This window comes from Pyxicephalus adspersus, chromosome 5 (assembly GCF_032062135.1).
Source record: "Pyxicephalus adspersus chromosome 5, UCB_Pads_2.0, whole genome shotgun sequence".
Taxonomy (NCBI): Eukaryota; Metazoa; Chordata; class Amphibia; order Anura; family Pyxicephalidae; genus Pyxicephalus; species Pyxicephalus adspersus.
In genome coordinates, this window is record NC_092862.1 from 41,923,922 (window position 1) to 41,996,010 (window position 72,089).

General features: G+C 35.9%; 1 protein-coding gene across 1 annotated transcript; it reads right to left on the reverse strand.

The window, feature by feature from the left end:
• Nucleotides 1-15,634: 15,634 nt before the first annotated feature.
• On the reverse strand, nucleotides 15,635-48,091 carry LOC140330820 (desmoglein-4-like). Its single transcript, XM_072411283.1, has 16 exons — nucleotides 47,933-48,091; nucleotides 35,052-35,087; nucleotides 33,873-34,013; nucleotides 33,208-33,369; nucleotides 31,670-31,814; nucleotides 30,961-31,127; nucleotides 30,458-30,592; nucleotides 29,683-29,868; nucleotides 29,309-29,580; nucleotides 29,037-29,182; nucleotides 28,236-28,469; nucleotides 27,453-27,686; nucleotides 26,604-26,731; nucleotides 24,006-24,048; nucleotides 23,479-23,762; nucleotides 15,635-22,258 (listed from the first exon to the last, which is right to left on the reverse strand). The coding sequence occupies exons 1-16, from the start codon at nucleotides 47,978-47,980 to the stop codon at nucleotides 21,224-21,226; spliced, it is 3,396 nt and encodes a 1,131-aa protein (XP_072267384.1). The 5' UTR covers nucleotides 47,981-48,091; the 3' UTR covers nucleotides 15,635-21,223.
• Nucleotides 48,092-72,089: the final 23,998 nt, after the last annotated feature.

A 72,089-nucleotide genomic window follows, 5' to 3' on the forward strand; every position in this document is an offset into this window, starting at 1 on the left:
CTGGCTCAACTCTTCCTCATCTTCCTAAATATCAATCCATCCATCCAGGGATTTTTTTGACAGGGACGATTTAGATTCTCGTCATGATTTCATTGCATAGAATCAATTTTATATTGGATCCAGTTCAAGTTTTACTGTATTTATACAAAACATCCCCCTAGCCAGGCATTTCCGATCTTTTTAACATAGGGTAACCCCTTGAAATATCTTTCAGGTCCTCAAGGGGCCCTACTATAATTATTATATCCACAGCTCACTGTAAATTAGAATGGTGATCATTTGGAAGAATACCTCTTAAATTGCCCATCAGTGGGAAGAACGTCTCCCTTACAGATAGCCAAAAAAAGTTCATTGGTGTCACTTAAAATGACCTGAGAGGCACAATTAGCTCATTGCTAAAGGAAGCCCTAACAACCTCTGAAAGTACCCTGGGGTTAATTGGAACCGTGGTTGAGAAACACTTCTCCAAGCAGTCAGTCCATACATGATCAGGAAAATATGGAGAATGCAGTACAGTGAGGGTAAATGATGAAATATTATTTGAGGCACAATTGGCAAAGGCAACCTGGAAGAGGATAAAAACATTCTTCATACTGTTCTCAAAACTAGAAAGACATGTTGTCTGGAACTCCAGTTTAACGTTGCCACTTTAATAGATCAACTTGTCATAGACATCAGACTGCCTTTCATGGTGACTGCATACATTACAGTCTGACATTACATCCTTTTACGGGCTCCATTTACACCCAGGCAATTTGCTATAGCTGAGATTTATTAACATGTGATGCATTGGGAACCTTTGTAGATCCAACCTATAAAAGGAAGAAAAAGATTGTGTGACCAATGGGCAAAACAGTGGAAATAGGGTATTTTGAAGGTTTTTTTTCACACACCTTTACAAACTTTTAGTCATGTGACTTTTTTGTTCATTTTTTTTTTTTGCAGGGAGTTTACATATTCTTTAAATAAATCCAATAATAACAAGGAAATTGTCTCCAGTGCTTTTCTATTGTCTCAAATGATTTGGGCTAGGAAAAATTTAGACAAGCTAAGATGCTGATATTGTTATTGTCCATAATAATATTTAAATTATAGATCAATAAAGCAGTATGCAAAACTCAACCTAACTCAGGTTGGCCTAATACACAGGTGGCAGAGATTTGCAGATTTGTTCTTGGACTTGCTGCTTTTACATCCTCTCCAGTCCACCACATGAAACAAACAACTTCTAAAAGATTTTTGCCTTGATATACACTTTATCTCTTTTGTGCTTGTTGATCTAGAAAAAGGGATCTTATGGACCATTTACCAGTTCACAGGGAGTAGATGACAATAAGCCAACCCTCCCCACATTACTCGCACCACTTTCTGGGCCCTGAAGCTACATATTCCTCAGCAACTTGGACCAGAACTTCCAAAAGCTTTCCTCAATTATAGGGGACTCTAAAAACGTTTATAATGCTAAAGAGCAGTTGTTCTGGTATTCATTATCTAGCACTGCACTGCACACATGGTCACTCTTTCTGTGGCATATACCTGATTTACCAGGTTTGTAGTTTCCAGATTTAGGGTAGTTGCATTTACGTTTTATTTGTGATCCAAACAAGGAAGGAGAAAATGAAATGCCTTTTGATAATCATTACCAGCGGTTTGCAAAATTAGACCTTGGCACACTGGCTTATGGGTTTATATTGGGCAATCTGCCAAGTCAGCAGATTTGATCATCCCTAGTTTTCAGTAACACAAAGTTAAGTTTGAATGCAGTCATGCTGAATAATTGTCTGCATTGTTGAGGCAAAACACAAGTCTCAAGGACTGTCTGCAGCTGTGTAACCTTCTACTAATGAGTTGAAAAAGTTAGGTATCTGAGTAAACAAAATTGTCTTTTTAATTTTAGACAGGAAAACATTTAGAGTGGGAAAGCATCAAAAACTCTACAAATATTTATTTGCTGTCTGTGTTGGGGTGATTTCCTCCTAGTTTTTGCCCAAGGGATACATATGGAAGCAAAAGAAAATCCTGACATTAAAAATGTCACCTAAACACATGTTCTCGTTGGGAGCTTATTTCATCTCTTCCAACAATTTACATTTTCCCCTCTGAAATGTTCACAAGGACGGAACAAGAGAATTCATTTTCAACAAGGACATGTCAATTAAACACAACAGTGGTTCTACCCCTTTTGCACCCAAAACATAAAGATCTACCTGGAGATGCATTTTAAGTAAAATGTCCCACAATGGGGACTGCTCAGCACATGTGGCATGAATTGTGTAAATGTTAGGGTGCTCTGTGCGGAGTCTGTACTACAAAACTAACTGGTATATTGTTGTACATTTAACACATTTAACAATAATTGCAATTTTGTATAAACATGCTTTAGATTTGCAAATTGCTTTTACATTATGTGAATAATGGTGTATTGTAACCCACATCTACCATTTGTCTAACATCTGATTGTGTGCTGATGTCTGCATTGTGGCTGGTGCTGGCGCTTATATGAGACAGGACAGGACAGGCAGATATCTTCCCACCAGGGATTCTGAAGGAAATGTCTACAGATCTGAATTACTCAGAAGGAGTATGTGTCTCTACTAGTAATTGACAGTAAACTAGTTTTGGCTTACATGAGTGTTGTAAACTATCTGCTGGTCACAGTCACTCCCCATAGTGCGGGATGGGGGGCCCATAGTGTGGAATGGAGGGTGGGAGGAGAACGATAACGATAAAAAAGTAGAGATACATTAACTCAATGATGTACACAACTTTACAATATATGATAAACTCATAGCCCTAACAGAAGAAAGTCTGCTGTAAGGAAGCCTGTTCTAACTTGCTACCATTGTGCTTCTAGTGATGAACCATGAAAATGGCATGCAGGCACAGAAGTATCTGTATGACTGCTGTATTACATATTGTGACAACAGAATAAGTAGAATTTAATAAAGATCACAAAGTTCATCTTATGTGCCTATATCAGTTATGTGCTCCCAAAACAATTTTTTTTTTTTTTTGAGTCTCAATTTTTTTTTTTTTTTACTCTTTGAGTCTTTGCAATCAATATTTAAGGAACACCATGTGTTAGCAATACACTCATGTGTAACACTTATTTATACTTGCAACCAACTCGAGTACCTTTAGGCTAATTTCAAGCTAGCTAGAAAAACAAACGTTCCTATTTGCCTCCTGACGGCTACTTGGATGCCTATAGTGCTGTAGCATTTACACATTTTATAGCAAGCAGTACTGACCACTCACTACTGTCGCTATTAGTTCTACATGGGCTGCTGTAGGTGGGACAGTAAAAGGAAGTGTCAACTGAGGAAGCATTACCAGCTCACTGCCAATCTGAACATAGCCTGAGATTTGAGCAGTGCAGGGGTAAAGTAAGTCTGCAGTGCCTCCAAAGCACTGAACTGACCTAAACCAAAAACAATATCATTAACCTCTCTTGGTTTTGTTACCTACATAACACCTCCCCCCTATATTATGGATACATAAATACAGCAGAATGAGTGAGCGTTGTCACCCTAGGGCTGAAAATGGGTTTTGATCTAGTGAAGTTGTGCTGAGTTTACAACTTACTGGAGAACTGTTCAGGTGCTTCACAAACTCTTCCTTTTAGAGCTGGGTTTTACTGGGCTCGCCTTGTGTTTAGAATGTATTAAAGTGGAACTAAACTCCTGCTTTAAACATTTGCAATTCATGCAGATGGTTATTGCAGAAAGAAAGAGGTGATGTCCCTTCTGCAGTAACTGTTTTTTCCTGCCTGATCAACTTCCAGCTGTCATATTTTGCTGAGCTGTGAAAGCGCAGGCAAGTGTTGGTTGCCAGCCAAAGCCAGCAATCCTGTGCCGGGAATGAGAGACTGACCAATCAAGATCGCCAAAGATCATCTCCAGGAATAAAAAACAAGGAAGATGGCATTACCTATGAGGGAACATGGATAGGTGAGTATCGGGGTTTAGTTCTGCTTTAAGCACAGTTCAGTAAAAAAGATATAACTTATATATGGAAGGCATTTAGTCTTGTAAGTTATATTATTATTATTATTATTATTATTATTATTAATAAACAGGATTTAAATAGCGCCAACATATTACGCAGCGCTGTACATTAAATATTTCCATGTTTTATATACACATGTATATACACATATACACAAAGTTCAGCTAGCTGTGTATAAGTGTGGTAATGTGAAGAGCATTGCTTTATATGTAATTTGGGATTATCCATGTATATGGCGGCAGTCATGTTTGTTCATTACCAGCACAAGCTTGGTAGCCAGGGACCAGGTCATCTTTGCCTAGGATGTACACGACAAGATGGAGTCAAAGCAGAGTTCAGGACAGAAAAATGGAATGCAGTTTGGTATTACTGATATGTTGTGGACAGAATCATGCAAAGTATATAACTCTAATGAAGGTACATGTTAAAGAAAGTATTTTAGTCCACAGTTGCAGAAACAAACAAATTGAGTAGCTAATAGCAATGTGTAATTTGTTTTCAAAAAACATTGTTTTGCTTCAAACTGTGCTGCGTCAGCAGGTTGTTTTGGGCAAACTCCTAGCTAATCATAACTTCTCCAGATTGGTGACATGCAGTGTGATGTCAGAGGTGAATCAGCATGAGACATTCCTGCCCAGTGACTCATCTATACAGAATACATTCCCAGGCTGATTACTATTTCTCTAAACCTAAATGAACCAGACAGTGACAGGTCCTGGCATCCCCATAAATAAATACAACATTTCCATTGAACCCACCTATTCTATTTACTGGCGAGGTAGCCTGTCATCCAATCAAAAAATCACTTATTACTGTTTAGTTTTTGTTTGTTTTAGATTACTGCACAGGTTTGCACTCTGTCTATGGATATTAGTACACCAATTGAGTATCTGGAAAATGTCTAGACAGCAAAGCATGTTTCTATGAGTTTATGCAAATACTTAGATACACCTCTAATAGAAGATGATCCTTAGCTTTTGCTATGTGAAACTGAACATTGGAGGTAAATCTACCTGTCTTTCTGCTTTAGTGTGCACATTTGTCAGCTGCATAGTGGAATCCCAAGAACACCGCTTTATTGTCCAAACTACTAATTCTGTACTAACTTTTGCCTTGGTAATTCTAAAGTGCACTCGTGCCCACTTTTAGGGACATCAGAGTATATTTATATTCTTAACAAAAAGAGCTTTAAAACAAGCTGTTCCTTAATATATGTGTTTATTGTTAAGTTTTTCATTTTTAAAGCTGAGCTCCACTGATCCCTCCTACCTGCATGACCCCTCTGGGAATCTCCAAAAATGCTGAGCTGTGCATGTCCAGCTTAGCTTTGGTCACTAGGATACCTGTCAACCCGGTTCCCCTGTGCTTGATGGGAATGAATGAACTGGAGTTATGTCATCTCAGCCCGGTCAATAAAGATGTCCGTAGATCATAAGGAGGAAGAAAAAGTGGAGGTACCCTGCATCGGCGTGGAGATGGGTGAGTAAAGCAAGTTTTTTTTCCACTTCAAAGATCACAAATAGAATGTAAATGTGGGCTTCAGTCAATAGACTGTCAAAACTCTGTTCCCATTAAAAGTAAAGAGGAAGGAAGTTGTGATTTCAGTGCCTCTGTTGTAAACTTTGAAGATTGATTTGTCCACAATGCTTAATGCTACGGAGGTGAGGGATGGCTTGTTAAGAGTATTATTCTATTGCTACGTGCCCCTCCTAAAGCATATCTAAGCCACACACTATGCCCCCAATGCCAAAAAAGGTGCTTAATTAGTTAGGAAAATTGCAGCTAGATGTGCCAACTCTAAAAATCCCTTCCATTTGACCTGACTTCTGGCACTCCATCCTCCAGCCTAGTAGAAAATGCAAACATATTTAGCGAAAATAATGGGGGCCTTTATGACTATCAGTTTAATCCTCACACACCCCAATCTACTGAAGCACTTATTAATAGCTTCTTACAAAACATTTGCCTTCCTATCGTGTGCAAACATTAGTTGCTTTCTCTCTCCATCCCCTTTCACACCTTTAGAATTTCATAACATTCTTGATATTTTACCAATGCATAAATCCTCTATTGTTCATGGTTATAGGAATAAATACTATAGAATGTTCAGAACTACCCTTACTCCACATTTAATTTATTACCGTTAATAAAAGCTATAATAATATATCCAATAAACCCAGCCCCATTTGTTTTTTTGATTGGTAGAGTGGAGCAGGTAAAAAGGCTTGCTAGTTTTTTTTTGACTATGTGGAAATGGAAATGTATTATCACTTCCTGTTCTACTGACAACCAAAGCATTGCCATGAACTAAAATTCCTGTTTTGCTTTTCTGTGGATAATTATTCTTGGAGCCAGTGACACTGCCATCAGCACAGATATATAAAATATAATAAAAGCCTAAAGAAGAAAATAACTATCCTAAACCAAAAACAAAATTTTGCTTTGATTCAAATTAAAATGCAATTTAAATGCAAATCTTTCTACACATTTCCAATGACTGTTTACTCTGAATTCTGTTGAATACACATATTCTATAAAAAAGAGACAATTACATTAATTAGTTTGTCCATGGATATATGGATGCAGCATAGAAATAATAATTTATAAATGCTGGCAAACACCATCTTGCCTTGCTTTTTTTATATTTCACCTGCTTCATTACTCATAGTCAGGGACTCAAATTAAAAGTAAGAACATTGTTGGTCATCATTTCCAAAGGTGATAAAAACTTTACTGGTCTGGTACGGGAAGCTTGTCCGCACATTTGCTGCACTCCCTTTTCTGGCCATCTAGGCTGTATTCCTAGATAAGGGTTGCAATCTAAAGGGGAATCCCGAGCTAATATAAATATAAAAAAATTTAAAGCACCAACTACAACTTTAGGGCACAGACCTCCTATGCTTTTCTAACTACAAGATTTGCCTCCTTTAGATTTCAATTAGATTTGTTGATAAGGTTTTGTTTTGCAGAATTTAAAGGAAAGAGGAAACCCTAGCCAACTGCAACACAGGCAGATACATTCATCATAAACTAGGTTAGAAAGCTATTAACATAGTCAAAGTTTTAGCTATTACTCTAAATCCCATGTCAGGGTTTATAAAATAACTCCTGGCATATGCTCTCCTTATTTTCTTTCCAGATAGACCAGTCAATATCTTTATTGTTTTTAGCTGCAACAAAGCATACAGATCACAAAGAGCAATTAAAAGAACCTTTGTACTGCTATATAAAGACATAGAATGGTCAGAACACGTATTATACATGCTTCGCACTAACCTGTAGATACTGTAATCACAGGTGTGGCAGTGAGTCATGGTGTCCCCATGGAAACGGCCTGTTTTCTGTGTACTCTTTACTTTGTAGCTAGGGGAAAGTGAGAAAAAAAAAGGTATTACAGAATTGTCCAAGAACAAAATATAAATTTAAGTTTTTTTCTTTTTTACTTGTTTGTGTATATGTCTGTATTAATATTGTACAGGTTGTACAGGTCTGTAAATTATTTATAAATATATACAGACCTGTACAACCTGTTGTTGCTATTTGATTAGCTTCTTATATGGGCTCTGGAATAGGTGGGAAGAATCTGGGTGGGCTTTCCTATCCCACCTTGGTACAGGTTGGGTTTTTAGACTAGAATGTCTGGGTCAGTCAGGAGTAAGGGGTGGGACAGTCTTGGAGAAAGGAGTGGGGCTGAAAGCAGAAAATCAATGCAGTTCCATGTTTTTGGATGAAACACTGATACTGTCACCCAGTGCTACCTGTATCGGTGCCCTCCTGGTGTAGCCACTTCGGTGGCAGGAATGTTGAATTTCTAACTTCACAGGACTCATGTTGTTTTGCTGATTGCTAAAATGAAACCATTTTGTGTTACTTTCTGCTGAAGTGAAGCCATTGAGTGGTCCCCCTAACTTCACAGTATCATACACATTATATAAAAAAAATATAGGCAAACTCAATGGAAACTCATTTTTTCAACATCTTTTAAACAGTCAAACTTTAAATCATTGCAACAGATAAAGGTGATATATTGGTAGAAATTAGTAAATTATTTATCTTGACATGGTATATTCATTCATCCAATTCAGAGGTCAGCAAATTTTTTGGCCACTAGGTCATTTCAGGGGTAGACAGGAGCACACTAGGCCGGACTCTCTCAAGTCCTGCCCTAATGGCTCGACCCCCCACCAGGAACGCCCCCTGAAGGGAAATCCCTACCCTCCGCAATGCATATGGAGGAAAGATAATGTTCCCTATTTACCCCAGAGGCGGAAGTGGTAACGCCGGCCATGGTAAATAGGGAAGGGAGCCACCACATGGAGGCACAAGAGCCGCATGCAGCTCTAGCCCCGATAGTTTGTTCCGGCTCCGCCGTGGGTTGCCGGCCAGGATTAGGCCGGATCAGCCAGGGGACATTAGACCAGAACAAACTACTGGCTAGGCTGTATCTGACCTAAAGGCCATGTTTGCCGACCCCGATCTAATCTCATGAAGATGCAGATTTGTCACATGGAAAAAGAAAGAACACCACTTCATTTACCACCACTTTGAAATCATGAAGCTAGAATCGGGTGTTTAGGTGCCAAAACAACCAAATCTGTTAAAAAATGCTCTGCTGAGCCCTCAGAAGGAAGTTTGTGGATGGCTGTGAATGTGGCAACAGATTTATTTCAAATCAGTTATTCCATTGTAGGATAATGCTAGAGAAATGTACATTTAACAACTTCTAATTTGTTCAAAGCTGACCAACCCTGCACACTTAGACCAAGAGCCGACAATTTCATTGAAGGTGACTCTTTCAACAATCCATGTCAACGTGCATGCATCTACAATAAAAAAAAGATTACAAAAATTTTTCTCTTATAGGGATGTGCTAGAAAAAAGCCTTTTGCAGTCCAAATAGTAGGTAAGAACAAGGCTACACAATATACAAGCAAAGACCTGGCCTTCTGGAACAATGTGCTCTGGCTGATAAATCAGTGATTGTGCCATTGTCTGTTATTTGCAACCCCTATTTAATGTACAGCGTTGCGTAATATTGGCGCTTTGAAAATCCTGTTCAATATTATTATTATTATTATTATTAATAATAATAATAATAATATTAGATTTGTTTGGTCACAATAGTAGATATGTTTGGCATAAACCAAAGACAACAGGAGGAGAATGACCTCACACCAACTGTAAAGCTTGGTGGTGGAAGGTTTTTTTATGCTTTTTACCAGAAAAATACTTTGTCATTTTTAATGAGCTACTTTAATAAATAAAATGTATTTTTTTTTCACAGTAACATTACCATGCGAGAGCTGAAGTGTAGAATAATATCCAACTCTATATGAAACTTAACAATCACTCAGGAATATTTATAGTAAAAGAATCCCTTTAACATGCATATTAGACAAACAAAACAAAAACATAGTAACTCATATTCATGATTTTTGGACAGTCAATGGTAGTTAAATTATTCATATGTATAAAATAGTTTTGTATCATTGTGTTTTTTTAGGTCATACTAACAACTAAATGCTAAATGAAGGTGTGACAGACAGATATTTCACATGAGTGTGAGAAATGTTTGGTGTGTGCAGCCATTAGTAGTCCTCATTTGAAGTAGAATCCATCCAGTGGTATAATAATTCATGCTGTTTTTAGTATGGGGATATACACAGAGATAGCATATTGTGTAAATTTGATAGAAACACCAGTTACGATGGTATGGTGTAGCACTTGGTTAACTATAGATACCGGTCTGGGATATTTAACTATGTTGCTCCATATGTCTTCAAGAGCTTTGAAGCTACTACAGCATGTATATAGTATGTGTATATATATATATATATATATATATATATATATATATATAATTACTAAAGGTTTAGAGACTGTGCACTTGTCATTAAATGCCATTGGTATTCTTTAAATTGTTTTCCTTCTCTTTATAAACCCCTTGCATGCCTGAACTGTGAAATTTCTAAATTGTCCCCAGTCTGAGAATAAGCCCCTCATTCTGTCTATTTGTAGTATCCAAGTGCTTATGTATATTTTTTTAATTTCCTATGTTCAATAAATAAAAAATTTACTTGTTTCCAGCAAGCAATTTGAACTTTGTCTATGCTTAGGTTTTTGTTAAATAATGTTTACAATGCTCAATATCTCAAGTTGAAATGTGCAAACCTGATCGACTTTCTCCTTGTCCTTATCTACCCATCCTACATAACCTCTCTTTAGAACTTTGTAATTCTATGTAACAGCATTGTTATAGGGGCATCTTATATGGCTTATTAAGTGTAAAGTTAAAAAACACTATAGTACAGGTTAATAGCAAGATTACAGGGAAATTAGGCTTGCTCTCCATAGGGTCCTTATCAGTTTGGGAGTAAAAGTAATCATGTCATGCAAAAGTCATTGTACACTGCTATAGCTACACAGCAACCATATTTCTGTGTCAACAGGAGCACAGTTAAGCTACGTACACATGTCCAACGGTTCTCGTCTGATAATCGAGAATCTGGCGAGGTGAACAGCGCCAGTCGTCCATCGTCCGAACGACCATCCTGGCAGATCCACGGACGATGAACGACTACCGATCTTAATGCAAGGGGAGGGGGAGAGCGCGCAGCAGGTTGCCGCTCTGTCGCTCTCCCCCTCCCCTCTGCATAAAGCAGAATGATGCTGTAAGTACAGCACTCGTTCATGCATCGTGCAGTGATAGTCCTTGGAAAGGATCCTTTCCAACGACTATTACACATGTGTATGCGGCTTAAGGCTATGATTTTCACCTGAGGGGAATGATTGTGTTCATTTCTGGCGAGAATCTGAAATGTGTATAGTAGTCGTTTGACATCATTCATGCATCTGTCAGAAAAAAACCCTGAACGACCAAGAGGAATTACTGGAATATAAGTTAAGAGAGGAGACCACAACTGGGTGCAGCTTGCTCATCCTTCCCCTCTTTTTGCCGTTACAATAATTTTTATTATGTTTTACACTACCAGAAATACCCTCCCTTTTTAATAAAACAGAACAAGGCTGTGTGTAAACCGCTTATTCGTTTATCTGCAACTCTCTGTCACTGGAAACAATCATAAAAGTTGGATTCCAGCTACATAAATGTACATATGTATGCAGCCTTTCCCTCCAATTGACTATAACAGTTATGGCCTAGTTAGATACCTAGCAGTCACACAGGTGTGTGACTGCAGTATACATGGGCTAAATTTAAAAGGATATCAGCTACCCTTTAGTTATTACAAAAAACAATACTATAGAGCAGGGGTGCCCAAAACATTGATTGAGAGGGCAACCCGAGTCAATCGCAGAGCCCTGCCTTACCCCTCCCTGCTGTTTTCTAGCAGTCGGCCTACACGTATATAGGGATGCTGGGAATGTCTTTCTGTGTGAGAAGGTTCATGTAACAGTGGGGAGTGGGGAGGGAGGCAGAAAGGGCAGTCTGAGGTGAGCAGTGCTGGGCAGCCAATATACCTTTGTACAGATTAGCACTAGTCACTACAGTCTTGTAGTGCAATGTCTGTGCAATGTTCTGCCATTCAATGTCTCATTAGCTCCAGTCACTTATGTGTCATACTCGGTATATATATATATATAAATAAATATGTGTTTAGCATTTTTATTGTTGGTAGATCATTTTGACTTGGTCATTTAAAAAGTAGCTTGCAAGCCTAAAAAGGGTGGGCAACCCTGCTATGGAGCCTTCTTCATCTAGTTCATCAAGTTCTAATTATTTCCATTCTTAAACTGTTACAGTGCCCATGGGAAGCACTCTTTTTTTAACAGCACCATTTTTTTCTGTTAATAATGTCCCTAAAGAAATGTCTATTTGTATATGATTAGTGCAAAAAGGTTTACTATTTTGCAGATTTTTGGCAACTGGCAAACAGCCACCACACATGCAAGCAGATACTGACACACCTTGCTTGTCTGACAAATGAAAGACACTCCCTTAAAAGTGACTTGGCCGGTTTAGTTAGTTGCTCAGGCTGAACTTTAGAAACCATTTGTCATGTGTGCTAGGCAAATGGTGCTGATTTTCTCAGGGCTATTATACATTCCTCTTGATATGCATACACTGACAAAACTGGTAAACTGTTCGATGTGGAATTATTTATATATGGAAATTAATTCTTTACATACTGCATATCTATCACTGCGTACAGACAAATATATAGTAAAGATCTTTACATATACAACAATGATAATATAGATTTATATACACACACGTTAGTTAATAAGACAAAGATTAAGGTGCATAGTACAAAAAAAAAAAAACGTATAAAACTCTACTAGCCATTGGCTTTCTGGTAAATGAATACTGGCTGTTCAGATTGCAGAATTTAAGAAAATGTTTGACTGTTATTTAATTTGCACTTTGAACATTTACCCTTTGTATTTCCCTACTAAATAAATTTGTGATGAGGACACTATTAAAATGACAGATCACATTATTTAACTCTGTACAGCCGACTATGAAAGTAAACTGTATTCAGTTTTAGCTTGCTGCTAATATGTAGTTACATACAAAAGCAGAGGAAATAGGGGGGCACAGTCTCTTGTGTAAATTCAATTCACCCGTAATAATAAAGAAAAAGCCATGGCATTTTTACTCATAAACGTTCCATTATTTAGTACTTGTAACAACCTCCAGGTGACTGTTGTCAGCCTCCCCACATAAATAAGCCTACTTAGATACAGAGGATCCACCTGGAGGTGACAATGCTGTGGTTAGCCTCCAGCTGCAAAAACCTACTACTTCCAGGTTTGGGTGAAATCAAGTTTATTTTAAGAATTGTGCCAATATGAACAAATAATGTGAACAAATCTGTGACAATCGGGAAAATTACAAACACAGCCAAAAACAACTGACTAACAAACTTAGTCAGGTCAGCTCAGGATCACAGCTCTTAGGACAAGAAACAGGATCAGGGCCAGAGCGCCCAGCAGGGAGCAGGCCAAATAACCATGAGGATCTGGCAATGACTCAAGGTAAGGCAATACCTAAAATAGGGAGCTCCCAGCTGTTTGCATAATGAGTTTTTCCTGGAAGTGGCCATTTGCTGGTGGCCAGTGGAAGTTCATCGTAACCAGGTATTCAGCACCACCAGCAGGAGAGACAGATAACCCAAACAGTGTAGTTGCACAAATGCTGAATATATTTTTGTTAAATAAATCCTTTTCAACACAAAACCTCTAAACCAAAGCAAGCAAATTCTAAAATGTTTGAAGTGTATGTAAGGCCAAAACATCTTTCAAATAGTATGATAAGATTAGGACATCACCTGTCCCAGGGGACCACAACAGGCAAACAACTAGTATAGGGGTCCCTACTGGAAGTTTTACCCTTGATTTCTTTTACTGTAACATCTAAAATATGTCATCTGTAATTCAAATATAGTAACAAGTCTGCACACCAAGATTAGCTCCAAAATATTTACTGGTGTTCATAACAAATAAACCAGCATTTCAGAGATATGTTGGTTTATTTGTCCTAGAACAGATTTAATGTTCTGGATTAAATCCTAGTGAATATGCTACTTATTAGTAACATAACTACAGCTATAGCAGCTCATGTCACTGTGCCTGGAGGTAGACAGAGGCCACATTAGGGAACTTGTTGAGACAGCAAAAATAAAAAATGAGTTTGCATGTAAAAATACATCCAGAACAGTAGTGTTAACCATGATCCTCTAAAGTTAGCATTCTAGAAAAAAACTATGATGTTCACTAGTTCTATCCACAGCACCTAAGCTTATTGGTGTAGTGAGTAAGTTGACAGCTGTCCTGCTACTCATTTATAATTTATGCAACATTTAAGCTAAGATCAGTTACACTTCTATCCTAATCGGCAGCCTTTATTTTAACCTTATGATCCTAACATAACACACTTGATACAGTGGTTGATGGGTCATTGTATGCAATCAATAGCTTCTTGATGTCAATCATTTACCTGGTTACAACTATGCACCTATTGATTAAAAGAAGGAAGAGCACTTCCATGTCAGTTGTTGGAGAGCAGCTTCTGCTGCATATCGGTCAAACATAGAATTTCTGATCAATATTTGATCAATATATTTTATTAAAAGAATTTACTACCATTTAATACCATATCATCTACAAAACAGGCCAGACTGATTTCTACCTCCAAATTAAGTAAATGTAATATAACTGCACTAGTCATGAAATTATTGCATCACTTTGAACAAACATATGAGTAAACTGAAGGTCCTTTTTTATATTTTCTTTTAAATTGAATGTGTGATCCAATCAACGTATAAAGCAAGTACTGAACATTTGTCCTACTTGCATTCTGGAATAACTGCATTGTACAGAATGTTTAGAGGCGGGCAATCATTATGTTTTTTTTCAACTTGGCTGAAGCTCAAACCTTTGAAAAGAAAATATGTTCACCGACAAAGTGCTCCAGGTCTAGGGTGGGGACTTAATCTGTGATGCTATGCTGCACATTTTAGAATTAGAAGCTGTTGTAAAAATGAATCCACACCTCTAAATGTAAAACATATCTGTGTCTTAACATGTTTCCCCAGATTTTCAGGAACTGGATTCATCTTTTTTACTCTGCAGGGATGTGACTGCCACAAGCTTCATATCAAGAACACACTCAGTTAAGGTTAGACCTCTGGTGCTTGATTTTGGGATCAATATTGCAGCTCTATGGAAGTATTATGTATGTGCCCCGATGGGTGCCTATTGGTATGGCAGCTTCATGTTATCCTAAAATGTCTATCCTAAAACTAAAAGTGTTCTTACACTAAAGTTTACCAAAACATGTATATACATACATATACATATAGGTAATATTATATTAAAATGTACTTACCGGTGCTTAGTTCTTCACCTGAATAATAAAAACAAGAGTGTAATTAGGCAAATTCTACAAAAGTCAAAACAACACTTTTTTTAATGGTATAGTATTTACATACCTTCTATTAGGTCAAAAAAGAAGCAGGTTTCTTTTATTCGGTGGGCAAAATAATTATTTTGGCTTCTCCCATCTGGATCTGTGAAACACTGAATCACATAGACTGTGAAACTCGTAGATTAAAGCAAGCACATTTGATACAAATTTAAATAATATTTAATTGGGCTCAAACTTTCTACAGGGTTTAAAGTCTGATAGTGCTGCATTTGTATATAACTTCTGAAAAGGCAAATTAGTAGGTGAAAGTATTAGAAATGAAGCTACTTTACTTAAGCAGTGACATGAGGCAGTTTGGTTTTATTGTTTTTAGATGTTTATTACTTTTATAATATTTTATTAGGATATATTAAGTAGGTGCCTGACACCAATACTCCTAGCAATTTTGGTAGCTTTGGGGCTTTGCAATAGCTCTACAACCTGGGTCTTTAAAATGGCATTCTCCTTGCCCTACCCAATTCTATGTGAACGTGTATACATATGTGTGGCCAAGTGTGTATGTGGTTGGATAATGAATTACCTAATATTTTGAACCTCTGTTTCTAAATATATTCATATGTATTTTCCCAAAGCTCAAGCTCCATCACTGTTCTTAAAAAGGCGTCTTTGGAATGTCAGTCTAACATTTTTTTATCCACACAGGTCACACAGATGGTGCAAGAAATGGAATGCAAGACATACACACAGGAGCTTGTTGAGTGATAAGATTTACAACAAAGCACACAAACACTGGCAATTGTGAAGCTGTCTTTTCTGTGATGAGCTTTTGTCAAAGGTAATTTGTGTTGTCTAGATTGTCTGCTTTTAAACAATAGTAAACATATTACCATATTATTCTGAAATAAAGCGTATATGATATTAATAATAGTCTACAAAAGGTATATTTATTTAAAAGTGCTTTATTAAAATATTGTTAAAATACAAAAATATTGCATGAAGGTTTGTTCATAAAAATTGCAGGGAATATTTTTGTAACTACAATAAATTCTATTGACAGATTAAAAAAAAACTTGCCAGTTCTGCAATTGTTTTGGTGAGGAACTAATATTTTGCAATAAAGTGCAAGTGAATTTTTCAATAATAGCATAAACTTTAACCAACAGGGAAAAACAATAGATAATAAGTAGCACATGCACTGGTTACTCAAAAAACACAAATTGGTGTTAATTTGATGGCCTAATTTATATCAGCCCAGCTGTAAATTATGGGTCGTGCTCAACAATGACCAAATTTTACAGGTCATACTCCCCCCCACTGCACATGAAAATCATTGGGCATGCTTAGGGGGAAACAGATGCTCTATTGACTATTGTATTGTTTTATGCTAACTCTAATTTTTAAATAAAGTAATATAGGCAAGTAAAGTACTATCATATATTTGTTGGCATTTGCTAATTTATCTTAGCTATGAATTACACATTAAAATATAACATTTACATATTGTTAACACATTAATAAGTATACATAAAAGCAACTTTGCTGCAAATAACTACTTCTCCCCCTGCCTGTGATGCTAAACATCCCCGATGAGGAAGAGTTGTCCCCAAAAGTCTGTGCAGAGAATGACACTTCTAGGAGTGTCTGTGTTATGTGCCCTCCACTGCTTTCTATGCTTCTTCCTGCTGACCCCTACATCACCAATGTGTCCTGTACCCAGGAAAGAGGGGTCAGTGGATGTAACCATTAAACACTGTAGGGGACACAGGAGATCCACTTCCCTAGAAGTGTCAGTATCTACAAAGACGTAATGGGACAATTTCTCTTCTTCACATCAGTGGTCACAGCAAGGTCAACAGGAGGAGTATTTGTTCTTTTCTTTTTAGGTACATCTGTATTTTAGAGGCAGTCCCTGTTGTGAGAGAACAATGGAGGCCGCTTGTTTACTTTTTAAAATAATGGTGCTATGGTTGTATCTCAGTCAAAGACCTGGAACTAGGCTGAAGCAGATGAGAGTTAGGGAACTCATTTGTCTCTTATATTATTTTATATCTTATATGTTCCAGGTCAGAGAAGTGGAGGGTGTTGCTTTAACAAAGTGTAAAAAAGTAACCTACACTTAGCTAAGTGAACAGCCCTTACACCCTAAATATATCAAAGCTCTTGACTGAGTAAATGCTGAAAACAAAACAAGAGTATCAGTCAGCAAATTAGCGTTCTTTGACAGAGGTCAGAAGTAGCTGCCTACCCATTTCTCTCATGACAGGATCCTTTCAAAAACTACAAAGACATAAAGACTTAAAAATATACAATAATTAGATTATAATGCATCAACAATATTAAAGTTTTCTTTCATGTATGTAATAAACAAAAAGTATCCCTGGTCTGACAAACTCCTCAGTAATTAAATCTTTCTGTCTAAACTGTAAACACAGAAAAAAAAACAACTATTTCAATAAAAAAAAAAAAAAACAACAACAACAACAACAAGAACACAGACTTCAAAAGCTATAGAATCACATATGACAAGCCAGTTTAATGTGTCAAGTTCTCTTTCGTCAGTAATTATCCAGTGCTTTGAGACAACCAACTAATTTAATTAATTATTTTTTGAAAATGCAAGCCTAAATACTTTGATAGTAAATTATACTTGAAATAATGTAATTATCTAGCTGCTATCCTATTGTAGCTGTATGCACAAGCATGATCAAACGGAATAGAAAAAAGTCATTTCAGGTACAGTGTATCTGTGGTATCAAAGATAAGTCTGCTGTCTCTAATAATCACCATTTATTTGCAGTTATTCCATTAAACTCCTAAAATGAATTATTTTACACATTTTTGGAAAATAAAGCAACAATAATTATTTATTGAACAGGTTGCCATCTACAATGCTTGTTTACTGAGAGGATGATTGCAGAGTGTGGAGCAACTTTACTAATTTAACTCCACTGCTTATTTACAATGCTGTTATTAATTACATAAACCCCAGTACCCAACCAAGGAAAACAGCAATCTGACATCTAAGTAGGTTTGACACTTCAATAAACTAACAAGATGTGAATAAAGCCATGTAAAGAGAACACTGCTTATAAAACACCAAGCCAAGACACCTGAAAAATACAACATCAAAGGTCTAATATTCATTTCTACTAGTATAAAACATTGTGCTACTTGGAAAGAAGCAGGAACAAAGAAAAACCTGCGTATAAACTCTAAAAACAACTAGGAATCCCTCAAGGTCTAGTTGAACCACAGTCCTCAGAACACTTCCAGCAAAGATGTATAGACAGAAATAGACTGAAAAGCCTAAAGCAACTGCTATTTACCTAAATAAGCTTCAAGAGTTTTATGTACCGGTATCCTCAGAATGTAAAAAGTAGTTTACAGAACTACATATGAGGGAACCCCACATTTATGTATCAACAAAACACAATTATCTGTCCTATTACTGTACACTTTTATTGGGAGAAGCATTATTTCCTTATAATATTCAGTTACATATGCTAGTACTCAGTAATCGGTATCTCCAAATTTTGTATAAAGTGGGAAATAATTGGGTTTGTAAAACTATTTGGAGTTTTATTAGATAGATATTTTACCTAATTTACTGTCTTGCTGACTTGTTTACCAGACCTGAAGTAAGGGTAAATCTCCAACACAGACATAAAGAAAGGTTCTTTTTTTTAGTAGTTTATAGATAGACTAGAAATCCGATCAACACTTTACTCTATATGATTGTAACTTTAAATATTGGGACCAGGGAGTCCTTAAAAATTCAGTTTTTGAACCTGCTCAGCATGCTTTTTAATGGGAACATTGATGTGCTGATTTCAGTACCACTGATGGTCTGTGCACCCTGCATTGACAATAAATGTGTGGGCCAGATTTATTCTTCTATGGCTTTTTTTTATTGATGTCTGTATTTCTTTTAAAGATTTTCCCCCACTTCCCCTATGACAGAAAATGCTGTTGAGGCTATATGAAAGAAAAAATTTGTCTAGCAAAGCCCCAGATAGTAATAAAACCTCAGAAATAGTCCTAACCCTCTCCTACTCTAGCCACATAAAAAGAAAAGAACATAGCTGGACTTATACTTTAGGGGTATATTTATAAACCATTGAATGGTGATTTTAGTCAATTATTTTTTTTCGTTCTGTGCCAGTTGAGATGAGCGCAGGACAAGGACACAAGTAAAAAGAGTGTGCTATGTTTACTATGCGGCTGGCAGGAGGTGAGTGTTATGAATGATAACTAATGTTTCTGTTTTCTGTCCCTCACAAAAACACTCAAGTTAAAACACATTATAGGGCATAATAATTTAAACAGAATTAGCACTTTTTATATTGTGCTCTTCTCTGTAATTTTGCTCATGTCTACTTAATACCTTTATATTACATTAAAGTATATTTGCACCGTTCAACGTTTTTGCATCTTTCTACATTTACACATCTCAGGTAGCACAGAACACTTTTGATGAACAACATAAAAAAACTTAAATTATTTTTTCCTACAGGCGTATTCATAAATAAAACTAATGGAAAAACTTATAAAATTCATTTCCTTTAACTATGGTCCTACTTTCTGGAAAAAATACATATTCTATAGTGAATGTGCTGTGGGTATTCAAGCTACATTTACAGTTGTATTGAATTATGCAATTTGATCTATTCTATACTAAATGCTTTGGGGTTACCTTATTATTTTTTTTATTTTTCTCAGTTCCAAATTTTGTGATTCAGTTCCTATATATTTAGGCGGCCTAAGAACAAGGCCCTGATTTACTAAAGCTCTTAAAGTCTTGATAGAATACACTTTCAGAAGTGAAGCTGGGTGATCCAGAAAACACAAAAAGGAATTTTAAAAATCATTTGCTATTAACCAGCAAAAGTTTTGAATCCTGGACCTGATCACTGATGAAAGTGTATTCTCTCCAGCCTTGGAGAGCTTTAATAAATCAGGGCCCAAATGTTTATTTTTGACGTTTCCCTTAAACCGACTAAGTCTATGAAACAATATTCGTTTAGGTAATAGTAATCTATTTTGTTGTAAACCGTATCACAATTGTAAGTAAGATTCTTTTTACAGTCTAGTAAATGGCAAACATGTATGACATTTTTATATTTACAGCACAGCACAAATGTACATATTTTACATAGAATTGGTTCTCACCACAGACTTTCAGTGGGACATATAAAAATAAAGTACAATTACATTAAAAATATTCCAGTAGGCAAGATAATAATGTGAATCTAATGTTATAAGATGGGTGTCACATTCTGCTTTTTTTTGTATTTAATTTTTATTTTTACTGCAAATATATGAACTAACTAAAAGGCATGTGTTTGAAGGGTAACTCCACTTTTATGAAGCATTTGCAGTATAGTATTTATAACTGCTACATATACATTAACCATTTTGTAATTTACGGTGCCTGACCATAATTTTTTTAATACTGACAAAAGAAAAACATTTAGATTCTTTGTAACCATGGCATAAATAGGGACTGCTCCAGAAATGTAATTTACTATTTTTAAATTACTCCCAAGGCCAGTCCTTAGAAAAAATAGAGAGTGATGAGAATCTAAATATGAGTTTTTTACCAACAAAGTGGAAATTGTTTATTTTCACAAAATAAAAAATGGAGAAACACTTTAAAAACACCATTTAGCCTACATAATATGATCTTTTCTGACCAGTTATATGGGGATATTTTCAGTGACAATAATTTCAGTGACAAGCCAAGAATATTCACAGGCTTTGGTAATATCCTCTTACAATACATACAACTGCACAAGTGCCTACAATATCTTTTTCAAGTATAATTGTATAAATTAAAATATTGGTTTAATAGCAATGACCTCAAACAGAAATACAGTTCTTCAAATTATTAAAATATATATTTGACATGTCAAAATATAAAAAAATTAATGTAATAGAAATAATTTTTATGGAACCAAATGATGTTTTTTGAGAAAGAAACCTACCTAATTCTAGATAAATCACCTAGTAATTTTAAACATTTGTAATTTCAGCTAACAATAGTTTAATACCATAAAACAAGCCTTAACAAACTACAAAATTTACATAGGAAGTGGAACTTTTCTTAAATAAACATCTGGGGTTTTGCTAAACTTTCTTTGTTAAACCTCAGTAAAAAAATCTAATAAAAAATCAACATAAAAATATCTGTTTGACATGGCCAATTGAGACTGATTAAAGAGCATTTCTGATTTGTGGTTGACATTTCCATTAAATAGTCCCTCCTTGTATTGGTTAGTACTTTTTAGGGAAATCATTTACATGGTCTTTTTGTCTACATGAACAATTTTACTTTTTGGTGTATTGGACTGTGCTGTATGTCCTAACAGAGCTGCGGGTTAAACTAGGAGATGTGGAACCTACTTGTTGCATCAGCAAAGGGTCTGCACTCAACATAGTTGTTGTAGCTGGGACAGACCGTACAGTTTTCTCTGTTACATATATATTTTGAGAACTACCCATGTCAGGACGAATGCTTAAACCTTCTTGAAGATTAGAGATTGGCTGTATTACTCTCTCAGTGGTGAATGGCTGTATTACTCTCTCAGTGGTGATTGGCTGTATTACTCTCTCAGTGACTACTACATTCTGGGTATCAGTAATGTCTGGGAAGTTAAATGTGTTTGACTGCCTTCCGGTACTGGGAGCTACAACACGTTCCCTTACAACAACATTGGATGCATCAGGTAGACTGGGCAAATTTGGTAATTCTATAAGTTCATGAACACCAGATGTTGGACGGAGAACCCTCTCTGTTACAAGGACATTGGAGCTATTTGGTACATTTGTAAATACTGCATGTGGGGTAGATGTTGAGCCAAGCACCCTTTCTGTCACCAGAATGCTTGTAGGCTCCACAGCACGGACAACTGGTATCCTGGGGGTTTCAGTGGTTGTGTAGGTTTCAGTTACAAATACATTGTTTGGAATGATTGTTTCTGGTACAGGCATAGTTGGTTGGAGGTTAGCAGGTGAAAATGAGCTTTCAGTAACAAAGGTAGAACTGTTAACTGTACGGTTACCATGAAAATTTACAGTAGGCTCACCTAAGACAACATTTGTATCAGTTTCTACTATTGGAACACTAGGAAATGATCTTGGCTGATTACCCCCAGGAACATCAATCTCTGTACCAATACATATTTCTGCTAGTGTTTTGAATTTTGGTCCTAGTGTATCCAAGAAGGCATCATCCAAGTCATCCGCAATAAAACTGCAGCACCCCACAGATCCAGCTGGGCTTCCAACTCCTTCATTGTCATAGATCAGAAGACAGTCATTTGATGGGCGTCCCTCATCCTCATTGGCAAATGCTTCTGCTTTCTAAAATAACAATTGTTGTACAATTTCCTAGTGAATGCCAGCGGCCGCATTTTTGGTTTTTATGACTTAATTAATTAAAAAAACGTGTTTTATAAACATTTAATTACCTTCTGCATAGGTTAGATTGTAAATGGAATGCCCATCCCTAAGAGTCTGTAGAGCTGTCACATCTCAGCTATTGACAGCTATTTTCATTTTATTCACTTCCTCTTACTGCTAATACATGGTATAAACACTATGTTCAGAAAACAACTAAATGTTCAATCAAGCCTCTGTATGTATGCAAGTCAAAATTTAAAATAGCACCCCTGGCTGAAATGCCTATTAAAATGTAGGTTGTCCCATAAACAAGAAATGCATTATCCAACTAATCCAGATATAAGTATTATCTAATTTTGTGGGTATCTAAGCGGGCATAGGATCATTGTTGTAAATGCCAGACAGCCATGTAAGATATCTTTGGTATACATAAAGTAAATTGTATTATAAAATGCTTTCTCGATTATCGATTATTATTATTTTACTCCCCTTTTTCCAGTACAAACCAAAAATGAAAAAAAAAGTTATACTTTAGAGACTTTGTGCTTTTGGCTATTTTTGAAGAGGCAATCCCACACCCTCCAATACTCTGCTCCACCATGTTTCTTTGGTGCTTTGTCCCTCTGTCAAAGAGTCCAAGCCCCATGTAAACTCCATGTTGGATAGAGTCAGAGCTTACACAGAATATATGTCTTTCTCCCTTTCGAATGTGATTATTTATTTGTTTACCCAGTATAAGCAACCAATTACTTAGACCCTACAAATGAAACCTGGGAGAACGTTGTTTCACACAACAAATTAGCAAAGAGTAAAGCAATCAGCTTTTATGTTTTCAAGTGAGTTATTTAGGGAAGGAATTGGTTTCCATGAGGTGTTGAGAAAAGGTTCACTAATGTTTTCTAACATATTTTCCCCAGGGAAACTTAGATTTTTACTTTCATAGCTATAGAGACTCAATATGCTTGTTAGCCAAATACCATAGAAGGTTTTCAAGTAGTAGGTGGAAAACATAGCACTTGAAAAAGACCCATCCCAAATAAGAGTAGAAAATTGGAGCTCCATGCAAAGCCCTTCTGTGAACTATTTTCAGGACTAAAAATGCAGCCAGAAAACTAACCATTTAGCCAACAAACTTTTTCACTTTCTACATTTTTTCAAAACAATATATATATATTACTTACGTCAGCAAAATAGTTCTCCACATAAGCCATATTCAGGGTGCCGCCTTCTTTATATGACATTGGTAGAGTTCCAACTAATGAACCATTAAAGTCTCTGTCTATTGTATATCTTCCACCTCTCTCGCCAAAGGTGTTTGTTTCAAAACCAGTTGTTGAAGTAGCTCTCCCATGACCACCTGCACCTCCTATAACGGCTCCACTGACTCCACCGATTCCACTGTCTTGTGATCTGACTGCCACCGTTTCTTCTCTTAGTGGACCTACATAATTGCTTGTGTGAACCTCTAAAGAAACAACCAAAAGATATATGTAGTAAACTTTCCACTAGTAAGGTAAGTAACAAAAGCCAAAATATGTTGAACTCTCACGTTATGAAAACATGCATTATTTTGATATTGATCCAAGGATAAAGCTAATATTTATCCAAAGATATACAGTTCCATAAAAATGTAGCACTATAAAGTTAATTTCACTTTCTGCAATATTGTTGCAAAAGGATTTATCAGGTGTAAATGTAGTGGGCTTACCTGAGCCTGCACCAGGTGAGTTTATAAGCATACTTGTCATATCCTGTAAAAGAAAAATACACTTATTTTAAAACTGGTATTTATTTAATCAGCTTGCAGTCAAATGGAAATCAGACACACTATCGCTTCTTCATTATTCACATTCCACACTTCAATAAGCTGTATATCAAGATTCATTATATTACTCCATTTAAGTCCCCCCTGTCTGCAGCCTGCCAACAAATATCTGTTACTCACTGTGCATTTTATACCCATAAGTTTAATTTGACATTTTTTCCATTGCTTTCTGAAAAGTGTTAAACCATAGGTGAACCCCTAAATAAACTAAATCAACGTATACAAGGTGTATATAGTTCATCCTGTCTTTTTATCTATTGTTGCTATCTCCTTACATCTGACCAACACTGTTTAGATAAGAGGTGGAGAGATACAAGTTAACTTTGTTACTTTTGTGTCTATTTGCTGTTTTAATAATCTGCAATTCAAAGGAAAGACCTTCAATCTGCATATAGTGTCAGTTAAAGCAACCTGTTAATAATAAAAATAGAATAAAAAAGTTCATATATTAAATAATAATTTAGTTCACTGTACTTAGCATTAATTAAAACCCTATTCCTTGTCTCTCCTTTTTATTGTCCTGTTTTTCTGTAATAAAACCATTAATGTTAATTGATATAATAAATTGATAAAAAATTAATTTTGTCCTTTAGTTTTTTAGTGTTGCATTCAGTAAGGCACAGCATTGTAAAGAAAAAAAAGTTCTGTCCTGTCAAAGTTGCACAAGTTTTCCTCCTGCTATTTTTGCTTCATTGAATTTCACTGGCTATACATAATTTTTTTTTGTGGTAGAAAAAAGGAATGCTAATATTGGTAATTGAATGTACAGAGCATTTACACATTCATTTTCATATCAGTTCATAGCAATAGGAATAATACATTGTCAGCAAGGAACAGTCCTCAATTGATTTCTAAATTGTGTGAAGATACTGTATGAATAATAGATGTCAAATTGTAAACATTGTGAGTTGTAAACATTTTGTGAAACAATAAAACCTTTCATAAACTAGGGCTGCGACAAAAGACCGAATGATGCATAAATGAGTTCTGTACATACAGAAACGTTCTGCTCTATGGAGGACGGAGGGCGGAGAATGATTGAGCCGCACCCCGCTACGTTCTCTCCCCTTCATTTCCATTACGACTGTTCTTCGTAATGAAATGATTGATCAATGAACGACGAATGGCGAATGTTGTACACACACCAGACTGTCGGCCGATATCAGTCCTGAGGTGATTATCAGACGAGAATCATCTGACATGTGTACGTAGCCCTACGTTGATATATGTCAGATCTTTAATTTTTTTGGGTTAACAGTGAAAATAAAATGTAAGAGAGAAGAGAGAGATAGGAAAGGAATTGAGAGAGATAAATGTAAAAAGAGGAAAGGTATACATTACGTATACATTGCTTCACTGTTAACAAGCATAAATATTAGATATCCATATGATTGGATACTTTAGGAAGTTTATAAGACATAGCTTTGCCACAAACGCTGGATATGTGGGCATAGTGTTGAAAGTTAAAAAATGTATTAGGGTGATTACATTCTGGGCACAACTGTAAGAATATAAGATGTTAAAACCTTCCCAAAGAAATAGTAAAGATAAGTTAGGACCTGATAAGTTAAGACCTGTTTAAGATTAAAAAAAAAAAAAGTTCATTGCAAATTGCTTTATGTATAGTAGTCTATTGTTCTTTAAGTGTCTCCACAGTGGTTGTTGTTAAAAAAAAAAAACAGTTATCCGTATTTTAACTTTGGTGTTTGTAGGACTCTGTGAATGAGATGTTGTTTTTAATAAAGAGTGAACATAGATTTTTGAGTTAGGCCAATGATTTGCCATGTATAGTTTATGGTGATCTTGGCATAACACAAATAATTGTGAATGATTTTTATGGTTTACTTTACTTCTATGGTTTACTTCCAGGCACCTATAGTGTTCCTATAGGATCCTATAGGATGTTTTAGCAAATTGGCTTAGGGGGAGTCCTAAGGGGAGTATAGGAAGTATAGTATATATAAATACCTAGGTTACTATATAAGTACAGTTTGAGAATTGAAAGGTATATTCATACAAATTGAATATCTGAAATTTGCTTTATGTTTCTATTGAAATTTGAAGGAAGTCTGTACTGAGATAAATATTAAGGCTGCCACTATTTTTTGCCATGACATCCTTTCTCAAAGTTATAGTTGCCTGACTTTTGTAATGTAATGACTGTAACAGTTTCAGAGTTACTGACAGCAATTATGGTACTCACTTGCTGTAAACTGGAGGTCAGGATTAAAGTCAGAGGCAGTTAGCATTTTCAGAGGGTCACAAACTACAGCCTAATAATTTCTAAAATGTATTTTCTATCAGGTTTCTCTAAAAATCACACGTTTTGTAGCTTTACTTCACAAACTAAGCTTTACTACGTAAAGTGTCACTGATAGCCCTGGATCTTTCACATTATTAAACCAGACGAGCAATAACAACATCCATATTTCTGTCCCCACATTCACTATAATATTGATAGCATTGCTATTAGTAACTTACCACATCTTCAGGTTTCGCACCCTCAGTTCCCCACTGATGACAGGCACCTTCATATCCAGCAGCAACTGGAACAAATTTTGTTGCCGCTGCAGATCCACATACACACAATGGTAGTAAAAGAAGGGCCACTGTTGGAGAAGAGGAAGAACAAGAAGTCAGCTATAAGTATTTTATTTATGGTGTAAGGTTCAGTTTTGAGGACAAATTGTATTCAAGTCTATGGCCTGCAACTTTTAGGTATAAGGTTTATTGGTATAAAATATGTTTCATATAGCATTAGAGTGTTATTTAGTATCAGAATGGCATTCATTAGCATTCCAATTCATGTATAAACAATTGGTTTTGTTTTGAACCATTTAGAAACATTTCTGTAAATGTGATACTTTCATATATTTACAAATCCCACTGCAGATTTGGGGTTTGCAATTACTTTAAATGTTATAGCTTTCCATGGACTTACTACCAAAGCAACCCACCATGTATAGTTTGATTATTTTTTACTTCAAATAACCATACAATTTCAAACAATTGTAATTGTCATGTATTTTAAATCAAAAGCCTTACATGGCCAATAAAAACCATGTTCAATCACTTTGCATTACAGAATTAAGCAAATATCTACCCAAAACGTGGAATTATACTTTCCTATGGTTGCAATAAGATGCTATTGCATAGCCTACAGCCTACATGCTGTGCAGTTTCCCATTAATAGATTCAGCCTAATGCAAATAGTTAACTAGGAAGTGAGCTATGAGAGAAAGACACATTTGTTATAATGTATAGGAATTGTTAAAGGCGCAAATGCAAACCTCTGAAATAAATGAGAAAAAGTAATAGTGTGTTACTTACACAAAAGAGCTAAAAATCCTAAAACCATGAGACCAATTGCAGCTGGGCCAAGAGAAACACCTTTGTTTGCTGTTTTTGAAGCATCACAACTTCCAGTGGAAGTACATGCACAAGCTGGTATAATAATTCTGAATGGATTTGGACAGGATAAATTGTTTCTGTCCACAACAGTAAATGTCAGAGTGTAATTATTAGCTGTCACGGTATCCTTTGCAACCAAATACACGGCTGTATCTGAAATATAAATACATGAAAAAATAAACATATAGTGTAGGATTTGTATATTGTATAATTACCTACAATAGGATAATATATATATATATATATATATGTGTGTGTGTATATAATATGTTAAATATGTAACAGTTGTTTTCAGTATCTTTACATCTCTCTCTATTCCAGTTGGGGTTCTAGATTTTTGCCCTGTCTTACAGGCATCCAATTGGGACCATGGGTGGCTATTTTAGTACAGATTATGCAGATTTGATGCACTGTTGTCACCATTAAGAAATCCCACCTTAGAAATGATGTGCAACCTTCACTGGAGTGCATGTGTGTAAACATATGTAAGTGGCTACAAATAGGCTGAAAAAGGTCAGCAGTTCTGAAATGCAATAAAGCATAAAAAGTAATGCCCCAGGCACATGCCCCCCAAACACCACATTGCACTTTTGGATCATATATGGCAAAAGACCAGCATTTAAGTGATGGCCAGGTGCATTTGAAGATAAGACCATCATAAAACCTAGGTTTAATGTGAGCATGTACTGTATTTTGACTTACCATTAAGTGGTTCCAGGGACCAGTCAGACTGAAGATTTACCGGCAGAGATATCCTAAAAGGAGGAAAACTTGGTTCCTGATATGCATTAATGATTGTTCTCCTGCTGTCCAGACATAATGTACGGGGCTGTGAAGTAATAATTGGGCAAGTTGCAGTTGTAGTTGTAGTTGTAGTTGTGGGCCCAGAACCGACATCTACCATAAATGTGGCAGTTCCTGTTCGAGAAGGTTCATCTAAAATAATATTTTAAAACATCCGCCATTATTAAAACATATACGAAAATAATAGTAATAATAGTAATTACAACATTTTTAAAACAAGCCAAGAAGGTCAGCTAAGATTTTCTACTGTTTAATCATACAAATTATACTTCAGTTAAACAGCTATATAAACAGTTAAAATACATATATTACAGCCTAACACTTTGTCAGACTGGTAATCCAGACCTTACTGTTACTGTACAAACAGGTCAGAGAAGAAAGTTTAGGTTTTTTTATATTTCTTTAAGGAAAATTAGAAAGTTCTTTTCTTTTTTCATTCAGCTCTGTGCAACTTTAGGCTTGTTCTTTTGTGCACTGTACACAACAGGCTTTTCCAGGAAAGCAAGAATTGAACATACAAATGAACCTGGAGCTCCAGGAATAGAATTTCAAATTTTTATATTATCAGGCTAAAACAAAGCTACAGAATGTAATCTCAGTAATCCATGAATAATTATAATAATAAATACAGTCTAAAAAGAGAAACAGATGGATTGACAACAAAAAAACATATTGTGAGGGGAGAGCTTTTCTTGTTACCATCAGTTATAGCGAAGATTATGCCAGAATATGTTCCGTTGTTAGTTTCTGGTCCAATGCCTCGTGTCATCTCATAAGTCATTTTGATTTCACCAGTCGTAGAATCAATTACAAAATATTTGCTTGAAGCATTGTCCAACATATACCTGTTAGCAGTACAAAAAAATGTAATATGGTCCTGAAAGATGGTGGATACAACATATTTTAAAAGGTCAGAATAACACTGAATAGATCTAATTCGCCTATCTTTAGCCTTATAAAATGGAACTTACACAACATTTGTGGCAGCTTGTCCTGTTTCCATATTCATAGCTACAACTTTTCCGAGTATATATTGCATTATCTCTGCTTCGCTTAAACCTTGTGGGATGGTCAGATGAATAGTACTAGGAATAAATGCAGGTCCCTCAACCTCATTTTGTACTTGAACATTAATGCTAGTCATTTTTGCTTGATATTCAGACATCACAGAATAATGAAAAGCAGCTCTGTTGGTTACTATAAAAGCAAGGTTGGCCATTTTCATTGATTCATAATCAAGTGCCTATAAAAAAACATAGGACAGATTTAAAAAGAAGATTAGTTCTAGAGTTACCCAGTTATCTAGCGAAACTGATTTTAGTACCTTGTAGTAGTAAGTACATACCTTAACAATTCTCAAAATGCCTTCATTTGTCTGAGCATCAGTGTCAATAACAAACCACCCTCCATCATTGCCAGACACAATCTCAAAGTTGGCAATCCAGTTATCAGTGTACATTTCATCAGCATCAAACACCTTCATTCTCAAATCAGTTAAACCAATCATATTCTCCACAATGTTTACTGAGTACTGAAAAAAAGACAAACACGTTAATAAATGTTTCAGTTACTGGTTTTGGTTATGGTAACTATTGACTTAGTGAGTCACTATTCTGTAACATGAATGCAATTAGCAAAAGTCTTGGAGCACTGGGTATATACATATTTTTTCCAACTCTGTGGCTCACTAGGAAGTAAGTTTAGGATAAGGATGATGGTCCTGGATCATGAACAAAAACAAGTATCATTGAATTTCTCATAGTTGTGGAAATGGCAACTTGCTCTTAAGCTGTTAACTATCACTATATCAGTATCGTCTTCTAAATTCTGTTAAATCTGTTATTCTAAATTTGCTTTTATTTGTTATAAGACAAGAGTTTATTGTACAGTAACTGTATATCAGTTTTTAGAAGGAAATACCTTATCTGAATTGTTGGAAGGAGATAATTAAGTAATTTCTCTGCATTTATGAAAACACCAAATACAATTTTTTATTGAAGAACAATATAAAATCTCCCTTGTAAGATCCTTTTAGTTGGGGGTAATAATAGGTCGTTGGTAAACATATGATCTATTTTTGTTATCTTGTCCAGAAAAACTGATTATTTAAATCTACTCACCGAATCAAATTCCAGTACAGGAAAGTTGTCGTTGACATCTAAAATTTTAATGTCCGCACCACACTGCCCAGAAAGTCCACCAGCAGCACCGTTCAAGTCTGAGCCACTAACCATAATGCTGTAGGCACTAAACGACTGGAAAACAGAAGAACAGCAAAATATCATAAGCTCCTTAAATGAAATTTCTTTATTTTAAATGAATACTTATCTTTTATAATAAAAAATTGAGGTATCGTTTCCATGCATATCCATTGGTTACACATTGTTCCCTTAAGTAATATTACAGAATCTCATAAAAGTTTGTCTACACACTGTTACAATATTCTGAGTGTGGATAGGACCAATACTGGACCAATAATGGTAATGCTGCAAATATGACCACATGAATTCTAATACCTGACCAGCTTCTGATACATACTACACTGATATGTACCAGACCAATGCCCTAATACAGTGCTATAGACATGTAAATAAAGACATTGTAAGATAAAAGCGAAATATACCTCTCTATCGAGAAAATTAGATATTGTGTAGACTTCACCAGTGTACTGATTTATCATAAACATTGGGGGATCCGAGGGATTCTGAGACAGAATTTTATAAGCAATCTGAGAATTTACAGTATTTGGCTCGTCAGCATCAAAAGCATTGATCACCATCACCAGCGTATCTAAATTGTGAGAAAAAAAAATTGTAAACAATATTATAAATTTAATAAGTATTGCCATAAAAGTTATCTAGTTTCTTTTCTAGATATTTACATTTTCAGTTATTTATCCATTTGACAGGCCAGCTCTTAATGGGACCTTTTTTATGCTACACTGCTGCTCCGTTTGTCTGTTAGAGCCTTTGGAAATACCTTGTACTTCCAGGAATGGTGGAGACCTTCTGCCCTGACCCCTAGGATGCATCACTTAGGGCCTAAACAGCCAGTCTTAAGGGCCAGCCAATGTCACATGGGGCAAGAAAGAAGGTAATTTTTCCTGTGTAGGCTTTTGTACGGTGTACAGGAATAAGTTTCATGGTTTCATAATAATAAACAGAGAAGCAAGGAAGTACAGGTAAGATAATTATTAGCTATTAGGATTTCATTTAAAATGTGAACAGTAGCAACTAACTGAGAATGGCGTCTGTTGTGCACCACAGAATACAATTATTTTGTATAAACTTAAAGCTTAAAATGAACATTTGTAAATAAAACAGGTAACTCACTTGCTTGGCTTCTCTCTTCCACTGAACCGGCAAACACAGCTTGGGAGAATACTGGTGCATTGTCATTAATATCGTGAATTTTGACTGTCAACCTTAAGGGTTTTTCCACTTCCTGGCCACTTGCAGTCAAAGCATGGGCTGTAATCTAGACAAATAAAATTAGGTATATAAAATTAGGTATATTTCTAATTACTGAGGTTAGCATTATTTAAAAAGAAAATTGTATTATTATGAATTGACACTTAAACACTGCAATGGCCCTTGACCACATTTGATGTTAAGGTAATTTGGGTAACAGTACTAAGATGTTAATTTTGCATCTTGCAATCTTTGAGTTACACTTGTGTGAAGATAGGAAAGGTTGCCATTGCTGCTATTGCTGGTCTCTTGGTTGCCATACTGATTCTGGGACTTAAATTGAATACATTGAGAGACTGAATTGGAACCAGTATGCTGAAAGCTAGAGATAGTCAGGGAACCAATATTCCTATGTGGTACATATTTTCTTATATTAACAATAAGCACCTGAGGACCATGGACAAGTTTAGAACAGTTTTTATCATTTCTTGTGATAGGGATAGTGTTTAACTTTCTTCACTTTTTTGGACTTATTCGCAGAACAGCTTGCAGTTTTCAGTTAACTGACATGCAATTCTGTTTCCTGCAAAATGAACAGCCAATTCTGAGTCTAAGTTTCTACTAAGCCAAATACCAAAGTTCACACTTTATGGCGTTGATGGGGAGGGGATGTTTATTAGAGCACCGAAGTCTGCACATTTTCTACAACAAATGCCAATTGTTTAAATGTAGCAATTCAGTAGATTTCAGATATCCGATATCTGACTTAAAAAAAAACACAATGTTAGATTTTCTTTTTAATCCAGTGCAATGTGAATTAGGTTTATTGTAGAAAATGTCAGTTCTGATTTGTGAGTTTTATTGGGTTTTCATTAAGGAGGTAAGGAGGGCATTTACTATTTCTAGAGCAAAGCAAAGTAAGTTGCAGTCAACATTTTACCCCAGTTTTTATCTCTTTATTGTTCTGAATTAGCATGTTAATATTTCTGACCGTTTTTGATTGGCAATGCTTTAATGTACCCTCTCTTTCTTCCTCATAACAAAAATCATCTCGCAGATTTATAGAGGGGATGTGTAGGACTAGCTCTATAGGTGCAATGGGTGGCTTTTTGACTACACAGTCATATACCTGTATTTTTTAAAATAATAAATATTTATTTATTTATATAAATAAACAGTTTTTAACTGCTGTTCGAATTGCATAATATATTTTTTTATTAAATCTACATCAGCATCAGTAAAGCTCTAGAAGCCCAAACAGAGTGCCGCAAGCATCTTACAAACTTTCTGCTTTGGCAACAGCAGTACACAAAGCTAATTCTAAAATAAAATGGCTTTTACTAAAAATTAGGGAATTGAGATTCAGACATGTACATTTTTGATCAATTATCTTCAAAGCAGAATTTAATAGTCAATACAAAGGTCAGGTTATAATGGTAAAACAGAGTAAATCAACTTACTTCTAACATGGGTATTTGTTCACGATCAAGACGGACATCAGTCACATTTAAATATCCTGTCCTAGCATCCATAATAAGCACATTATAAGGTGGTTGATCCACACCTTGTCCAGTAATTTTATAAAATATAGTACCCTTCTTCACTTCCAAATCAGAATGGACCTATGAATAAGTATAAAGACAATGTTAAAACAATATATTAAAACTGTATTTATTATGATGTATATTTGTGTGTTATACAAATATGAATCCTAAAAGAGTGAAGCTTTGCTTACACAGGGTGGTGAGGTTGCAGTGCGGTTTCTGCTTCTCACCAATGGCAACCATGATTGTTGCAGCATATTGTCCGTGGCTGCCCAAAGGGACTGGGTGAACGTGGTTACAATACTAATTGCTCATCCAAACACTAGTCCAATCAGCACTAGTTCATGTTGATGGAGCATGGCGGCTGCCACACTTTGCCTGTGTTAGCTAGGGCTATACCAGTGAATAAGTCTAGTTGTTACTAACAAATTTAACCACTCATTTGTAATCACCTTGTGTGCAGCAGTCTAAAATTGGATAATGAATTGGCTTCAAACAAGAAGTACGTAATGTAATCCCTAATGTATTCATAGCCCCAAGTGTAAAAAAAAGTTGTAAGCATTAATCTCAAAATACTTCACCTTTGCTATAGGATTTCTGTATCTGTTATCTTCTTCCTCTCTCATACCCAGTGGAGGTGCAATCCATGTACGCTTTTGGCGTGTACCATAATGGACCGCCTGCCATGTGATGTTTCCATAGCTATCTTTTCCTTTATTTACCTGTAAAAAGATGAAAAAATAATTTAAATAGCTAGTGAAAGTCTCTACAAATTTTGTAGAAAGATAGATATGCAATGATGTTTCTTGTCCATCTAGGATCAGTGTGGACTGTACAACATGGATTGTTTGTTTATGAGATTCCTAAACATTCTTTTTAATGGTCAGCCTTACAGTATATCTCCAGGTAAAACTTAAATCTAACTTTACTATAATATTTGCAATTCTACACAGTTTAAGGATGCTGAGGATCCAGGAAGGTAAATTTCCTTATTTTTTTAATCTAGTTTTAATGTTTTCTGGTTCAGTATTACTGTTTCTTGGATCACATTCCTGCTAATTGAAGGTGAGGCTGCTGCTAAATATATATAGTTTATGCTAAGTATATATTGTTTCTATAGCTATAATTTCCTTTATTTACCTTTACAGGTTCAGTAACATCTATAAAAGACATCTAAAATGAAAATGACAAAAGCCTATGATTTGAAGGAATGTATTACCCAGCCTTTCTTTAAAGGGTGGTTCCACAGCAACCATACAGTCATACATCCATCAGCATGTGTTAACGCTGTTAGGAGGAGCTGATGGTTCTATGTAGGCAGACATACTCTTTTTTTATTTTTAATTTATTAATTTTGGCATTAGGTAATTGTCCCTCATAGTAGTCTATAGCTTGCTTATTAGCCCTACAAAAAACTTGAAATGGATAAAAGATTTACCACCCCCTTTTTTTTTAGACTTTATTAGGATTTGCTATTCCATTACTGTTTAAAGTACTAAGTAGTTAGTGACTGTTGGTAAACTGTATCCAAGCAGATTTGCTCAATTCTATTTGTTGGTTATATGTCATATTACTATTCATTTCCATTGCCTTGCCAAATGCATATAAATATAGTACAACGACACTGTAACACATTCAAATTCAGCTCCCTGACAACCAATAGGACCATTCCCACTGTATTGTCTAAATTCAGACAATGCAAATATCTCATCATGTTGTTAAAATATAGAAAAAAATGAAACATGAATAGATCTCCTTACCTGCACATCCCAGTTACAGCTGCACTGCAAAGATATCTAGAAAGAAGAAATGAACTTTGGTTAGTACATATGTCGAAGACTAATATTTTTTAGCTTTTTAGTTTTTATTTGACTAGAAAATGTATGCTGTACGTGGTCAGGAAAGTAAGAGAACAGTCCTAGACTTGTTTTCACCATTTCATTTTTTTACATCTTACAAGTTAGATCTTTAGTCCTGGGTAGGTTCCCCTTGACCTTTCCAGTATTTTTTTTCCAGTATTTTAAAAATCTATGCAGTTAAGTTTATGCAGCATAAACAGGTGTTCAATGTCCTCTACTAAAAAAAAGCCCATGTGATCTCTGACAATACTGAGATGATAGCATTCATATTAAAAACCAGTGATATCTGTGTGAATAAGCTTCTATACTTCCTAAAATGCTAGGCCTATGGCTAGGTTCTCAAAAAATTATGACAGCCTATTTTAATGAATTTGCACTTTGTAAATGCAAAGCAAAGTAACAGGTTTGTTTTTAAAGAATGTGGCTTTGCTGCTCTGACCTTCTAATATTCTCCCTGCTTCCCTGTATTGGAGTGCTGTGTGCCTGAGTGGCCAATGGCTGTCCCAAAGCTCCTACATGGGAATATTGAGCTTGCTAAACCCTGTACCAAAGGATATGTGGGTACATTACTGGGTTTCGGGAAATGTTTGAAAAGGAAGTATTGTTTGCCTAAGCTGTTTCCCATAAAAAACTTTGTCCAGTATGAACAAAGCATAGTTTTTTTATTTAGATAACTTTAATACTGTAAATATTTATCTAAAAAGGATATTTGTCTTATCCATAACTTGCTACATCAAACAAGAATACTGTAGAAAATGTGGAGCAGTTGCCTATAGCCATTAGTCAGTTTTCTTAAAGCAAATAATCTGATTGGTTGGTTTGGAAAACTCATACAACTTTTGTAAATCGGACCATGTTCTACATAATATAATCATGGTTTTGCTCAGGTGTAAGCAGAAAAAACTCTGGGCTGTGTACCAGTTAAGCATAGGCAGAGTAGATCTGAGAAAAGCAGTACACACCCTGCATCATTATTCATAGATGAGCCAGACAGCCAGAGGCATGTATCACACACCACCCATTATTAGCAGCGGTGTGTTTCTGACTCAAGAGCTTTAAAGTGGCAGCTTGGCTGTGTAGGGGAGGGTGCGGTAACAAAAAAAAAAAAACAAAATAAATCTTTATGTAATACTTTAATCACATTTGTATCCACAATGAAGAAACACGCACGGTGGAATCGTACAATACACTTTGCATGTCTTTATACGAAACATATGTGAATTCAATTGTCATTCATTAGCCAGTAGTTAAAATTGGCAAATGACATTGATGTCAACGTCATTTTGACTGAAAGAGAAGTTAACAATCCCACTTAAACCATTGTTCCCATAGTGCTTATTCTGGAAAGAGGAAGAAACTATACAATGTGATTTGATTAGACTCAAGTCATTATCATTCAATATATAATACAGACTTTAAAATTTGGAAGCCATCACAGAGAGGTATTTATTCACACAATTACATGAATAGATTGAAGTGAATGACTTATGTCTTATGATAAAGCTGGCCATTTATCTATCCAAGATAACCAGGTCATCTATCATTTATGGATGTAGGAGGCCTGATTTGCAACAGATTTGGCAAGTCAAGTATTGTAGATAGTTTATATGTAACCTCTTATTGTGTAATAGGCAATAAGCCCATGTTCAACCATATTCTATGTATTCATTGTTATTTCTATGAAGTATCTGTTAGAGGTAAACCATGGATTTGACAAATATCTGCAGAATATGTATACAACTATATTTAGGCAAGAAATAGGGTAATGTACGGACAGTTCTTTGAAAAAGAAAACGTGAAATTATCCTGACATTGAAGATAAAAAAAAATCATATTTTATAACATGTAAAGGGTCAAGCAGATTTATTCCAACTACAATTATAACTAAGATATCCACACATATAAGATACTCAATGGGGCTCATGTACAGGAAGAAATGAGTAAAGCACATTCACCTTGCAATTCAATGTGCACTGTAATTGAGCTTTAGTTTAGTAAATAAGGCAATGCCCTGCAGAAATCTACTATCCAATCATATGCATTGGCATTATATGCAAAGAGAAATACTTTGATGTTTCAGTGTTCATCTCAAAGTTGATGTGAAAATTGAAACTTGTGTTCTAAGATAGTAAAACATGTACTATTTGTATTTATTTGTGTGTATAAGAAAATAGTTTCTTGTAGCCACTTCTTTTATTCCTATCCAGCCAGGCTAAGCTAGCTACCAAATAAACCGCAGGTTATTATCACCATGGGAGACATATTAACCACTTGCTTTTGAAGGAGTTTCTTCCATCACCTTCCTATTTGTCTATTACTTCCTACATACGTCTCTTACGTGGAGATCTTAATCCTGATTTACTAAAGTTCTCCAAGGCTGGAGAAAATACACTTTCATCAGTGAAGCTGGGTGATCCAGCAAACCTGGAATGGATTTCCTAAAAGTCATTAGCTATTTGTTAGCAAATGTTTTCAATCCTGGACCAGATCCATCCCAGGTTTGCTGGATCACCCAGCTTTACTGATGAAAGTGTATTCTCTCCAGCCTTGGAGAACTTTAATAAATCAAGGCCCATATGTGTTGTAGGTATATTTGTAAAAGAGGTAGGCTCCTACTTATCCTTGCCTAGCTACTTTGTGAGTCACTAATCTGATGCAAGCATGTGTTTCTAAAAAGTTGGAACATAATCATATCCATTTCAGAGGTAGAATTGTACATGTCAGAAATAAAGCATTTATTAATGTCATTTCATTTGTCACTGCAGCATTCCTAGTTTGTTTTACCTGTAATTAGAAGCTTATGCACTCCCTTCCGTACATAAAAAAAAATTCCTTCCTGTCAACTCAGCCTCCTTCATGTATTGAAACAAAATGAGCCTAACCCTTTAAGGTACCTATTTTGAAAAGGTACTTATTAGTAAAGGGGGACATTTTAAATATAGTATATATAATTTAAATATAGTAAATATAGTACAGCTTTGAGAGTATACATCTTCTAAGTGGCAACACCCTCCCTCTTCCCACAAACCTGATTAAATAGATATTTGTAACTATTATTATATTAATAATAATTTAGTATTTTAGTTTTTCATGATTACTGAAAATTTAAATCACAGCCAATCACAGCTTCATGTATTCCTCATGCATTCCAGTGGCAGGAGATTTTTTATTAAGCCTATTTTGCCTATCCTGGCTAATACAAAGTCAAAAATTGATGTAAAGCTTTAGCAGACCTGCAAGATATTGAGGTGATATCTTTTGTTACCATGAGAACAGATGAAGTTGTACCCAAATGTGTCTGTAAATAGTGATTGCTAAATAAGGGCCCTTGTAATTATTACAAGGTTACTATATAATATAATACACATATATATATTTGTGTTCAACAGAACTTTTGTTTCAATTAGATATATGGGCCATCTGGCACAACAAAACCAGAAACTCTTCTTCGTTAGGAGAGGGGTGGAGCTCATTTAGTCACATTTATAAAAAATGCTGTATAATTGATACCTTAGTAGGTTTACTGACTCTGTGTTGTGCTTATATTTATTGGCTTTGTGCTTTCATCAACAATCAATTATAAGGGAGTCTGATGAATGATGAGTAAGGTGTGTGTTCCACCCACCACTCCTGTCATTGCAATGGACAAGGTTCAGCAGATATGCTTGCCTGCATGGAGAAAAGGGAATGTACTGCTGGGTTACTATATATATATATGTGTGTATTATCAGAATGACATAAGGCCATCTAAACTACATTTAAAAGTAAACCTGACACTAAACAACTGTGCCATGTTATATTGAACATCAAGAAATCTTCTGCCTAAGCTGATAACTCATTTGTCTAGAATTCTTCCTGAAAATTTTTGTGCATTCAGCTGTATTTGTGCGTTGTTAGATATAAGGCTCTGTGGTCTCTAACTGCTAGTCTTTCTGGATTTGGAGTCAGATTTGGTGAAATCACTACTGTGCTGCTCATGGTTTTCCTTTCTAGAGCTTCAGACAGGAAGCAAATCCCTGCCTTTTCCAAAATAAGTGTCTCCACAGAGACTGAGCAGAACAATGAAAATAGAATAGCTTTACGGGGGAACCGTGTAGTACTAGTGACTGGTCCTTTAGCCAAACGTCTTATCTTCCAGAGTACAGCTGGACCAGTTCCGCTTCCCTGCCCATTTGACAACTGCATGGCTCGTAATCTAAAATTTGTTGCTGTTGGAATCCTTCCATCGGGGTATCTCCTTTGAAACAGGTTTTTCTGCTAATTTAGACTGCTTCCAAAATTTGTTTTCCTGCAATACTTGTGCTTCTCATTTCAAAACAAACACTGCAACCCACCAACATGAGTGTTTCCTATGTGTTTCCTATGTGCTCACTTTCAGGTAAAAGTGAAATAAAAGGAAAGAGTGACATTGGGGTTAACATAGTAAATTCTTAGACAATATTCACCTGGCAAAGTAAATGTTTACTTGGAAAACAATATAAATCTATATTCTGTTTTGAATACCTAATCATGTGCAGAGGAATTTTATTAATCAGGTTTTTGCATTGCTCATTATTATATGATCTGTGTTGTTGCTGTGTTTGTTCTATGTGTACATAATTTTGCTAAGATATCTTCTCTACTAATATACTTCATCAGCCCTGTTTTAGGTAACCAGAATCAGGCTTTGGCCTTCTTTCTTTATGCTTCTAGCTGTTACCTTTAAAAATGACACAAAGAATGTTTACTGGTATCAGGAAAGATGCTGCAGGAAATTCTTTAAAAAAGGTTTGCAAAAGCAAAAGCTTGATTTGTTACCAGGTACTATTTATTCTTAACATTCTGTACTTTTTCTTATGTGGCCCTGACTCACGGCAGGTTGTCTGCACTTCCCACTTTTTTAACATATGCAGGCATGCTTGGAAAATTTCAGGTGTGGTGTGCATGTCTGCTTGTTCTACCAAATAATCCAAATATAATAGTAAATTGCATTGTGATATATGAATGAATGAATGAATAATTGGTATTTGTAACATGGATCATTTTTTCCAGCACAGGAGCAATACATTCCTGTTACATTGTTACATTCTGTTAACTGTTTACTGTGAAATGTATACTATCCATTATTCTAATATGTTTTTCTATTATTTCTCTAAAAAAATGTGTTTTAAAAAACAAACTAGATAAAAATGGATTTATGAAACGTTATCTTGCATTTCTAAACACCATCTGCCTAGGTGGTCAAACAGATTTTATTGTAACCTCTATCACAATAGTTTTATCTGGTTATAAGAATAGTTATAAGAGCACAGAACCTATGGCAGACAATGTAACATTCATTGCAGTTAAATCAATCATTGTAATTTAAAACTCATGCAGCAGAAAGATACATTGGTAGTGAATTTTTAGTGAATGCACACCACTTTATAATTATTACACAGTTACAGGCCTTTGAAATTGTATATCAGTTCCTGGCAAGTTGCTGTAAAATGATTTGGATGTTGTATTGTTTTTTCATATCCATACTTTATATATGCAATAATGGGAAATAATTATTGGTATTGGCTCATGCATTTTTGTTGATTTATGATCCTTTTATGTGCCCTTTTTACATGAAATGCAGATTTACTAAGAAGTTTTTTTACATGCCTTCTTGGAAATTTATCTGAATTTATCTTTATTTATTATTTATATTTTGAATATAGAGGTACCACAATGCATCTTTACATATGTTACAAACATTAGTATGTTTCTTTGCCATTAATTTCAATGACACCCTAATATACAACATTTGCAACATACCACACAGTAATACACTAGCATGCATTTTACTGCAGTTTTTGCTGAATATGGTGCAAATGTTTTTGAATGCATGGCCAGCTCATTCATTAGAATGAACTACCTTCCCTTAATGCAGGTTAACATGTGGTAATACAACACATCATCACATCAAAATTAAAGTGAGCCCTAAAACCTTTGTTTAATCCTGGTCAAAAAAAATCTCAAACGTGTTTGTAGTTAGCAAACACACAAGGCTGCACTCAGGATACTGACTAATACTTAGCATCTGCCTACGCTGAATGTATTGAGAACAAACTGAGGGCTGCACAGTAATGCATATCTTCAGCAGGAGCAGGCTCTAAAAGTATATCTAAAGCCCAAGAGTCTAAACGTTTCCTTTTAAATAGCAATAGCAAATGAGAGGAAATCTTTCCACTGTAGGGGATATTTTGTGACAGTGATCACCTGCAACCACTCTCTAGCTCCCCTTAATGCGTGGGGCCCACTGGCGCTGGCACTAGCACTCAGGGCAGGTTTTCTGGTGGTGACATTGGCAGTACATACTTGTGCAATGAGCATTGGCATGGCTCCTTATTGTTTCTACTATCACCTGAGAGTGTCACAATAAAAGAGAGCGGCTGTGTTGACACCCTATAACAGGAAGTGTCTGAATAAGAACATCAATGGCAATATTATCACATATTAGTAATGCAATAAAAGTTTGAATGTTGAAGATTGTTAGGAATTTTAATGGTTGGGTTTATAAATCCATAACTAAATGCTTATAAATGCAAAAATAAATCTACATTAAACTTTTACTGCATTATAGTATCAAAAGAGTATCGATATTGGTTCCCAGTATGGTGAATATTACCATTTCTACATAAAGAACAAGAGTATGTATATCATCAGTAAAGGCAGGTATGCCAAATAGGTTATACTACCATACACTGATCAGTGAAAACATCACTGGCCTAATGTTTTGATCTGACCCTTTGGGGTAAGGACGCCTTTAAAGTGTATTTGGTACCAAAATTTTGGAAGCAGGTCCTCCAGCGGCCTGCCTTTTCCCATAGTACATCCTCTGTCCTCTCTTCCCCACACACTATATGGTCATTCACAAGATCTTGGAAATGTGATATATGAGTCCAGAAATCTTTAATCCACTGCTCTATGGTCCATTTCTGCTCATTCTAGACACTTTTGGTGTTGAACTGGGGTCAGCATGGGCCTGATCTGCAGCTACATAGTCCCATACACAGCAAGCTATCAGGAAGCCTGGAGTGCATTTTCCCCTATTGCTGGTTCACCAGCTGTCCCTCCTTGGACCACTTCTTATATGTTCCAGAATATAAGGAACATGCGACCTGTTGTTTTGGAGTTTTATTTTTTTCCTGTTACTGATTTTATGCTTTGGCTTTTTGTATAAATTCTAATACCATCAACTAAGCGTATTGTAGTTTTCATGGCAACTGCTGCATAATGGCATTTTGTATTCTGATAATACCTTTGTACCCACTTTTTGTTTTGTAGTGCTGGATTCAAGAGATAATCTAGATAGACAGTAAGGCTTTAGATGTATGCTAAGAAGACTTTGCTGTACCTTATGTTTCTATTCTGTAATATAAAAGGATTTAGAACCTACATTACTTTTTGACTTGTTTAATTTTTTGTTGAGCCATTCCTCATGAAGTTATATCCCTGGGCCAACAGGTTTATCAGGTAGAGAATGAAAGATGTTGCAATTTCACTAATGTATTCTCACTAGTAGTATAAAGAATATATGACAGTAGGTATGGCTATTTGATGTCAAGATATTGCTAGGTCCACTTTTTCAGTGGTTTACATTACAATCTAAATAAATATTAGTGTATCCAGATTGTGTTGTGGACAAAATTGAAAACTGGTACTAAATTGGTGAAAAAAAAACAATGAGTTGCGCTATTGTTGACCAATGAGTTGCGCTATCGTCAATAAAAGGGCAACACTTTTTTCTTTTTCACAAATATCCTTAATGCATGTACCTAATCAAAGCTTCTGCTCTCAGGTTTGTATGCATGAGTTTTCTAGACTGCAATCTTTTTATCTATGACATTTTCATTCAAGATAGTCGTTCTTATTTCTTGAATTTGCAGGTATGTAAAATCAGTTTTCTTTAGAAATTCTGTCTTTTTGTTCTTAGGTTTTATGGCAGAACCAGACGATTGGCACCCGTCTTGGGTCTAGCATGTTATAAGTTAAATGGATAGGGAGGGGATTGCTCTTGGGTTATAAACTTTCTTTCACTAAAAGCCAATTTCTAAGGTTATTTGTACTCTATCCCTGACAGTGGGCCTAAATTAATAAAGCTCTCCAAGACCGGAGAAGATACACTTTCATAAGCGAAGCTGGGTGATCAAGCAAACCTGGAATGGATCTGGTTCAGGATTGAAAACAATTACTAAAAAATAGCAATTGTTTGCTAGGTCACCCAGGTTCAATGCTGAAAGTGTATCTTCTCCAGCCTTCGAAAGCTTTAATAAATTAGGCCTATTGACTCATAAAAGTGGGATGGACAACCATTTATCATTCTAAAGATACCATATTTTTGTACAGGTATTGTATAGGTTTAGAAAATGATAATTCTTCCCTCCCACATTTAAAGGTAAGTGAGATAATTGCAGCTTTAGGCACTAATTTCAGGAAGAAAGTTAAGCTTCTGCAAACCCTAAATAAGGTGGAATGTAGAGTTGGCTTTCATGTATGCATTAGAATTTGTTACATTACATACTTTTGACAAATTGTCATTTGAGGACACGGTGTCCTAGTATTGCTGTCAGCTTGTTAGAATATGTAGTTATAAAAGTGTGTAAATGTTTTATCATCTATTATTACATGTGCAGTACAATGAAGCCTAATAATAAAGTGAGCCAGTCAATTCCCATATTGAAACACAAGAAGTGAAAGCAAACATCTCAATTGGTTTCCCCTAGACTCTATTGAAGGATAATTTCTGTTATAGTCAACCAACAGATTTAGGGAGGGTGCATGTAATATGCAAACACCATACACCTCCATTCCCTGGATCACTGGCCTATCAGTTTATGGTACCAGTCCAAGTAATCATGACACTGAGACAGAAAGTGATAAGAAACCTACATTTTTAAGAAAATCTGAAACTTGTGGCATGCTACATCAAAAGCAAAAAAGCAAACATTAAATTTTAGGTTTATATTTCAGATTACTAGCCTTCCTTCTTTCACCACCTAGATAGTTAAAGGCTAACTTCAGACAAAACTTTTGTATAGATCAGGGAAGGGTTGATGTTTTTATTACAGATTTGTTTTGCCATCTGCATCCCTATTCGGGACATTTTTTTTCTCACATCAGGATGATAAGAAATGTCTTTTGTAGGGACACAAAATCATATTACTAGTAAAGTATAAGCATTAGCACATCTGGCAATGTTTTTCTGTTGGTGACTGTAAATGACAAAGACCACACCCCCATTTCTTTTATTGGAAATTATCTCTATTGGAGGTCACATATAGAAATCTGATTTATTTTAATGCTTCCCTTCTCTATAAAAAACATAAAATGTCTGGAGTTAGACTTCAAAGGTGGATTTGAATTTTTACAGTAAAAGCTTTTGACACATTCAGTATACAGTGTTGGACATTCTCTTTTCTTAATAAATACAGTTTGAAACAAAAATGGCTTAAAACCTAATTTCCTCCCTTAGATGCACTCAGGGCTTGATTTATTAAAGCTCTCCTAGACTGGAGAGGTTACACTTTCAGCAGTAAAGCTGGGTGGTTCAGCAAACCTGGAATGCATTTCTAAAAAGTTTGCTGGATCACCCAGCTTTACTGATGAAAGTTTATCCTCTCCAGCCTTGGAGAACCTCATTAAATTAGGTCCAGAGTTGGAAAAAAGCATTAATTAAAAGAGTAAGTGTTTTGGATTTGCACTGCCTTCTAAAAAAGCTCTCTTTGAGCTCTTTTTGCTAAAAAGTGTAAATACAAAAAAATACAAACCACACAGAAATTTTATTAAATGTCTCTAGATAACACATCTTCATGTTGACAGTTGCAAAGATTTGTGTTGAATTAAAACAGTTAGTAAAGAAGTGGGTAGACCTCATCTGGAGGCATTGGGGTTGATGCACTAAGAGACAAGAGGCTAATTATTTGTTCAAAAGTGAATATTAGTAAAGAAGGTATGTGCTTGGGTATATTAAGTGAATACAACTTTATCTACTAACACAGAATTTGTGAAGTCAGCATTGCCATAGGTAAGTGAACAGTCTGTTTTAGTAAATCAACCCCACTCCCTAATCTCTAACATCCATGACACATGTACTTCAGCTTTATGTAGATCAATCTATTTACCTGTTATTAATGTAATAGACATTTAATGCTTAATGATTTTTGTAGGCAATAATAACCCAAAATATAATATCACACATCACAAGCTACTTTTAGTTGTAGAAGGTAAATGAAATGTCAAGTGTCACAGTATGGTGGAAGAGACCTGAAACCCTTCTCCCTGTGATCATTAATGTATGATTGATGTGTACAAATATTCCCATTCTCATAACTTAATTTATATAATCATTTTGCATGATAACTGCATGGGGTAAGACAAAATCCAAAATTTCAATGCCCAAATGTGGAGTCTCTAAAATAAATGTGTCATCAACTACATGGTGAGTCTTTTCTCATAAAGCTAAACATTATGTATAGGTTTTGGGTGTAGCTAAATCAGTTCCTAACATGCCCAGTTCTTGCTGCTGTGTTTATAGTTGAAAAAATATGTGTTGCAAGTTATGTGTAATTAAGTTTACAAGGACAGCTTCTCCTTGTTAAACTTAACAAAAGATTGCACAGAGGTTGGTTTTGCTGACCTCTTTCGGAAAATGCTAATTGCCTGGCCATACCTGGTCAGAGTACTTTGTGAGCCAGGAACTTAAAACAGGCATGCATTCAGTGTAGTTAGAGGAAAGTCTGAACTATTGATATATATTGTAATGCAGGTCAGTAACTAAGACAGCTCTAAGGCATTGGATTTAGTCTGGCAATTAGCATTTCAAATAGGAGATAACAGAGGTGACACCTACATCTCTCAATCAATCTCTATGTTCTCTCAATACAGATTTTCTTTAAATAAAATTTAAGAGGGTCTTTTTCATATATTTACAGTAACCAGTGTTTTAACTTTATGAATTACATGTAAGAATCAGTGAATAAAGGTTTGTAGAAAGTTTGTTGTCATGTTATAATAATACAAATCCAGAGTGCTTCCTGGCATTTCTCTGGTTGTGTGCTGGTCTTTGTGACGCCCTCAAAAACAAGTTAGCAATGACAAGCGTGTGTGTTTTTATTCTGTGTTAGGATGTTGTATTGACTGGTTTACATTGTGCATTATGCATTGCACTACTGCATTACCGCTCGGCGGTAAATAAATCATTTGAAATTTCAATTTTCTTTCAGGCTGGCAAATGTGCATGCTTACTTTTCTGCCTTTTACTGTGAAAATGTTTTTTGGCATATATTACCTTCCTTTCTTTTTTAAAATGATATGCTATCTAAAACAGTGTACTGTGTATTATGTATATTTATAAATTATAGATGCTGACCATCCAATGATATATATCAAAAATTGGTGAGATTTCTTAAATTTCTAAGAATAAAAAGTGATAATTTCCATTCATTACAGTGTAATTTATAATGCAAAGTCAATTTTTGCACAGCTGTATGATTAATATTCAATCGTTTATATTTAGGTCTGAGTGCCAAGCACCTGTGTGCCCTTTGTATTCTATCTGTATGATTTAAATTTACTATATAATACAGAAAGCAATGGAGGGATTAAAAATTCAATATACTGCCAGTTTACCCTAAAGGTGTTCTCCATCTCTGAGCAGAGAATAAAAATGTTCTACATTGTGAAACAAAAACTCGATCTTTATATTGATGTATGCATGTTATAAAAAAAATGTGGTAAAATACAAAAAGTGATTGCCAACCTATCCTGAAATTGCCAACTAGCTGGCTTCGGACTCCCTGGCTTTTATTAATTTACAAGTCAGCCCAGATCAAAAGTATGCAGGTCAAGCGTTCCCACCAAACTGTGATTTACTTGCTGCAAGCTTATTCTTCAACTGTACAACTGGTCGATTTACAGGTAGACAGGTAACTAAATGTCACACATCTTTTGTACACAAAATATTATGGTTTTAAATTTGGGAGTAGTAATGAATTGTTTCTTTGTTTCATAGTAATAACATGCCATGCTTCAAGATCACTATGAAAACAATGAAGGTAAACATAAGGTTCTTTAATAAAGAAACAAGCCCCCTGGTAATATAGTGCCATGAAAATACTGAGTGTAAGTAATCCACATCAAGAAAAAAACAAAACAAAATTTGCATGCTTTGCGCTTTGTTTATATTTGTAGATTAGAAAAAGTTAGCAATACTTCCTAAATTTCAAAGTGAGCCATGCACAATGTAAAGTCCCTTTTCCTTGTACAATAAGGGAAGTGCACCTGAAAAGTTTAGTATATCAAGTTGTTTTGTTTGCATACCACACTACACATGCACTGATTTGACAGGCTTTCCTAGTGAATGGCAAGTTGGTATGCTTATGTTATAGGAAAAGCATACAGTGCAATAACCCACAGCACACATTTATCTGACATTAGCACAGTGAAATGAGTGAATAAAATCAATTTCTGTACTAATATTAATAAATGTAATATTAAAAACCCTTTTGATGAACCTTACCATATTTTACATTGCACAAAAGAGCAATAAAAATTGCAAAAGCTTTTAATGAAGTCATGCATAATAAGAACAATATATTCCATATTTATTCATTATAATATATATATTTCATACACAAAAACTGGCTTCTTATCTGTGCCAAAAGCACTATATTTCAATCATATATCTAATTGAAATAATAACAAAAAAAAGAAGAAATGAAAAATTATAATTATACTACACCGCCAATATGAATATAATAAAAGTTTTTGCTTACCAGTAACAGCAGAAAGACACAAAGATGGCCACACAGCTTCCAGTCCATTGTGAGTTGTATCTGTGCTACCTAGCACAGTTCCCAGAGATTCTATTCCTTTCCCACCAGTTAGAGTACAAGGTGCTCCCTCCTGGCTTCTCTCACACTTAGATGTTAAAAGGTGCCTTTCTTTCTGCGAGGGATGAGCTAAGGATGCTGTACAGCAGAGTCTATTTCTCCACCCATAATCTTGGGCTGGTCTCACCTGAAACACATGACAGCATCATTATTCTAGCTGGATAATTGACTATTCAGACACACCTTGAATCTTATTGCTGTGAAACCATCCTAAAAAATGTATTATGACAAATTCACAAATTAGTTAGACAAGACAGTCACTCACACACACTATAGTCAGTCATATACTAATTCTCTCATTCACTCAAAGTTTGTCTGAAGCCGTACCATTACATTTTCACCACAAAAATATTCAGTGACTGAATAAACTATGCTAGTGTTAAAAGCTGATAAAAACTGAAATTGGTATGATTGGGAATTGCTTGAATTACTAAAATTTTTAGTCATAATAATATTTTACAATATAGGCATATTTACGTTTATTGTTGGTGCATGAAGCCAACTCTTAAGTCATACTTTAAAAAAAAATAGTGGAATTTAGAGAAAACTCAAGTGAATACACTAACAGGATTATCAATGATGCCAATATGTGGTATTGCTAGGAATCAATAAGTAATCACCTTTTACTGATCTGGCTACTAAAATCTGACAATCATTTTCCTTCAATATCAGCCAATATACAAATATGCTTTTTCATTATTTTTCCTAGTGATCAGTTGGCCTTCTAAACGATTAAGGCCTCAAAACAAGGCCTTTGGGGGGTGTTGCTTATACATGGGAGCGTGAAAACATGTTCCACCTTGAGCTCCGGACACTTACTGGGGAAACCTTAGTAATGAGTTATTTGTTAGCCATGCCAAGCATATATGGAGCGACAGTTAAGGCACAGGAAATTTGAAGGTTTATGCTACAGAGCATTAACTATCGAACATAAACTGGGAATACGTGACGCCAATTTCAAAGGCCTCAGGATGTTAAATATCTCTTTCTTCATCCTCACTGGGATGGGACAAGTTGAGGAGATAGGGCCACCTCCTGTGCATAGTGCCCTCTCTGATCTAAGGTATTTGTGGTCCTACAACATCTCTGGGACCCTAGAGTGGTAAATCCCCAGGAGCTGAATGAGCCATTGATTTTCTTCACAGAACTGCACAGAACTGTGAGGTATGTATGGAAGGCCAGCCACTTCTCCTTATGCTTCACCTCCCGGAACTTGTCAACCATGGACTCAGAAAATGATGCAAACCTATGCACTTCCAGGGTCTCTACGCAAAATCTGCATTCCGAGGTTGCTGAATTGTGGGCTTCCATTTTGGCTCTACCCACCTGGGAGGACATAGTAACCCTGATTGCTAAAAATTCAGCCTGCTCACTAAGCGATTGTACATCATGTGGAATAGTCACTCAGAGAATTGAGGAGTTAGTGGGGGTTATTTCAGGTGTGGCACACAAAATTTCCCAACTAGAGGGAAAATGTGACTTTTACATGCAGCAATGTGTCTTGACCTTTGCCTGGATGATAGTGGAAGTAGATCATGTTGGAACAATATATGACTAAAGGGTATCACTGAAGACTATAGGGCGGACTTTATATATGATACTGTAATGTGTATTTCACCCAGCTTTTGGGGAATGCATGAGCCCTTGCCTTAAATTAGATCATGTTCATCTTACACTTGGCACCCTGCCTAATAAACACTGAAAGGCTCTGGGATGTTTTATGTTCATTACTACAACATCACTAAAGCCATCATGAAGGTAGTCTGGGGGAAGGGTCCAGTGGAACTAGATGGTGTACACATCACAGAACTTTACGGACACAATGCCACATGAATTGTCTTTTGGATAAAATCATTTAGGCTGGGCCTATCTATTGTTGAACCTACCCTAATCTGGGAATTCATTCTTTTTTCATTCCTATGCAGATAAGATAGTTTTTTTTTTAATTTTTTATTCATAGAGTTTTTTTGTGGATGATTGGTTGTTCTTCCCTTCAGCACCTAGCCCCAGGTGTGCCTACCACTTCTTCTTTAGGGCTAGTGCTCAACACAAAACAGTTCCAACAGGTATGGGAGCCTAATACTGGACTTTGGCTTGCTGATCTCGTAATATTGCTTTGAAATAATCTCATACCATGCTACCTGCTGAAACCTCTGTAACCCATTTCCACATTACTTTCAGCCAAAATATTTACTAATTCGTACCCCGTGAAATCTCCTTTTAACTGCTGTGAATAATTCCTTGTAGTTTCCAATGATAATGCAGTTGGCTTTAGCAGTCATTATTGTGGAAAGATTTACTTGATTAGGTGTGGGAGCAGGCATGGTAACACCCAACACCTATATTCACAAGGCATATGGGAACTCTCACACGACATGAATATACTACAGTGGACAAATTAGGTGGTTAAATAATGACTTATGGTTTAGTACATATTTAACATCTGTAGATATCAAAATGACTTTTTTATTATTTGATTTGCTTAATTTTAGTGGATAAACATTATTAATACTATTATTATTATTATTTGTGTGGTTTAATGAAGATTGTTCATAGCTTGCCAAGCTGTTGTATGGGTGGATCTTTAACCAAAGTCACGTTTCCTATTTGCACCTAACTTATATTCTTGGTAAGGTACATAATTAGTATGACACAGTTCTTTCTTGATGAACACATCAGGATATTGAAAAAAATATCAAAAGGACAGACACAATTAGTTTTCTACTTACACCCTTCCCCTTTGCTAATCCATCATTTGTAAATACATTTTTTTTAGTGGGAAATATTTAATTTAATACTGTAATTCTTTTAGGATTAAAGAAGGATAATTTTCACATTTCATTCAACTTCCTCTGATCCCCTTTATATGATAGAAACCCTTTTTAAACAGACACAATCCAAACTTGATGAGACTCTCAAACTATTGTGCATCATAAACAACCAAGGTTTATTTTTTCAGAAAATACTGTTCTTGTCTTTCTTAAATCCGTTTTTGCATTGTCGCACTTTTAACCTCTTCCAGTATTTTTTTTTTATCAGCATTTATTGATTGTACCAGAGCAATACAATATATATATATATATATATATATATATATAAATAATATATATAATAAAGATCAAAATGTGTTGAAAAATAAAATAATAAAAAAAAATGCCTTCAACTGCAATAAATAAAAGAGTACACCACATAAAGATAAAGGTTAATTGTCCTGAGCTTCAAAAGTAATATATACTTTTGAAAGGGAAATATACTTTTAATACATCGCTTCTATAACAAAATTAAAATGCAGAAAAGAAAAAAAACACTCTCCAATTACTTTATTTAGTATACCTTGCTAAAACCAGGTTGGACCCCCTTTTGCCCCCCGAAACTGCTGTAAATCTTTGTGGCATAGATGTCTGGAAATATTTCTTGGGGATTTTAGTCCATATTAATACTTTAGCATAATAAAGTTGCAGATTTGTCAGCTGCTCATCCATAAAGCGATTCTCCCATTCTACCACATTCCAAAGGTGATCTGTTGGATTGGAGATCTGGTGACTGTGGAGATCATTTGAGAACAGTAATCTCATTGTCATGTTTAAGAAACCAATTTGAGATGAAAAAATTAAATGGGGGAAGGAAAGGGATATAAACTTAGGGATATTAGGCAGATCAGGACTAATATATCAAACATAAAATAAATAAATAAAGTTATCCTGGTATCATGCTGTTTCTCACTGAATGTACATCAAATAAATATTAAATGGCCCCTGCAAGATATTGCATGCCCAAAAATTGTAAATCTACATACATGATAAAATAATTTTACTTTTTTATTTTAAAAACCTTAAAAAGCTATTATTTCTTAATAGACATTCATTTTACATTTTTGAAAATTAAAACAAATAACAAAATAATTAACTGCCACAAATAATTGAAAGAAAGTAACAAAATAATTTAAATCAACAGAAAGCTGCAGAGTCGATAGGCAAACATCCATTAAGATCGCATAATGTTTTGGATATTTTATCCCAGGGTACAAACATATGGGGTGGTGGCTCAAAAATAGTTACGCATTTTGCAGGAAGAACCTGCATCTTCAGACTATAATTTAGGCCAGAAAAAAGTCTGCATATTTCTAAGAAAAAACAAATACAATATTAGATAAATTACAGATATTTATCGAACATCAAATCCAAAGTGCATAGTGGTGTACAAGAAAATGAAAGCACTTATTCGGATATGAAAAAAATGACTGAAATAGAGTTAAACTTACATTAGTTTATAATAGGCAATATCAAAGTTTAATTATGAAAAATATCTGTTCAAGTTGTACCTGGTTTCTAGATGTTGTTGGTATATATCTACAATCTGAGATGATTTAGGCTTTGTGGCATGGTGTGTTATCCTGCTAGAAGTTGCCATCAGAAGATGGGTATACTGTGGTCATAAAAGGAAAGACATGGTCAGCAGACCATGGTCAGTAGACTGTGACATTTAAGCAATGTTCACCTAGTACTTCCTTTACACATCATCACCACCACCAGTCTGAAACATTGAAACAAGGCTAAATGGGTCCATGCTTTCATTTTTCTGATACCGAATTCTGACCCTATCATGCGAATGTTGCGCCAGGAAGTGAGAATAATCAGACTAGGCAATGTTTTTCCAATTTTCTCTTGTTCAATTTTGGTGGGCCTGTGTGAATTGTAGCCATAGGTACCTGTACTTAACTGACGGGGGTTCACCTGGTGTGGTCTTCTGCTGTTGTAGCCCATCTGCTTTAAGGATTCATGTGTTTGTGTGTTCATAGATGCTTTCCTGCACATCTCCGGAGTTATGAAGGCTTTGAGTTACTGTTGCCTTTTTGCCAGCTCAAACCAGTCTAGCCATTCTCCTCTGACATTTGGCATTTTTTTCCCTGAGAACTGTCGCTCTCTGGATACTTTCCCTTTTTTCAGACCATTCTCTGTAAACCCTAAAAATGGCCACACATCAAAAAGAAATTTGACAAGCTTGCCAGGATTCAACACTATGCCATGTTGGGAAGTCATGTAATCACCTTTCTTCCCCATTCTGATGCTCAGTTTGAACTTCATTAGGTCTCCTTGACACTCCTGGCTGGCTTTTAAGGTGCCAATACTCTGAATTGCTGCTATGTGATTAGCTGATTAGATATTTATGTTAACAAGCAGTTGAACAGGTGATTCTCATAAAATGGTCACTGAGTGTAAGAAGCAATGAACCATACTTTATTCAGTTAACAACTGTCAAGTTACAACCAATAGGTATTTTGAAAGGTGATATGGAGAAAATGTACCCAGATGGCTAAAGGAATAAAAAGTCAAATAAATATGACTGAGTGTATTTAGGTGGAAAAAAGGCTGGCTGTTTTTTCTAGGGTGCCCAAATTGTATTAGATGTTTTGATTGTTAATTAAGATTAGCCATAATGGTAAATACAAATCCACTTATGAGGACACACAATCGGCTGCGGCTGACAGACCATTTGTCTTCAGGGGAGTTTTACATTCTTTCTGCTTGCTGTATTTAGAGACATCGTCCTGCCATTCACCTCTTAATGACTGCCTGTGCCCCATGTGTTCATATTTTGAATAATTTTTGTGACATATTACGATCTTCCATGTTCTTACAAGTACTTTTAACGCCATCTAAGCGTAATGCGTAGAAGGACATCATTTCAATGTAGATATATTGGAAGACTGTTGTTATGTATACGACTATAATCTTGTTCTTTAATGGAACATTATATCTAGGACTTGGTTTATTAAAGCTCTCCAAGGCTGCAGGGGATACACTTTCAAAAGTGAAACTGGGTGTTCCAGCAAACTTGGAATGGACCTGGTTCAGGATTGAAAACATTTGTTTACCAAACAAGCAAATTACTTTTAAGAAATCCATTCCAAGTTTGCTGGATCACCCAGCTTTACTGAGTAAAGTATATCTTCTCCAGCCTTGGAGAGCTTTAATAACTTTGGTTTGCAGGACATATGTGTCAGTAGTTTTATTTAGAACTATTTATCCTTATATTCAATAGAATAAAGTTGTTAATTGGACTTTTCTTGTACATACATGAAATGATAACACTTATAACAAGTCCAATTATGGCTAATCTATTTTGTTCATTGTAAATGAGACATGGTAATTGTTTTTATTAATTATTCCACTATTTTCTTATTGTTCTATGATGGAAAAGGTTACTATTCACAGCTGTTACTGATGCTTGTAATTATATCCGGATAGTCTGAAGGGGTGAAAGCCTTTCAGTGCATTAAACGTAGAATACAGTCCTGAAAGAAGTTCCCTGGCAAGAGCCAAGATCATGCTAGTATCAATCAAGATCTCAGAGACCAGTCCTTATATGCAGATCCTAGCATCCCACTAAATGATTACTTTGCTTGGAGTATACTTCCTAGTTAGCACTGCATACCAAGATTATCTTTTATTATAACGCTGTGTGCCGGGTAAAAAAGAAAGATTTTCATCCAGCTTGGGAATACACAGCATAGTGATGCATCTTGCAACACACGTTGTCATTTAACTTTCAGAGGGAACTCAGTGGTTACAGAAACACTTTTGGTTTTCACTTTGGGTGCCAAAGTGCTCTAAATGCCTATAATAAATAGTGTACTAATGAGATTTAAAAAGCATTATACAGTGGAACCCATGGAATGTTGAAATTCATATTTTCTAGAAATTTTACTTCAACAGATCTTCTCATTGTAAAGTCATTAAATTAACTACAAAAAGATTTACTTCAGGTCTGGAATTAATTATTAACCTGCACCTAGCAAATACACTGACATAATCTCTGCCAGTTCAGTCTGCCTGCCCACAAAAATGCAAAAGAAATGTAAACACATGGGGCATGTCTGTTTCATTATTTCTTACCGCAAAAATGCTGAGTTTTGTTCCAAATGTCTATTGTTATTGAGAATCAAAAAAGGATTGGATACATTTTGGGCAATGTACATAATGTCTTTATCTTTATTGGGTGTTTGAAGTCTTACCAGTTTCACCAGACTGAAAAATCTGTACACCCTTAGCCCTAAAAATGGCTTCCACTTTCTCTTTTTTAATAATAACACTGGCACCATGCTCCTTTTTATTAGCTGTATTGGTAAAATACCAGGCTGGTGGCTTCTCTGTTTCTAATTAAAAAATGTATGTTCTGTTTGTAGACTCATGCTTGATTTAAAATATGAACTGTACAACATGACTTATGTATGACTAAAGCTTACCATGTTTGTATTAAAACTTATTATAAAAGAAAATAGGAAGAAGGATTCTTACAGTATTACATGTTTGTACAGCTCAGGCATCAATAAAACACTTAAGTCACAGTATCATTTATTTCTCATGTGCGAGTGTGGTTTCTTATGAGCAATTATCAGAGCATGGTGGCCAAAGCACCGTCTGTGAACACAAGGAGAATGTTGGGAGGGGACAGGTGTGGCCAAATATCAACATTCTCTGTATGCTGAAATAGGCAGCCACCCAGGAAACCATCCTTCTACAAGCACAGAACAGGCCCATTGTTTTCAGAATGTCATACATGTGCACTCGGATACTGAGCCTGATATTTATTATTTGTTGAATACCTGCAAGACTATATAGATTTGCATGTTGGAACATATTTGCTTTGCATGATTGTAAAATTTTAGTTCAACTTCACAAATTATGTAATGACAAAATTCTATGCTTAAAAAAGCTTGATGGGGAAATGTAGAGAAGAAACTTGTAAAATAAGTTTATGCACCGTAGATGCAAGTACTCACTAAAAACTCCTTCTTCTTATTGTTAGATGTACTTTGAGAGCCCTTCAAATATTACCCACAAAGCTGTCTATTTGGGCACTGGGGAATAACTACACTCACTTCCTTCATTCACCAAGGCAGATCTGCCACCTATTCACCCTTATGCAGTAAATCAAAGATAATAGCTAGGATTGCCACCTTAAAATGCAGGATATGATGGGCATGGCTTGTTGTGGGTGTAGGTGACTTCAGAACTTGTTGAATACCTCACTCCTCCCTATTAACCCTTCCCAAATCCAAAGAACAGCAAGATAACCTGTCAAGCAAAATTGTGTGTGTGTTAGATAGCAGTTTGTGTATTACCATGCTAAAATTATTGTCAGTGCATGCACCACCAAGTATCTGCACAATGGCCTAAGAAAACAATATTGAACTTTTGGTGGCATTGGAAGGCTTGAAATGAAAATGTGTAGCTGTAGGTTGGCTGGTGGTGATGGGCATGGCAGGCTGGATGTCCTTTTTTACCTTATTTACTTTAAATTAAGAGTGAAGAGCCATGTCTTCATGAAGATTTGTGTTCACCGGGCTGGGCTACTGAATAATTACCTGTATCATAGCTTTACAGAAGTGCTAACATGGCCAAAGTAAAACCAACATTTCATATGATAATGGGAAATCCCATTCTGGTGTTTAGCATACAGGTGTGCCAATGAACAGGTCCATGTACAGGAGCAAAGAGGGGGCCAGGAGATCAGTGATTGATTGTTGGGTCACATTCCTTTCACAATATGTCTGCAATGTTCTAACAAACCAGCCAAGTATCAAGTATTTCTGGTAATATTCCTGACTGCTCACTGTTGGTTTACATTGGCATGTGTAGTGTTTGTGTTTGAATATTATATTATGTTTGCCAGCTTCATGGATGGTTAATGAGACAAGATCGTAATCTATTTTTTTAAATTATAAGTGGTGTGTTTTAGAAATGTACCTAGAGTCTGCACCATTGTACCTAACTTTGGCTTAAAGAGAACCTGTCAGCAAAGTAAAATGCCGATTGTGGTCTTTAGTCTTACTTCATGTCTTCTATGTTTTTTTACTGGGTTATTTATTAGACAGAAAGAGATAATTTGCAAGGAAAATAGTTTTTATATTAAAAAGTGAATGTTAACTCACTTAGAGACTGCATAACTGTGTACTGCACTGGGCTGTGGCAGTGTTTCGGATGAATTCGGGTGATATTTGATCAAAATGTAACGAGTATTAAGTGGTGAATGGCACTATTTCAGGTAAACTATCAATATCAGGAGGCATAAATCATTTACTGGTCCATGCTAATATTATATTGTATAAAAGCTTAGGAATTCCACTAGTTGCCCCAGAATTCAGCAGTCCTAAACAAATGTCCACAATCAAGACAACATAAAATTTTTTATCTGAAAGCAAGAATATAAACTTGGTTTAAATTACTGAATAAGCAAGTCTTATGAACCCCACATCACCTTTATTACATTTTTTTAAAAATTGCAGTTCATAATATTTATCCGTTTTCAAAAGCATACACATATGATGCATTTAATTGTACAAGGTTGGGTACTGAATATGTGAAAAATGCAAAACAATAACCAGTTCAGTTCTCATATCTTCTAATACTCTAAAAACCCATAATATAAATAATAAAAAATATAATATAATAGCCATAGAGAAATGGGGAAGAAGGAGTTTCCTTTTATTTCTTATACCGGTGACCACACAAGAAGTGAGCAAAAAGTCCCCAACAAGGACACAAATTTTAGAGACAATGTAATTAGTAGACAAAATTACACACAGCAAACCTTGAATGGATTTCTTCAAAATAATTTGCTATTTACTAGCAAATGTTTTGAATCCGGGACAGGATCCATTCCAGGTTTGCTGGATCACCCAGCTTCACTTTCCTTTTCAGCCTTGGACAACTTTATTAAATCAGGCCATATTTGTTAAACTAAATATATGGAGCAGTTCATGATTATTCCACAAGGCTTCGAATAAAAATCCTGATTTTAACCACCGGGAACTCCAATAAATATCAGGATTACACCTTTTATCATGTTCATTGGCTGTGACAACATTATATGCTGCTTACAACAAAAACTACCATGTTTTATAATGGGTAAGTTTTGCTGTAGACAGCATTAAATTATAAACATAATAAATAATAAAACATAATTAAAAGTGTTATTTAGTTATTTATTTTGTTGCAGTTATAAGTAAAAGGGAAGCTTACTTTCTATAAACAACAATGGAGAGGAATGAAATGAATATAGGAGATATGTATTATTAAATATTGTGTTTCTTTAAAAACACTAAAAAAACATTAAAAAAGCCACAGAAAAATGTAAATGGGGATTTTACCCGTTTAGGTAGCACAGGAGTTGAGTAGAGTGGGAACTTGGTGGAAAGAGCAGAAGCATAAAAAAGGAAATAATTTACAAGCAAAACACAGCTAACCCTGTTTTTTCTGTTATGATGGTAGAGAGGATCAACTTTCTCCAATTACACAGCCTTCCAGTGGTTTCTGCAGGATCATATCCAGACATGGCACAATTAGCACAACCTGCATTTAGTTTTAGAAGAAGTAGCAGATCATCTTCTGCTCAAGAACCACTAACAATGGGGAACATTGTTGAACAAATTTTTTGTTGACTTCAATTTTTAAGCTTATTTACACTAAAACAGATATACTGAGTCTAAATGTGCAATTAGTTTTCTTCTATCATGTCAGGTTTTTTCTCTACTGTTTATATTAATGCGATTACTCTAGTGTGGAGTTGTATAGGCCAGGGGTCTGCAACCTGCGGCTCCGGAGCCGCATGCGGCTCTTCAGCCTCCTTGTTGTGGCTCCCTTCGGCTGCCGCAGGGAGATCTCTGATAGGGGATCCCCTTCCTCACAAGACACTGCGGAGGAGGGGGATTCCAAATCTGGTGTTCTAATAAAAAAATCTACCAGTGAAATAAATCTACCACGGGGCGTGTACAAATGGGTGTGTACAATGACATCCCCCTCCTTTGAACCCCAATTCCTCTGGATTGGGGAGATGTACAAAACCAAAAATGTAGGTGCAAGTGGGGGACACCTGTGACTAACACCCCAAAAATTTAATTGTAACTCTGCCCATCAAAAAAATCTACCCTGTTAGGTTAGAAGCCTCCAGCTACTGTAACAGGATGATACGTTACAAGCTGGAGGCTTCTAGGGGCATAGTTCAGTGTTTAATTTATTTCAAAGTAGGCTTACACATGCACACTTGTTGTAACAGGTAAAATTAAAAAAATAATAACACTTTTAAAAGTTTATAAACTGTGTTATGTTTTGCGGCTCCAGACTATTTTTCTTTAGTGGAAGAGGAGGCAAAATGGCTCTTTTGATAGTAAAGGTTGCTGACCCCTGGTATAGGCTATTCATTTACCCACAAGACAGTGTGGTCAGCGGTTGTGCGCTGCTCTACGTAGTGAATAGGCAAAATTTATTTTTCTATTTACATGTCTGGCTCTGCTGTTTCTTGTTGTAAGTGCCTAAACAACCCCGATTAATTTTGTTATATCTGTGGCAGTTTCACCATTCCCAGTCAAAGTGCCAACATCAGCACATTTGTAGAGCAAGCCTATTTGGCATATTCAAAGTTGAACTTGGTGATCAAGAAAAGTCTTGGGCCCCTCATAAGGTGTGCAAACATTGTGTCGAGGGTTTACGTATGTGGACAAAGGGAACACGTGATAAGATGCCATTTGGTATACCTATGGTTTGGCGAGAGCCAGGAGATCATTTCTGTGACTGTTTTGTATAGTGAAAACTTCAGGATATAACAAGAAAAATAAAGGTAACAGAGTATCCTAGTTTACCATTGGCTATACGCCCAGTGGCTCATTCAGATGAAATATGGTATGATAGCACTTTCTTGTCGATTTTTTTTTTTTAACCATAATCAGAATATCATAATGAAACCTAAATCTCTTACTCGAAAATTGTAGTAGCACACCCTCTTTTGAGTGATAGCTTGCATATTCCCACAGTCATTTTACAGTTTACCTGCAGTGAATGGTTTTGGTCACTGTTACGTTTCTAACCACACCTTTTTCATCCATAGACAAAGTTCGGACGCATTGTATTGCTACATCACCAGTTACTCATTTATGAGGGCTGGTCTCAAGCTGGCTGGGAAGTGACATTTCCTATTCAACATACAAAGGTAATTTTTATGTCTGCAAAAGCACTTGGACTTGTTTACTAACCGTAGAAAAGCTTTTCATACTAGCCTGCCCTCTGATCAAATAGTATATGTAACGTTAAGTGGCCTGTTTAAAAAAAGTGACATGTTAATATTGAGAATGTCAGTTTTTAGTGTCCTGATTGCCACTTTAAGATTGACATATTTTACAAAGTGGGAACAGGAATTCTTTCCTGACAATCAGGAATTTAAAACTATCATACAGCCACACTATATTTATGCTGGCTGTTGTGTGGAACTTACAGGAGTACACTGGCGGTGTGAAGTTGTGGTGTCGTTATTGTTTCCTTAACCACTGAACCTCCTTTTAGGTGAGGCTCTACAGCATCTCACCCATGGCAGCCCAATAGAGAATGAATGGGGGTGGCAGTAGGCAGTTCTGTACCACTCACTGCCACCTGCATAATGCAGTTGTGTGGGTAGCTGGGAGGCTGTCCAGGTGTCAGGTCCTGAGAGCCATGCAGGGACACTTGTATCTGCCACACTTCTGAAGCTAACTTTACTCTACTGTATGTACATTGAGTATGTTACTTATTTCAATCTTCAAAATTTTTTAGCAAATATCATTGTAAATAGACAAAAGTCCACTGGTGTTGGTGGAACCTATGTATGTTTTCTATGCATTTTGTACTGAGCACCTAATCAGGAACAGGAGGAAAATACACATGACAGTATCTCTATAATTTAGATTTTATTCAGCCGATCAGAGAACCAAACAGATTCAGTCTGTCACTGCCCATCTGTTGTGGATGCACACATGGATCTCCCTTGGCACTGAGCGACTGTATAGCATATCCAGCATATACTTTTGGGTTAATCTTTATTTGATATAGCCAAATATTGCTCTGTTTCTTACAATGGGTGGTTACTTTGATCGGCTGAACTCTGCTACCTGTGTTCCCGTTGAAGTGCTCAGCACAAAAAGTTCAACTTCCGATGGTTCTGCGAAATTTCGTCGAACCGATTTTGCGAAACCATCGGAAGTTTGAGGAAACAATAACAGGGGGATTCACAGGGGATTCACAGGATTCCCTGGGAATCCTCCTGTTTGCGATCCCTGGGGCACTAGGGGTTAATTAACTTCTAGTGCCCCGGGGATCCCACACTGTTCTCAATGAATGCAGCAGTAGCTGCATTCATTGAGAAGATCCTCAGCACTAGAGGTTAATTAACCTGGTGTTTCTCCATTGAGAGTTCTTCTGCAGTTCCACTGCGATCCCTGGGCACTAGAGGGTAATCAACCTCCAATGCCCCGGGATCACAATGGATTCTCAGAGCTGCAATCATTCTTGGAGCTCTGAGAATCCTGTTTGCGGCCCCCGGCACTAGAGGTTAAATGGGGGTTTCCTCAGCCAATCAGAGAGCACTAGAGGTTTTGAATGGGGAAACATGTAACCCATTTATCATAGTGCCAGGGATTGCACACTGAGCTGATTAATGAATGCTCTGGCAGCCGGAGCATTCATTGATCAGTGCAGCCCGCAATCTTTTTTTATTTATTTATTTATTTATTTTTAAATTCGAGCTCGATCAGCGAATTTACACCGGCCTTTCTTGGTAACAATTTTGGTAAGCGAAAACAGCCGAATTTGCAGTTTTAAAAACTCGCTCGCTCATCCCTAATGACTAGTTATCTCCATAGAAAAAAAAGTTTTGTTATTTCCCCTATAATATCAGGTAAGCCTGTGGAGCATTTGCATGTGTCTACCAACAATACAAGGATCAAAGGTCCCCTTCACAACTTCTTATAGTTCCCTCTAAAACAGACTGACGGAGATGAATCACCTTATAAACTTTCCTGTATTTAAATGTGTAATCCAGTTGTTTAGCATGCTGCAAATGCCACTCATTTATAATTCTGCATATGAACAGTTGTTGGGGAGGTTACACATTACAATGCTAACTGCATGAAATGTGAGATGTTGAGTTGTCTGGCCAGTGCACAATAAGAGAAATTCAAATTCAAATGTTCACACATATACCAACAATGTGTACGCACTAAACCCTGAACATAGCAAGCTTCTGTTTTTTTCTGGGTGCGGACAAGGTTGGTGTTCTAAATTATAGTTTTAGCGTTGGTTGGCTGAGTGCCACTAAACACACCCTTTATTCTAAGGAGACTTTCATAGTTTTATTCAGCATTAGCCAGTAGCACTATTGTGGTCAAATAATGAAAGCTGTAATGGGAAATACTATCCAGGAGACAGGAATCGTGAGGGATTACATAAATGCAGGGGATCTAAAATTTCCCTGGGAAATTACTGTAAATAATAGCGACTCGTGTAAATATGATTGTTACCCAGCAACACAAAGTTCTTATCGTAAAACACTGAGGTTTCATATGGACATCTGGTACAGAGTCCAATATCTTTACTATCACTAAATGATCTGCATATTTACATATTGTGCAGGAAAAACTGAAACCAAAGTATTTCAAGGATGAAACTGTAATACATTTGTGCAAACTGTTGTGGGAGCCAATTTCTGAATACAAATACCCCATGTCAGACACTATACAACATCCCTATTACTAAGCACTTCAGTGACAACAATAGTGTCAAGACTGGCTGCTAAGTTTCTTTTTAAGCTTCATGTGTGACTATACAAGGTCCTGCTTATTTACTTTAGTTAAAGCAATACAGTTTAGTTAAAGCTGTGATTGGATCCTGAAGGAGTAGCAGCTTACATATTCATCTATATGTTCTCTCTCTCCTCCAATCAGCAAGCAGTGTACAATTTAGAAAATCCTGATTGGCTTACAGTGCTTCCCCTTCTTTACATATTATGAGTATTGATGCAGGATGAACAGGATTGTATAATACTAGTTCAATGACAGATTCAGGATGTCTGTACACAAATAATTAACTTTGTTACAACTCTCTGACAATTGTGACAATTGCTCAACTGTATTTCCATAAATACTTAGTATGAAATGACTATCTTGTCTCTTTGAAGAGGTAAATGAAAGGGTATTCAACTTTTAGGTTCATCCCAAAAAAATATTTAAAATACTTTTGCTCATTATTGAATAATTTATATCTTTATATCAGTACATGAGAGATATTATTGGACAGATGTTATAGAAAGCTCAAATACATAGTAACTGATCAGAATAAAAAATGTGGGCACAGTCATTGCTTGTTTGCATCGCCCATGGCTGCCTTCCTCAAACTTATTTAATTTCTTGTCACATGCCCTAAGCACCAGTGAAGTAATGAGACAAAGGATCTGACAATAACTTTGTTGGGGGCCACTGTACACACATTAGATTTTCAGAGATGAGCACAACAACTCATCTTATGCGACAATTATCTGACGTGTGTATGTAGCTTTACCTTAATCTAAGTGAAGCTGCTAGGGGAAAACAATTCTCAGACATTAAAAACTAAATTGTTTTATGAGACTCTACAATTAGCAAAAGCGCATGAGAAAATAAATAAAAAGTTGACAGACAGATGCTGATTGTGTAAATCTGGTTCATGCAACTGCAAATGTGCTGAGTTAGAGCATTTATTGAATGGCTGTTCTCATGTTAGCTTGGCTTATAGGGTGTGTCTCTATCAGTCATACAAGCTTTGCCCCGAGAGTATTGTATCTGAAGAACTCACCCTTTTACCTAATTAAACCTTCCACCCTTCTCTACCCACCAGTGTTATATACAGTGTCATTGTGCTGTTTTATAGATTAAATCTATTTTACCTTCTACTTTTTTATACATTTTCATTTTTGTATTTGGTTTGTGTTTTAATGCATTATGGAAAATGTGTTTTTATTACATATAGCTTCAGTGCACAGTGATTCATGTGCATGTATTGTGGTACTTTGTGCAGCCTTTTTGTCTAGAACAGTAGATGCCACTGGTAAGTATCTTGTTCTGTATTGATAGAATTTGCCATATGTAGAAATTGGAGAAAAGAGGGCAGGGGAAGAAGTGGGGATCACAGGCATCCAACACTCCCAGAAGTTTGGAATGCTTATGGCGGGCTGGAAGGTGGCACGAGCCACCGAAGAGATGAGAGTAATGGCTTTTTTTCTTGCAAGGAACTCTTTGTAGGATTTACAGACTGACAGTGTCTCTTTATTGAAATGTGATGGAACACAACAATGTCAAGGGACCTTAAAATGGAATTTAATTCAGCTTTCTGCTGACAAGTAGCTTTTGTTAGGAAACAGGGGTGTGTATGTCTATTCTAGCAATAATTCTTCTGCCAGCCTGTTGTAATGTTTGATATTATCCTGTACAAGTACACTTGGTCACACAGAAACATAGGGTCTCCAAAGCTGGAGAGGATACTTTTTTATCAGTGAAGCTTAGTGATCTAGCAAACCTGGAATGGATCTGGTCCAGAATTCAAAACATTCACTAACACAATGACTTTTAAGAAATCCATTCCAGGTTTGCTGGATCACCCAGCTTCACTGATGGAAATGTATTCTATCCAGCCTTGGAGAACTTTAATAAATTAGGCTTTAGTCACAGTTCTTTGCACAATGCAACTCTTGTGCAATGTATTGGAGTTGTAGCACCCCAGCCAGACTCCTCAAGGATTCAGGAGACTGCAAACTTGCAGACCAGTCAAAGATAAGCAACAGAGGCATAGGTTTAAATGACATTGCAGATGTTGCAGTGCTGGAAAGGTCATTATGGAAGATAAGTAAGCCATACTGTGCAAATATTCTGAGCATGCTTGCAGCTTATGGCCACAGTTCCTGGGGGTTCTGCATTTTGTCGAGAGGAAAATATAGAACTTCTAATGACAATCATTTCTACACTATTCTTTATTCTCTGTCTCACAGGAGGGGAGGTCTTCCCCTTGGAGACACAAGCAATAGTTTCCACTCCGTTTTACTCTATCTTAAAAAAAAATGTGTCGAAGCACATACGGCTTTGAGTCTGGTGAGAATTCTGAGAATTATGTTTTCATAGATGCCAAGTATGTGATTTTGTTTTTAGAATCTCAGGTGTTCCTGATCTAACATGAGTCACTGCTGTATTGAAGCAACAACCTAAATAGTTCCTCCTCAGTGTTACTTGGGATCCACCTGCCCCTCTGGCTCTAAAGAAGGATAGGTATACCAGTACACACCCAAAGATTTGTTCCATCCTCTGTAATTCATTAAATGTGTGCTGCACATATCATGACTACTAGCAGATTATACTATCAATAATGAAATTCTGTCACTCACATAATCATTGTTGGATCAATATGTCTCCATTTTGCCAAGTCACACTCCACACAGAGTGCACTTATGCAAATCTGCTAACATTTTAATTTACAGAATATTTGGGACCTGGAGAGGTTAAAACAAACATTACAGTCTTCTACCTGATTTAGTGATATCACAGGAGGGTCCACATAAACAACATCACTAGAAGATCTTGCTAGAACTCACCTTCACCTGGGCACCTTGGATGTAAAAAAGACCTTGCATTTTGATTTGCACTAAAGCACACTGCAATGCAGCTTACATTAGGCTTGATTTAGTAAAGCTATCCAGGACTCGAGAACATAGACTATAATTGAAGAACCTAGGTAATTGAACAAACCTGGAATGTATTTGTAACATCATACCCTATTGATTGGCAAATGTTTTCAATCATTGGCCATACATGTTTCAGGTTTGCTGGATTATCCAGGGTATTCCAAGGTATATTCTTGGCTGCCCAGATTACACTGATAAAATAGGAGCTGTGATATCAGTGCATCTGTTGCAAATTATAGGGATGAATCTCTCCACAATGCTATAGCAGAGGTGAATGAAGGCTTGTTTCATGGTGCTTTCATTCTTTGTCAACTATATGTAAACATGAGGGGTTCTTTAAACATAAATCAGATCAATAAAATTATCTAAGAATTTCAAATCAGTTATCTCTATTTCTAAAGGATTTCAATTTCTAAAAGTATTTTAGAAATGTAAAACTTTTTTTATAAATGGACAGAAGAATGTCATATAGTTTACTTATCTAGTTTTTGGCTCTAATAATAAAAACATCATTAAAATGTTTTAGAGGTTTTGTGTGTACATCAGATAACAAAGCCATCATTGTTCCATCCATCACCATGCATGATGCCATGACAAGTATTTAGTAGGTGTTTTAGGTTATTTTGAAACATTGCTGTATAGTGAGAATCACATTTCTTTATAAGCCTGGCATGCTGTTAAGTTTATTTATAATTTTGCAACAACAATTAAATTACTAATAACTGTTTACACCAGATATACTTACATAATGTTCAGCATGGCAGAGCTCATGCATTCACAAATTCAGTCTTATTTACATGCTGTTTTCATGCACTTCACCTAAACTACTTGTGCAGTTGATTCTAAAACAATCAGCACGAGTCATTGCATATGTAGTGTATGAGTATGGGTTAGTGGTTTGGTTAAGGTGGCCAGTGCTCTGTTGTTAGTCTTACTTGTTATTCATTAAAGTTACAATAGTAATGATTATCATTACCACAATTGCAAGATTCAAATTCATTACTCGAGATATGCTTTTCTTTGTTACAAATAAAGTAACAAAAGGCTAAAACCCCTGTAAATTTGTACTTCTGTTACTTACATTGTTGCAGATTTTCCCTTAGTTCATGTCTGCTCTAACCATCTTCAGTAAAATAGAAAGTAATGGTAGATCTAAGTTCAAATTCTTCCCTATTCTATCCAAACAAAAAAAAAAAAACATGTACACTGGGAGTTTGCCTCTGTTTTTCTAACATTTAATTCAACTGATGAACAAATATGCCACTTTTTCTGTATATGTAGTCATAGATTGGAAAATTGTTGGACTTTTCAAACATTTTTAATATAGCCATTTCACAGCTTTGTACCCAACCCTTTGGGATACCTGTCTGAAGAACGTATATCAGATTGTACTAGTTGTACTTTCAACAATTCCTTTAAGCACACATACATGAATGAACTTTGTAACCCTCCACTTTTGTTGGTATGGCTCATATTGTTTCTGGAGAAAGGGTTTGCTTCCAAGAGACTACAAGTATGGTCTTTGGAATCCACAAAAAGCCTGTATAATAACCCAAGCACACAATGGCAGACCTTGTCTCTCAGCCTTTACCCCCTGACTCAATTATTTGCTGCTGATACCCTGTGTGTCCAGAAAATTGAGCTCTATAAATGTCCATAAAATATCCAAATAGAAGAAATATTAAATATTTACCATATTGTCTTTATTGTGCTGCACATTTAGCAAAAAAAAAACAAAAAAAAAACAAGGGGTCCACAAAGCCACCACATGAAGTTTAAAGTCACTCTTTTAAAACTCATATCATAGATCACTGAACCTAGTTAAGGAGTAACAATTGTTTGACAGTTAGAAAACCTGCCTTACTATTTTATTACCCTGCTTTATTTTCAGGTTTCCTTTCCAGCATATGATATACTTTAGCTGACCAAACCTGGAAGTTTAGAGCAAGGATTTCATAATGGCTTGCACAGAGGATAGTCCCACTGGGTTGAACTGGCACTGCCACCCCCATCTATGGTCTAGGAAGCTCTATTCCATCTACTTTTTTGTTTTCTAAAAACTTTTTTTGTTGAGTTATAGACCTGTGTCCATGCCTTCCGTGTTTAATATTAGTTAATTCTGTATTTCTCATTATGCCACAGCATTAGTAAATGTTTTAAAAAAAAATATAAAATCAGGATATACAGGCATGCATTTGCACAAACTTTATGTATGAAAGCCATATCACTATCATAATGCCTTTGTTTGTTTTGCAAACTTGGGTATTACCTTGGATAAGCTGTTAGCAGCTGTTGTGGAAATTAGAGAGTGATTGAAAAAGAAGAATACTAATCATAAGTGATACCAAATAATGCAAGGAAAAAAAGTACGAATAATAATGCTTTTATTGGTATACTATACACATTTAAACATTTTGCCTAAACTCTACACTTTATCCTTTATCAATATTCCTAACCAAAGCAAGGATTGGCAACAAGGACACAAAACTTTCTGCATAAAGATCAGACGTGTATTTTATGTAAAGCTTGTTGATTAAGACTTCATCGTTTCTACTCTATTCAACAGACAAGATGGTAAAAATAGCTAGATATTTGGAAAAGTTTGGACTAACATTTTTGTTCACTGGTTAATCACCTGTGAGTTGTTTATAGGATAAAGAGTGCATATTTGATAGTGGTTTTTGTTAACATTACCAAAGGAAATGTCTGCATTACATAAGTGTTACCAACATTCATTCTTGATTCTAAAGAGATTTGCAAGTAATCCACAAGAATTCTTGTTTTAAATGTAGGTTTGGGTTAACTATAAAAATCATTGTTCTCTGGAAAAGTGTTGACGTTTTGCCAGTGAGAATTGCCTGACATTTAGAACTGTTAATAATGTATGAGAAGCTGCCAAGGTGGTCCAGATGCCCACTTTACAGAGAAGGATATAAGACTTGAGGCTGGACAAATCCTGCAATTTGAGACGTAATATAAAAATTCTTGCCTATATTGCTGCAATTCCACCTGTAGCAGGAACTTGGGTGAAGGTTTTAAGTTAAGTTATACTCTGTATTAAGACATTAAAATATTATCAAAAAAGATTATTGAATGTGTTCTTAGATTGAACTAGATCTTAACTTGATTTCTTTTTATTTCTTTCAATCCACTGAAAAGGTACTTTGATTGGCAGAGAAATGGACAGCACTAGGAATCGATCAGACTCTACTTCTGAGTGCATAACCTAGCAATAAAGCACAGGAAGGGAATAATAGGCAGAGGAATGTTTCCTTAAGGTGCGTACACACTTCCAATTTTTATCGTTCCAATCGAACGACGAACGATCGATTGGGCAAAAAATCGTTAGTAAAAAAGTAACCAACGACGCCGACGAACGAGGAAAATTGTTGGAAACGAACGACCGGACCGGCGGATCGGATTGGGCGACGATCGTTGAACATCGTTCGTGTGTACGGTCGTTCGTTGATCGTCCATGTTCAGAGCATGCGTGATGAACGAACGTCCGTTCACTTTCCTGTCGTGCACATAGTTCCTCTATCGCTTAAACGATCGTATCTATTGTGTGTACAATATCTACGAACGATCGTGTCGTTACCTCTATGTGCAGGATCGGTGCTATACGATCGTTCATATATATCGTGCAGGAACGTTCGTCGTTCGTTTTCCGACGATAATAATTGGAAGTGTGTACGTAGCTTTAGTTTGATGCCAATTTTTTCACTATTCTGTTACAGGCTGGGGACAGAAAGTTGACCGAACTGTCTTTCTAAACCAGTTCACCAGGGTGGTTCAGGGCTGTGTAAATATCAGGACCTCTAAACTGGATAGACAAGAATTGAAACTTTCTGTTAGTGATAAAATAATGAGCTGCCAATTGCTTTTGTCCTAGCAATAAACTTGTTTTGTTAAAGGCTTTCAGTAGGTAGCCTATTTAAACTTTGACCTCTGTGTGTTAGCTTTGCACCTAAGGAGCATATTGAGATGAATAGCAATCCATGTAATTTCTACTTTCAGGTGGAGGACACAGCAGGAGCAGTATTTCAACCTGTCATTTACTGCTCATCTTTAAGTGTCTTTAAAGAATGCTTGGTTCTGGGGAATTGTTTTTTTGCACTTCTAGTCAGCTGAGTACATTTTTTAAGTGTTAGGAAATCATCTATAGTATTCAATGACACCTGCAATTGAGTATTGGCCACTAGTTATGTGCTCTATAGAATATTACCAGATAAAAATAATTGTAAATAAAATGTTAAAAATTCATGCGCAAACACATTTACAGTGCTACATACTCAAGAATAGAAAATGTCACTGCATTTTCCCTGTCCTTGGGAATATAATTCTTCATCCACACATGGTTGTAGAATGGTAGGTATTAACCTGTTTACTGCAAATATTTAGTAATTTGTCTGTTCTACCAGATAGAAGAATATCCTCACACTTGTGACCAGACAGCACATGGATAGTAGGAAAGGGGGAATTGGAATAGCCATGCAATTTCTAGCACAACACAACTGATACTATTTTCACACTATCCAAAATCCTTAATCCTTAATCCTTAATCCTATCCTTAAAAAAATTCACTATAAGTATACTTTTACCTTAGGACAACCTAACCCTATTTTTATTAGGACATATAAAACATAAAACCCTGGATAAAGCCACCATTACATTTAATAGTGCAGTACCTTTCAGCTTCCGAAACCTTTTGATGAAAATGCTGTAATATTCTCAGAAAAAAAATAATATTTACAACATTATTATTAATATTATTATTATTAATAAACAGGATTTATATAGCGCCACATATTACGCAGCGCTGTACATTAAATAGGGGTTGCAAATGACAGACTAATACAGACAGTGATATAGGAGGAGAGGTCCCTGACATTGTGAATGATATCTTTGTGTAAAGACTGTGCATTTGATTGCTGAGTGAGTCATAGGCCTACAATTATATTTTTATCACAGCCACCAAAGTTTGGTAATATATTATCTATAATGTTTGATAAAACTTGCCTTATTTAGGTTGGTAGATTGGCCAGAAATATTCAGCTGTCAGTGAAGAATACATGGAAGCAGAGTTTTTCCTAATCTTACCAAACCACACTGATGTTCACTTTCTACTACTACATCCCAGGAAAAAGGATACTAAAGACTCAGCTAACATCTGATGGGGCCCGCCGGCATGGGCTGCCAAACCAGCAAACTGACATACATAAAATGCCAGTCACTAAAAGACTGTACCAACTTTAGTATCTTCTAGATACCAGGCCCCATCCATTGTCATTTTTACAGTAGTATTTGCTCTAACGTTACCCCCACCCTCCTTCCCTGATGGTGGCTGTGATTCTGTTTACCTTTTCTATGCAATGTATATATTTGTTTAGTAACCTGATTGCTATTGTAATTGGCCTTGGATGTTGGGTTTACTTGGACTTACTAAATCTGTTATTTAGTATTAAACCTTTTTAATGTATTTTTTTACTTATCATATGAAAAGTAATTAGGCTCAGACTAGTTCGTATAGTATATTTTCAGCCTGTCAGAAAGCAGGTCTGTATAAGATACAATGATAAACATATTTGCACATTTAAAATACGAAAACAAATAAACATACACAATACTAAAGAATTCTATAAACCATTCTTCTTAAATACAACATGATGGTTTTATGATTATTAACCTGTATTTATATAGCTCTGGTATATGTATGCAGCACTTTACAAACTAAATGCCTAATGTTTTTCATAAAGGGATGGATAACAATACAGGTAGTCCCCGAGTTAAGGACATCAGACATAAAGACCACTCCTAGATACGAACAAGGCTTCCCTGCTTTATGTGCAGACAGAGGCTTGATAGGGAGGAGGGGGGCAGTTTGCATGATTTGCAGAAGAAATCTTTTGCTAAACACAGCTGAGCAACATCTAGTAACTAATGACCAAGACAAACTCTGCAATAACGTTATTTTTTGCATATTAACCTCTCTGGGGGTGTGATTATTTTTAAATGACAAATTGGTATATTTGACATTTAAAAATACTTTTAATTTTAAATTCCCACTAGTCCCCCCCCCCCCCCCCCTGATGCACACATGTTGCATACCCAGCCGGCATCTGCATCCCCTAGCCTTAACATCTCCAACACTCTACACACCGGGATGCAAGGCTAGGGGATGCAGATGCCGGGCTTCATCAATGGCACACTGATGCCGGCCAGGCATCGCTGGAGGACACCATGGGCTTGTGAGGACCTGGTAAGTCCTCAATTCCACCCTGAGTGTGGCTTGGGGTTACGGCTTTCTGTAAAGAAATTTCACCCCGAGCCACACATTTAGGAATACCACCAGGGGGGTTAAAGCACAGCTTGCTCCAGAAGTTAATGAATGTCTAGGTTCCATCTTTGTTTTTTTGCTTTGTTTGTGAATAAATCACAGTGAGGATTTTATACGGTAACTGACACCACGCTGCCTAATAATATGCTGAGACAAATATCTGTCCTAATTGCATTTATTAAAATAATGTAC

What these genes read in the sequence shown, in the direction of transcription:
- LOC140330820 (XM_072411283.1), bottom strand. Translation starts at nt 47,980, where the DNA reads ATGGACTGGAAGCTGTGTGGCCATCTTTGTGTCTTTCTGCTGTTACTG. An exon ending in GGAAGAGAGAAGCCAAGCAA is followed by an intron (nt 31,128 to 31,669) that starts GTGAGTTACCTG and finishes CTCACAATTTAG; the next exon opens with ATACGCTGGTGATGGTGATC. An exon ending in GTCCCTGGAACCACTTAATG is followed by an intron (nt 27,687 to 28,235) that starts GTAAGTCAAAAT and finishes TTTATATTTCAG; the next exon opens with ATACAGCCGTGTATTTGGTT.